Source organism: Meriones unguiculatus, chromosome 1 (assembly GCF_030254825.1).
Source record: "Meriones unguiculatus strain TT.TT164.6M chromosome 1, Bangor_MerUng_6.1, whole genome shotgun sequence".
Taxonomy (NCBI): domain Eukaryota; kingdom Metazoa; phylum Chordata; class Mammalia; order Rodentia; family Muridae; genus Meriones; species Meriones unguiculatus.
This window is the reverse complement of record NC_083349.1, coordinates 179,599,242-179,670,817: the sequence shown is the minus strand read 5'-3', so window position 1 is coordinate 179,670,817 and position 71,576 is coordinate 179,599,242.

The following is a 71,576-nucleotide window of genomic DNA, read 5'->3' as shown; positions in this document are numbered from 1 at the left end:
CCTCTCTGGGGGCAGCAGTGGCCATGGGAGTGTGGGGTGCTGGTGGAGGGTGGGGGTGGGGAGCAGTCTGAACTCCAGCTCACCTTCTGCTCTCCTGAGCCTCCTTATGAAAGGGTTCTATGGCCTCTTCCTTTTGGCTTCAGGTGGCTGGACTGGGATCACTGCCTCAGTTTCCCGAACATAGCTGAGTTGAAGGTGAAATATTTAACAGAATGGAGTTAGGGTTGATAAAAGGGGAAACAGGGACAGAAAACAACTTGAAACTCATCCACTTGCCAAGGGTGAGGACTGGGCTTCCTCTCCAGCTGAGCGTCCCCTGCCAGGCTCTGTCTCTAGCTCCCAGTCTTTCACAGGAGACAGAGGTCACTCTTCTCTGCCTCTCCTGATCCGAGCTACTGTTTTCCTGGGAGGTCTCTAAAAGTCAAGTTCCTCAGGCAATGTCACACCAGCTCCTCTTATAAGAAATGTACACAGGCGAGGCACAGGCTCCTTCCATGCCCCTCTTTTAGCTGCCCCCCCCCGAACTTTGGGGTGCTCACTTTTCCTTGGCTCCAGCAGCAGCGTAGAGTTTGAGGCCCAGGGTTTGAGAGATGGCTCAGTGGGTCAGGGCTGTAACACATGGCAATAATGGGAGGGTCACAGAAGAACAGTTGGGCTGAGTCCTAGCTTCCCAGCGACACTGGTGGGCGGCCAGTGGCACTGGTTACAGAGGTCTCGGGGGAGGCATGCAGTGGAGAAAAAAATGAGGTGTACCTGAATATAGTTGACATGAGGACCTGAGTCTCATTTTCTGATGCTACTATACTGGATATGCCTGTCTCTCCGCAACAAGGCTGAGAGTGAAGGAGAAAGACACCCAGTGTCCTGCTCTGACCTCTTCATGTACTCACAGAAGTTCACATGTGCATACTGGTGTTCATGCAACACACACACACACACACACACACACACACACACACACACACAAACACACACTCATACACGCACAGAAAAAAATTTTTTGAGAGCCTCTGTTAAGACACGATCCCTATTCTTGTATCTTAGTGCATATATATGTATATATAGATGATTTATTTTGTTTTTAATTATGTTATGTGTCTGTGTTTGGATATGGAGCATCTGTTACAGACAGTTGTGAGCCTCCCTGACATAAGTTCTGGGAACAGAATTCATAGGTCCTTTGAAAGCAATATGTTCTCTTAACCACTGAGTCATCTCTCAGGTCCATTGTTCTTATTTAATTTTTGTTGTTGTTTTGAGACAGGGTTTCTCTGTGTAGCCTTGGCTGTCCTGGAACTCACTTTGTAGAGAAGGCTGGCCTGGAACTACACCTGCCTCTGCCTCCCAAGTGCTGGGATTACAGGCGTGCGATGCTGTGCCTACTTCGAGTTGTCGAGTCTTTAGAGCTATGGTGTCTCTGATACCCAGACCTGCCGGTTGTACACCGGCCACTGGTTAAAGCCTGAGGAATTCCAGTCTCTAGGCCAGAAGGTATGACACCAGCTGCTTCCAAGGACTGAGGAGACGTGATGTTCCCTAAGCCTGCACACGAGCTATAACACATGTAGAGTGAAGGGTCCTAGTACCCTCCCTCTGCCTAAGAGCAGTGATGTTTGTCAAACTGAAGGCCCCGCTTCCTGTCGCTTGCACAAGAGCTCTAACACTGGAGAGTGCCATTTGCTGCTGCTGTCATCAAACACAGAAGGCTCCGAATGCTTCCAGAGACCTGCGCTTCAAAGGCTTCTCCTCGCCTACCTGTGACTTTTGTCCAGGTAGAGCCACAGACCCGAGCCTGCTGACTGGTAACATTTGTGTTGCCTTCTCCACAGATCATGGTAGAGAGGCTGGACTGCCAAAACTGGGCCTCCCCCAGCCTTCCTGGGCATATTCTCCAAGACTAGGAGAGTGACTAGAGAGAGGTGGCTTTCCCTGGGCTTCCCAGAGCCTGTGAGCACAGTGGCTGTCTCCTGGCTACTGTCTGTCCTCTGGAGCTAGAGACGGGGAGCCTGGGCTCTCCTATCCTCTATTCTTTGGGCCTCCTGGGAGTGAAGCCTCAGACCCAGGGGGCCTTGGAGGAATTCTGTCAGCCAACAGCCTGGCTCTCCCAGCTTCCCTCCTCCCCACCACAGTGCTCCAACCCGTTCTTTCCCTTAAATCCACAGACACCTTCTACATTCCAGAACCAAAGAGAGGAAGGAGATAATGGCACTCTTCAAAAGGACCTGGGGTGCTGAGTGCAGAGGTGAGAGCAAGGAAGAGATGATACCGGTGAATGGAACAGTCTGTTTATCAGTACCCAGAGTACTCGGTAGAACTCAGTCGTGCTTAGCACGTTCAATGGCACTTAGCAATCCTAAGGTACTGAGTACTTAGTACTCAGAGTGCTCAGCAGCACTCCAGGGTCGATCCTGTCCTCCCAGTGCCTTGACCTCGCCTGTGGACACTTAGCCATACTTGAGAGTCATAGAGTGGGGCTAGAGGTAGAAAGGCAGCCCCCTACCCCTATTGAAGGTGGGCCTCACAGAACCCAGCAGGAGCATTTGCCTTGTGTGGGAGGGACAGGGGTGGGCGGTGGGGCAAGTAGCTTGTACACCCAGCTACCCTCTGTCTGCCGCTGGGCAGCTGTGCCCTCACCTGCGTGTGTGGTCCTACTTAGAGTTCCCGTGCACGTCTGCAGGGCCCAGCACACACGCCCAGCTCTAGCCCTCTGTCTTAGCTCAGGCCCCAGAGCTCTTCGTATCACATACTTCCCCTAGGACCTCCTTGGCCCGGCACCCAAGACCCCTACTCAGAAACAAGGGTTGCCGACAGCCAACTTTCCCTCCCTGTACTCTCACTCTGTCCCCTCTCACTGGCTTCATTTCACCAGCATCTGCACACCCACAGACCTCTTCCAGACTTTCTTCTCTTGCTTTGCGCTCCACAGACAAACCTCTCAGAGGAGTGTGCCCTGGTGTCGGCCACACTTCTGCCTCCCTGCACTGTTCCGCCCACCCCTCCTCTTCTCCACAAGTCGTTCCGGCCTGTGAGTGTGACTGCCATGCTGCCCCCCCCCACCCCTCTCCAGTCCTTCCTCTGGCTTTCAGCCCTTTGGGCCTGCCTAGCAGCCCCCTCCTCACAACACGCTCCCTTCCCGTGTGCAGACTCTGCTGTCCTTGTGGCCTCCCTGGAGGCCCTGTGGTCTGCTGTGTGAAGAAGTGTGGTCCAGACCTTGGTCCTGCCCACCCTACCTCCTTGAGGTGTCCTCCTTGCCAGGGACTGTGGTTGTGTTGAGTGAGAGTCGCTTGAGGCCTTTAGGTCTGTAGATCTGCTACCTGTCCGACATGGGCTCTGGGACAGCTCACAGGGACCTCAACTCAGGTATTCAACCCAAGATTTCTGGGTTTCTCCCTCTCTCCCTCTACCGGGAATCACTCTGGCATCTCTTCCTCTCTCTCTGTCATGCCATCAGTCACCCTGTACTGCGTGTTTTCCCTCCTTAGGGCCTCCCCCCCCCACACGTCCCTCACCTTGTCTCATCCCCAGTCTTCTCGCCTGGGCACTCCCCAGAGCTCCTGTGGCAGGCAGCCCCGGCTTCTTCTTGGTGCTGACTCGACTGAGGGGCTTGTCCACTTATGCTCTCCTGTGAATACCCCACACCACTTTCCCTGCTCTCAGGGAGATTGCCAGAACCTCTGTCACCCCAAAGTCTCCCTTGATGCTCTGGACCACACTGTCCTCACCCTTTGAATGTACTTTCTTCCATCACACACACACACACACACACACACACACACACACACACACACACACAGAGTCAGAAGCCAGCAGTGAGCTCCCTGGCCCCTCCCCACAGTGGGTAATCTACAAAAGGCCACGGCAAGGCACAGTCTACCCACCAGAGGCGTGGGGCACACTCCTGCTGGACAGCAGGAGCAGATGGGGTAGAGAGTCTGTGGGCCAGGGAGGGCTGTGATGATTTGGCCTGGGCTGGTGGTCTGGAGAAATTGCTTTCATTGTGTTTACTTTCATGGTGGTGGTACTATCTAGCTGCTGTGGCCTTGGATGGTCACGGCTATTGTATGCTGGCTTTGTGTCACTAGGAGGCACGTGCAATGTTTTCCCCAAGCTCAACAAGGGCAATGACAGTGCCTGTTTGGGGTGATTTACACGCTGGATTGTGTTTTCCCCACAAATGCATGTGCCCTACCAACCCCAGGTATGCCAGTACTTGGCTGTACTTGGAGGTGTGGCTTTGAAAGGGAAATCAAGGTAAACTGAGGACAGATGGAAGGCTCTAATCCAATATGACTGATGTCTAACCTTCAAGTTCATCTTGGGATCCTGACATGAAACTAAAGTTTAAATAGAAGGCAGGAAAAATGGCTGTCTGAGTAGCTTTGGCCAAGGCGTAGTCCCGCCCATCCCTGACTTCATTGATTCAGCTCCAGTCTCTCCTGTAAGATGAATGAGAACTGGAAGATGTCTCTGAAAGACAGGATGCTCCTCTGGCTGGCTTTAGGATCCCAGCATTTTTTTTTTTTTTCTTCCAGCATGAACTTCTGGGTGGTGATTCTAATTTACTGGGGGACCACTGTTTCATTATTCAGATAGCCAAAGGGAGGGACGTTCAGTCCTGTCCCTCCCACTGCAGTGTCCACAGGCTCTCAGTAGAAAGCTGCTCCGAGGGAGCAGCTCGGAGTTGTCACAGGGGAGGTAAAGGATGAGGGCGGCCTGGCCCAGGCCTGAGGCACAGACGTCAGGCCAGGGTTGGAAAGCTAGAACTGTGGAGACAGAGGGGACAGGATGAGGTGCCTGGTTGAGGGCCATTGGGTCATGCCATGGCCACACACTGCACACTTTAGTGACAAGATCCAAATCATTTTGGGTTCTAGAACTTTAGGTGCCTGAGATCAGCAGGAGTCTGGGGATTGTAGTGGTCAGGGTTTCCTAGAGGAACAGAGCAAATCTCTCTCTATATATATAAATGGAATGTTATTAGCCTGTCTTACAGGCTGTGGTCCAGCCAGTCCAACAATGGCTGTCTACCAAAGAAAGGTCCATAATCTGATAGCTGTTCAGTCCACAAAGGCTGGTGTCTCAGCTGATCTTCAGTAGAATTCCGAAGAAGCAGGCTCTCATGCCAGTGAAAGAATGGACTTACCAGTGAGACCTTCCTCCTTCCTTGTCCTATATATAGGCTGCCACCAGGGGGGTGTGGCCAAGATTTAGGGTGGGTCTTCTGACCTCAAATGATCTGGATTTAGGGTGGGTCTTCCCACATCAAATGATTCAACCAAGAAAAATCCCTCACAGATGTGCCCAGCCACTCAGGCTTTAGTTAATTCCAGATGTAGTCAAGTTGACAGCCAGGAATAGCCACCACAGGCATATACCTCAGAGGTAGGGCGCTTGCTTAGATGTGCAAGGCCCTGGTCACATCCCTAGGACTGAGGGGTTGGGGGAAGCCAGGAGAAGGGGATGGATGGACTGGCTAAGGGCCAGGAGGAAGCTCAAGGGCATTTGGGAATTAAGGCTAGACTGTGGGTGTGGCTATGGCTCATGGGGGAAGAGCAGAGTCTGGGAAGGGAGTCTGTCCAAGTTTATTTTGTCTGCAAAATGGGTATGGCTGCACACGAGGTTTGACTTAGAGATGACAGTATGCCACAGTATTGCTGTGTCGTCGATGTAGTGTGACAAGGGCGTTTCCACAGGGTTCTTCCTCCTGCTTTATGTTAGTTCATTAACAGCCATTTCGAAGATGTGAGCACATTACTGACTGCATCCTGCATCCACTTGGTCCTGTGAATGCAGCCCTGAGCAGAACCATGTCTTTAGCTCTATAGACGGCTGTTGAGCATGGAGCCAGCTAAGAGCCCTCGATGTATACGGGGCATGCTTTGAATCCCATCAGGAAGAAACCAAGCCCTTCTCTAGGGGCTGAGTGCATGCCTCAGAACCTAGGCCTGTGTGTAGTCCTCTTTAGGCAAAGGCAGGGAACCGTGGATGGTCCGTCCAGCTTCTGCCCTTCCTGCTCAGATGATGATAATAATGAACAAGTCTGAGGGTGGGGAACGTAGGGCTAGTTTGAGGTCATCCTGATGCAAGGAAAGGAGATCCTCCGGCTTGGTCCCCAGCCTCCTACGGACTTCGGGGAGATGTCTGCTTGCGAAGACCAGGGAGTCTGGTACCCGGCTGTGAGCTTTCTTGGAGCAATTTTGCCCCCTTGTGGTCTTCTCTGCAAATGCAGCTAGTGAATGTGAGGGCTCAGCTCGGGAAAGTCTTCCCCACCATTCCCAGCGTGACAGGCCCATCTGGTTTCTACCCTCGGATGTCCCCGGACTGCCTTTGGTTGCCTTGGCACGTCCTTATTCCTTGCTTGTGTCATTTTTGTCCCTGACGTGTCTCTTTGTCCTGCTGACTTGGGCTGTTTGTCAAATGTCTCTTCCCAGCAGTCTCTGCCTGGCTGTCAAATTCTTCCCTGCTGGCTCTGGCCCTCCCTGCTCTCCTGTGTCTGTGTCCCTAAGTTTGGGGTCACGCATGTCCTCCTCCAGTTGGAGCTGGTTCTTGAGAATGCAGGCTTAACTGCTCTCTCCAGAATGAGTCAGGAGCTCCTGGAGAGATGAGGGCTCAGGTCCCACCTCTCAGTGACCTCAGAGAGGGTGCACAAGGGCAGAGGAGCTGGCTCGGCTGGGGACTGTGACAAGAGATTTTCCAAATCATGTTTATGGGGTGGGTGGAGACATTCCATGGGCATCGGGGGAGAGGAATGAGCAAGCTGGGATAGCGGCCTGCACGGCACTGTGCCTGTCCTCCCTCTGGGGAGGGCCCAGCATGTGCTACCCACTGGCAGGGGCTGGGCGCTGCTGTTTATGTGCTGGGCTTCCTACCTACTTAACTGTTAACTGCGGCTGCTGTGGCCTCAGGGCCTTTGCATAATCCCCTTCCTGACAGTTTCCATCTGATGCCTTCCCTTTGAGATCACCTCTTCTGTGAAGCCTTCCCTGATTAACAGTATCTGAGGTGAGCAGTGTTCCACACCTGCCTAATGTTGCCTGGTCATAGCTCTGTCGTCATGTTCAGAGACAGTGAGATATATGACATGGGCCAGACAGCATCTCCTCTCTGCTGTCACTTCTCCCTTTTTCCGTCTTTGTGCCAAGAGCCACCCACACACACCAAAAAAAAAAACCAAAAAAAAATTCTAAAAAGTTTTGTTTTCTAGCTCCCAGAGACAAGCCCTGGGGGGTGTGGGGAGAAGGCAGGGAGGGCTGGTTGTTCATCACTTGTCTGTCCCATCTGGTGACCCAAAACTAGAAGCAGGGGCCATGCTGGGACACCAATTGCCTGGATCCTCTTGGGGTGTGGGCAGTGAATGTGGGGGAGGGGCGGCCTCCAGGTTCTGGGTCTGCTGTCTCTTCCAGGGGCCATGAGATGCTCTAGAACTCCAATGGGGCCCTGCTGCTCCAGATGCACTCTAGGGAATGTTGAGGAAATGCACAAGTAGCCTTGGTGTGTAGAGGGAAGAGGGCTAGCCTCTCAGCTGCCTGAGTCATGTGCTTCCCTCCTTCCAAGATGAATCGTGAGGTCTGGCCTGTGACCTGAGCGATGGGCTGCTAGGGGACTCGAAGGGGACAAGAGGCTGCATCTGTGGGCATGCCGTGGCTTTCGGGATGGGCCCTGAGGAGCTGGTGGTGAACCTGTTGGTAGGAATCAGCCCAGGGACCCCACAGTCACAGAGCTTCGGCTGGCCAGAAAGCCAGGGAGTGGGGTCGGGAAGGGCTGGGGGCTCACTGAGTCCCCACTTAGGATCCTGATACCTCAGCAGGAGAGTGGCATGGCTGTGGGCTTGGGGAACGAGGACCAGCTCTGGGCCCTGCTGCTGGCCTCCGTGGGCCTTGGACTTCTCCATGGTGAAGAATGAAGATCACAATGCCTTGTGGTCTCTTCTGAGGGCCGGGTGAGTCTGTATGTGGATTTGCTTGACACATGGCAGTTTCTCCTTGCTCTCTATCTTCCTTACTAGCTCTTTTGTCCCTAGACCGACCTGAAACTTTCCCGGTTCAGCAAACGAGACCTGAAGGAGGATGGTCTGGATATCCAGATTTCTGGGGATGCTGCTGAGGATGCTCTCCATCTCTCCTGGCAGGCCGCACATCAAAGAGCCATACTGCAGCCACATGGATGCCATGTGCCTTCCTAGTGCCCTGATGGCCCAATGGAATTGGTCAGGGCTGAGGGCCCTGTCACTGGGGAAGGCTGGAGCTGAGGGGGGGCTTGACAAGTTCATTCCTTATGACTCACACACCCCCTGCTCCATGGCACTTGCTCAAAAGGACAGCTGCAACACGTGTACTCACGCATGCACACACAAACATGCTTGCGCACACAACACTTCTAAGCTGTTAGCCCACTTCCACCCCTTCGGTGGAATCAAACTGCTAACTCTTTAAACTGTCCTGCCTAGGGCTTTCCCATATACAGGGCTTACTAACCCAATGTTGTGTTCTTGACTCTTTTTAGTGACCAAATACCTGAAAAAAGAAGAGGCATGGGTCACTCCTCCGTGGCTGGGAAGGCACGCCGGCAGGGGACTCCCCAGCGTACCAGGGAGCAGGGAATGTTTACACTCCGCTCTCCCCCTCTCCCTCCAGGAGCCCAGGGGCTGGTGCCACCTATGTTCAGGGTGGGCTTTCCCTTCCTGTCCTCTCTGGGGAAGTCCTCCTGGGCTGGCACAAAGACCGGCCTCATTACCACCCGGGGGACTTTTCATCTAACGATGGGGACAGCCGAAACTGATCACCACACACGTCTATGTCGCTTCTGTATAAAAATGAATAAAAATCATATAATATGACACCGTTTTGCATTTTTTTTCCCAACTTTGGGCCTGTGGAAATTTTCCTAGTTAGTGTACATGAGCTAGCACGGCAGAGTACAGCTAGATCACCTTTTGTTGTTGTTGTTGTTTTAATTTTGTTTTGTTTTTTGAGGCAGGGCCTCATGGATATCAGGCTGGCTGCACACTCTGTGTGTCATTTAGAGATGACCCCCTGCCTCTACCTCCTGAGAACTGAGATCACACGCACGCCCTACTATAACTCTGTTTACTCGGTGCTGGGATCGACCTGGGGCCTTGGGGCACATTAGGTAAATACCCGTTAAACATCCCTGGCTCCCTATTTCAGTTTTCTATTTATGTGTGCAGAAAGAAAAAGAGAGAAAGTAAACTCGAGTTCACAAGTGTGCTTATGTGTGTGGCGAAAGCAACCTCAAGGGTCATCCTCGGAACACCACCCACTTCCTCTGAGACAGGACCCCCTGCTAAGCCTGGAGCTCATCTCCTCTGCGAGACTGACTGGTTAAGGAGACCCAGGGACCCGTCATTCTCTGCTGCCTCAGTGCTGGGGTCACAGGCATGCGCAGCCATGCTTGGCTTTTTACGTAACTAAGTTCCTTATCCTTAGGCAGTGGGTACTTAACTGACTGAGCCAGCTCTTCTAGATCCTGTGTGTGTATGTGTGTGTAAGCATGTGCATATGTGTGTATGTCTGTATGTGTATGTGTGTGCATGTATGTGTGTATGTGTGCATGTGTATATGTGTGTGTATATGGCGTGTTTATGTGTGTGTGTGTGCATGTGTGTTTGTGTGCATGTGTGTGTGTGTGCATGTGGAAGCTGATTGAGCCTTGTTGTCTGGCATCAACCCTCAGGAACTCTCTCATCTTGTCTCCCCAGCACTGGGATTACGAGTGTGCAGGTGACTGTGTCTAGCTAACTTATGTGCTGTTGTGTGTGGTCTGGAGAGTGATCTACAGTAACTACGCTTTTAGCTGTGAATGAATGAGTCTATGAAACAAGCTGAAGTAAAAGGCTGAATAGCAAACAATAGATAGAGATATATAGAGATAGTTAGCTAGATAAACGATAGCTAGCTAGCTAGCTAGATGATAGATAGACAGACAGACAGATAGATGATAGATAGACAGATAGATAGAAAGATGATGGATAGACAGACAGGCAGATAGATGATAGATAGGTAAATGATAGACAGACAGATAGATGGACAGATATCAGCAAATTGGTGCTCAAAATGTCCAGCAGCAATGATGGTCAACTGGAGCTTCCAGCAGAGCTCTGGACAAAGCGGAGGGTCTCCTCTGGTGAGACTTCGAAGTGAAAGGAGAAATGCCAACAGAGAGAGATGGCATCACCAGACAGAGTGCTGGCAATGCCCAGCAGGAATGAACTGGGGGAGTGGAGGCAGTCAGCTTCCGGAGTGAGCTTCCTCCCGCAGCTTCTCTTTCCTGCCAGGCCCAGGCACTCATACATCATGGCGTGAACAGCTCTAACATCTGCTGGGAATGGCTGGCCCAGCAGAGGTCCTCCAGGCCACAGAGCTTTTTCTCGTGGGTTCCTCTGCTGTCCTGCTCCCTTTCAGTCCAGTTAGAGGAGCCAGTACCATCCAGGTCATCGTTAGACAAAGGTTCACGGAGGAAACTTTATTAAACATGCCTGTGCCTTGAATGTGTGTGGAGTTAGCCCTGGTTCCAGAGCCCACTTCGCAGTGAGCTCAGTTAGCACAGGACAATTAATTCACCAACACGGCACACATTATACCAGGGTCTTGGAGGTACGTGCCAAACTTAGGTCCTCATGCTTGCACGCAGGCACTTTACTGACCAAGCCATCTCTCCAGACCAGTTTATTTTCTTTTAAAAATGCTTTTTTTTTTTTTAAATGTGTGTGTGTGTGTCTGTATGCCTGTCACATGGGTGTATGCCTGAGGAGGCCAGAAAGCATCAGATGGTGCCAGGGACTGAACTCAGGTCCTTTGGAAGAGAAGCAAGTGCTCTTAGCCACTCAACTTTCTCTTTGGCCCACAGTTTTAGTGCTTTAGTCTCTTGATACAAACGTTCTTGTGTGTGTGCTCATATGTTCAGGGAGCAGGCGGTGTGTGCATATGGAGCACAGCATCTGGGGCTAGGGTCTCCACTTGGTCAAGGGTTTGGGGGCCACTTGGTGTGAGGCCCTTGGTCCTCCTTCACGTGGCCACAATGCTACCTCCCAAGCCCTGTCTGTTCACCCTCTCTTGCTGCTGGACTCTTTCATCTTTGCTCTTTTCTGGAGGCCTTGTCCTCTCCCTAAGCTGAGAACTCTACTTCCTGTCTTACTGGGAATATAAAAGGCACTAGGAAGGGATGGCCACATTTTCTCAAACGCTCTCTCCCCCTGTCTTCAACACTGCCCATGTCCTCTGCTGTGGGGGTCTCTGTGACCTTCACAGACCTGAAGAGACATAATCTTCAGGAGACAAACAGGCCATTAACTTGATTCAGGGAGACTCAGTAGCCAGGACTGGTCCAAACTTTAGGAGTCTGACCTGAGTATTTACTTTAAGCACAGCACAATCTGGTGAAAGTTACTCATTTCTGCAGGCACAACAAAGCAGACATAAATCTCCCCGAGGAGCAAACTGAGCTAAATGCAGATCAGGTGACTACAGGGAGCACAGTCCATAACAATGGTGTGGTGGTTTGAATAAAACGGCCCCCCTCCCCCGTAGGCCCTTAGGGAGCAGCACTATTAGGAGATGTTGGAGTAAGTGTGTCTTTGTTAGAGGAAGTGTGCCACTAAGGGATGGGCTTTGAGGTCTCAGAAACTCAGGCCGGCTGACTTCCCGCTCCCCGTGGAGCCAGCTGTAAAACTCTCAGCTCCTCTTCCAGCACTGTGTCTGTCTGGCTGCCGCTGTGCTTCCTGCCATGATGATAACGGACTACATCTCTGACACTGTCAGCCAGCCCATTTCAATGTTTTCCTTTATGAGAGTTGCCATGGTCATGGTGTCTCTTCACAGCAATACGACCCTGAAACAGATGATCTATAGATTGACCTAGACAAGACCGCAGTAAGGATCTGGGGGAGGATCCAGTGCTGGAAAAGTTTCTCGCCGCACACATAGAGCCGAGGTCACCAGGCTGGCAAGCATGTCTGCTCCAGCCGTCTGGGAAGATAACGGGTATTGCATTCCTTCCCTTGAAGGACCAAGCCTGTGTGCTCAACATTCCAAGTTCCCTAGAGCTTACCTGTGAGCACAAAGACCTTTGTGCCTCCTGCATTCTGCCTCCTTCCTGTGCTCAGGCTAACCCTCCATTCCGTACAACCAAATCCTTAAAAATAATGTATTACCAGGCTGGAGAGATGGCTCAGAGGTTAAGAGCACTGGCTGTTCTTCCAAAGGTCCTGAGTTCAATTCCCAGCAGCCATGTGGTGGCTCACAGCCATCTAGGATGAGATCTGGTGCCCTCTTCTGGCCTTCAGGCACACACACAGGCAGAATTCTGTATAAATAATAAATAAATAAATCTTGCCAGAGGCTGTAGTGCACACCTGTGATCCCAGCACTCAGGGAGGCAGAGGCAGGTGGATCTCTGTGAGTTTGGGGCCAGCCTGGTCTGTAAAGTGAGTCTGGGACAGCCAAGGCTACACAGAGAAAAATCAATATGTGTGTGTGTGTGTGTGTGTATCTACCATCAGTGGAGAAGTCTTAACACTTATAGAGTCCTTCTTCACAACAATCCTTCTCAATGGAATCACACAATCTGTGGTCCACTGTGATTGGCTTCTTTCTCCTGGGCTGTTGTCCACACCTGTAACTTGGAGCGGTAGTACTTTGCTCCTTTTTTGTGGTTGAATAATATTCCACTGTATGGATATACCACATTCTGCTTATCTGCTCATTGGTGATGGGTGTTTGGGTTGTTTCCATTGCTGAGCCCAGTCCTGTGTGTAATATGCCAATCACAGAAACACATTTTTGAAAAAGAGAAAAACAGTCAAACACGAGGAAACAGAAGGCCTACATCTCAATCACCCATCTCCAAGGACAGGTTTTGGGGTGTGGGCCGAGGTGAGCAGATGATTTGTAAATCATCAGGGGTGTTATCTCTAGTTAAGTAAAGTCAGAAAATAAAGAGTGGGTGTCATCTAGAAGGAGCAGAGAGCTGGTGATTGATTCCTTGTGTCAGCATTTGGGACAATGTGTGTTTTCATCTTTTGAGCCTATATCCGGGAGTGATTACTGAGCTGTGGGTTAAACCCCATATTTACGTTCTGAGGAATTATCACGTTCTTCCCCAAAGCGGCTGCTTTCACACTCTCACCAACAGTCCAAGAGGGGACTGAGGGCTCCCCGTGTTTGTGGGCACTTGTTTATTTCTCGAATTCTCAGTTGGGGACACTAGATGACCCTGTCCCTGTGGCTCCCTCCAGTCAGCTCTGAGCAATGACCAGTGACTCCCTTCTCTTTCCTGACTTGGGGCCCAGGTACAGCCCCCTGTCCTGGCTTCCTCTCACCACTGTCTGGCCTTTCCTTCCATGTTCCTCCAATTTCATGACCTCTAGATGTCAGAGGGCCCTGGAGTCCAGACCACGGTCCCTCGGGGTTGGGATTCTTTTTAGTCCCAGGACTTAAATGTCACCCAAGTTTTGCCACTCTCAGAATGCAGCCCCAGGCAGGTGCTCTCCCCTGATTCCAGGCTCTGCTACTCATAGACTCCTGACATCCAACTTTAGCCCTACAAATCTCAAATGGGTTCCGCACCTAGCTCCTTGAGCCAGTCATTCTGTGTTTCAGTGTAGTGTAGCACATTTACCCTGTAGCTATGACCTCCAAGCCATTTCTGAGTCCTTCTCTTATCCCAGAAAGCCCCTTACCTCTCCCCACTGCCTGGGCTTCTGACCGGAGTTGCATTCATTTACTGGTAAGTCTCCCTGCAAGCTAGAAGACCGATGATGTCACCTAGTGGTAAACCCTTATATAGCTTGCCCAAGTCCCTGGGTCCTATCTCCACCAGTCAGTGCTGGGGAGGGGGGAGCTAGATAATTCTGTTCTTTCCCCCTTCTGAGCCCATCAACAAAGCCCCAGGCCTTTGAAGTCACCTTTCAGGCTCTGCCCTACTCAGCCCCTCCCAGATCTGCCAGGTGAGACTCATTCCTACTTCAGGCTGAGATGACCCAGCTCGGAAATGAGCACGGCTCTTTCCTGGCTCTGTGAGGCTGTGTCTGTCCTCTTGAATAAGAGCACAGTACCCCAGCACTCACTGTCTGCTTTAGACTCCTCCTTGGTGCTCCTTTGATGTGTATGTTACATGTCAGCTCCAGTCATTACCACTTTCTCCCACTCAATTGTAACCTCCGCAAAAGCTGGGCTTGTGATATTTTTGTTCGTTCCTGTGTACCCAGCCTTCAAGTGCTGCCTGCCATGCACGTTGAATGAATGAATCCGTGCCAGCAGCTGGATGTTTTCTTTTTGATGCTAGCAATCTGGTTGTAGTGCTATGCCCTAAATTGCCAGAAGGTGGCACTATAACTACAATGATACCGGACTTCTTTCTGTTTCCCAGCTGCTTTCTGCAGTTCACCCCAGGACCCCTAGTTCAGAGGTAAAACGCTTGGATAGGCATGGAGATATATGTGCCTCTTGGGCCAAGCTTCTTCCTGTTTCTCTCCTAGCTGGACTCTAGAGAACCTACCATTATTGCTGGTTTGGGGAGGACCACCTTGCCTTCCACCAGGCTCCAGGCCCGGGTGATAGTGGGATGTTAGGCAGGTTCTCGTAGCTAAGCCCAAGGGATCTTTATGAGACCTGCAGCAGCCCAGTCAGCCTCCCCAGCCTTCAGTCATGACTCTGTCCTGCCTCCCGGCATGGGGGCAGGTATAGGGAGAGGGGACTGCCTGGAGCCCTCAGGCTAGGTCCAGCTGTGCTCATTCCCAGCTCTTGGAGACCTTCCCCATCCACCCCCGATGTCCCTGTCCCCTCAGGAGGTGAGGAATGCTAAGGACCCTTTTGCATCTTGTCATCAGCGGGCAGAGGTACCAGCTAGAACTCTAAGCCTAGGTTAGGGCTTGTTCCCAGCATTGTTGATTGGCAGCGGTGTGACCTTAGCTAAGTGTGCACCTGGGTCTCGCCCTCTGGGGAGACGTGCTTGTCCAGGAGGTTGTGAGGAAGGTGAGACACGCAGAGCAGCTCCCTGCTGGAAGGGCTAGTCCTTGTGTGGAGACAGGAGGTGTGAGGGTTAGCTTCTCTTCACAGTCACCCAACACCAATGCAGTGCTTCCCACCAACTCACGGCTGTGCACGGCTTTGGGGAAACTGGTGGGACCAAAATGATCTTGCTCCTGCATTCAAGAAGTCAGGAAGGAACGGAAGAGGCGGTCTCAAACCCACAGCGAGCAAAGCTAAATAACTAACATGAGACAAAGGACAGAAGGTGTCCGGAGACTGTGCATGATGAATGCCTGCTGATCAGGAGAGATGGGCTGTGCCAGGAGCTGGCCAGAGCAGCAAAGGTGTGAGAACCAGGGGAGCCATGGTGGGCATGGGAAAGCAAGGGAGAGGTCGTGGCTATGGCTGTGGAGGGAACCATCCTGGGATGGTGCCAGCTGCATAAGCCCCATGCCTAGCAGTACCCATGGTCGGTCTTGAGTTGGATTCCAGGAGCTGTTTTTGACCGTGAGCAATGTTACCGGCTGGGGGAGAAAAGAGAACACCTGCAGGTTTCCTGTCACTTGCACGGGGCTATGGCTGGCATGAGCTGGAATCACTGGAATCTGACCTGATCCTCTCCAGGAGAACACTTTGTGTGTGGACAGAGGGGTAAACTGAGCACTGGGGGTGGTTGGTAGGAGAAGCTAGGACCATAAGCTTGGTCAGTGGCCCCACGGGCCCATTAGGACAGCACAGAGCCTGGGGCTGATGCTCTCCAGAAGAATCCTATGGATGGAAAGCACGAAGAGGAATGCTGCCACCCTGGCCTAATGCCACCCTTGGGAAACATAAAACTGCCAAGAGCTCGTGAAAGCCGCCACAGCCAGCGGATGACAGATGAACACTAGGTTGTGAGCTCTGTGTCCTGGTGAGATTGCCATCACCACATCCAGGAATCCTTTGGCTCGCACCACTCTGCCAGCATTTCCATACAGTCCTAAGGCAGATCTAGTCAAGGTGCCGAGGCTGTCTTGGGATGGGGGGTCACGTGGCTCCCACTGTCCCCTTTCAGACCTAAAGCCTGAACTACATCAAAAATGTGCCCAGAGTGGCCAGCCTTCTGTGCTAGTCCTATCTCTACCACCTGCACAATTTCCCCTTGTCCCCATCATCCTGGTTCTCAAAGACATCCTGAGGGAGGGCTTGAGGTAGCAGGGACGGATATTGGAGGTGGAATGCTCAGAATGGCGACACCATTTTCCAAAGCAGCTGCCTCTGTGGCACCCCCTCTGCCAGGGAAGCTGCTAGCAGGCATGTCACAGAGCCTGATTCTGGTTCTAGAGACCTGACCACTCCTGCCCTTCTCCCTATCTGCCCGAGATCAGTGGTGCTACCCTGCGTAGCTGTCTGCCTAGAACAGAGGACCTTGGCTGGTCCCTTGGGGTCCTGGGGCTGGGACAGCCTATCTGCTCCACCGTGCCCTTCCCCCACAACACAGAGCAAGGCTCACTCAGATTAATTAATCTGCTGCCCGGCCTGCTCCTCCAGCTTATCTTTTATTCATGGACAAGCAGCGTTCTCCGCTTTACCAGGACGAGCATCAATATTTCATCTCGCTTAGCTTGCCAGCTCCTGGCTTCACTCCACCCCCACTCTGCTTCCCACTGGCTTTAGGACCTGGAGGGCTGGGTATGCTGGCCAGCTCAGAGTCATCAGATGCCAGGCTGCCTTCCTGGGCCCCTGACCTGTCCTCCACACCACCTCTGGCAGAGCAGGGCCCCACCTGGACACCTTTCTGGGTAAGTAAAATAGAGAGATATGGGAGGCAGGGTTACAGGGCACAGGGGATGGAAGGCAATGTCTTGAGGGGTGCTGGAGTTTTTTCTGGGGCAGGTGTGGCTGGTACAAGCATGTCTCTGCCAGGATGCTAAGGTTCAAGATGAGGTTTTATTATTATTATTATTATTTTTCTCTAAGTGCCCAGCACCAGTGATGGCACTATGTAAGTGACCCTCATTCCCCTGACCCCTGTGCCTAAGTGGGAAGGATGAAGTGGGAACACGGACTGGTCCAGGAGCACCTGAACCTTCTTATCGCATTAGCTTCTAGACCCTCAACCTTCCCAGGAGGTGCTCAGAGCTCCAGGGCTGAGCTTCGTGTCTGCTGGAGCTAACAGCTGCCCACAGGGACCTTCTGGAAGGGAGCAAACCAAGTGTGATGTATCTGAGCGACTGTGTGAGTATTAGGGTATGGATGTGTGTGAGAGAGGGGAGAGGGTTTTCCTGGGGCTGGGGAGTCCCTAGTTTTCAGCTAGCCGATGCTCCACAAAGTTACCAAGGTTGTAAAGAGCAGTACTCTAGGCAAGACAGGGTGGCCAGTCCCAGGTGCTGCTGGTGTGAAGCAAGTACAAATACGAGCAGCATGGGTGTGTGAGTGTGTACAGCTTTGTGTGAGCGGGAAATAGAGCCAGGCTTCAAGAGTGTGTGTGCCTGTTACAGCCTTTCAGGGTGCTGGGGACATCAAGAGGCCTGCTGTCACTGTGGGCCTTTCTTGGAGGCTCTGTAGGGACCTGGCCCACTTGGCTCAGACAGAAGCACCCAAGCGGCCCGCTGACAATGCTCAGCAGCCTTTTCTGGGGTTGTGGTCCCATTGTGTGCTGGGCCTGTGGCCATTTGTGTGTGTGTGTGTGTGTGTGTGTATTTGTGTGTCTGTGTGGGTAGTCTCTGGCCCTGGCTTTAATGGGGCGCTTGGTGGGGACTGCCCCCAGATATGAGTGTTGCAGGCTTCAGGAGGCATCCACTTGCCTCCTCTCTCATAACCTTACACTCAACCTATCAAGAAAGCCGCCAAACATGAAATACACCCAGAACCCAACCACATCCCCTGTCCGTCCGTCCATGTGACATAATTTCTGTCTTCCTCTGGGACCCTGTAGTTTGGGCCCAGTGCCATGCAGCAGCTTGGAGAAACAGACTAGGCCTTGAAGCCGTGTTGGCTAACCTGCCTCCTGGGTATCGCTCCAGCTGCCTTCCTACCTCAGCTGCACCAGCCGCCCGGGCCAGACAGCCATATCTGGGGCTGTGGAGCCCCTTTCTCCTCCAGATGTTGCCTGCTGCGCTCTCCGGCCTCTGTTGAAATGTCACCTCCTGTTTGAGGCCCGGCCCTGCTCTCCGTGCGGTTTCTGTGATTTCCCTGCACAATGTGTGTGGACTGCATACACAGTGCCTGAGCAGTCGCCTGTGTTTACTGCACACAGCTTGTCTCCTGCCAGCACAATGAACACTCTGGAGACCGCAATCATGTTCACCAATTTATCTGGGGGACGGATTTTTTTTCCCAAAGGGGTGGAACAGGCTTTACAGAGTGAGCTAGTGAGTGAATTAATGAGTGAGTGAATTAATGAATTGCCTACCACCTTCCTTGAGGGCTCCTTTGGGATAACCCACGGGCAGTTGCTTTTTTCATAAGGTCAAATTCAACACATAATATGTGTTGAAGAGCTCTGTGTGTTCGTTGTTTGCTTGTTTGGTCATTCATTCATTCATTCATTTATTCATTCATTCATTCATCAAATACATTCTGTAAGTTCCTCCTATGTCCTAGGTGTGGAAATCATCACAGCAGGTAGACACAGCTTGCTCCTTAGCTCTGAGTCTGTCACCTGAGTGGGTCCTGAGGCCTTTGTCCCATTCTGCTTTCTGCTTCGGCGGCCATCCTTGTGCTGAGGGTTCATGTAGTGAGACTTTCTGAATTTGAAAACCTCTTATTTTTCCTCATTACCCCACTTTCTTCTTCACTGTCTTGATGGTGAGAGACATTGATTCAGCGAAGTCGCGGTGACTGGCAGGATGGCGGCTCAGTCAGTCTCTCTTTCCAGACTCCCTCTTGGCCATGAGCGCCGTTCCTCATCTTTGTCTCTGGGTCTCTGTCACCTGCTCCCTTCTTCTTTCCCTGGCTGAAGTGCTTTCCCAGACAAGGTCCTATCACTGTACATTTCACATTCTTATTTATTTGTTTATTTAATTCAGTGTGTGTGTGTGTGTGTGTGTGTGTGTGTGTGTGTGTGTAGTGGGGATGGTTCTGAAGGGAGAAGCCAGATTCAGTTGAGGGTCTTGATGATGGAGAAGAAGCTGAAGTCAGATGTCTTGCATGAGAGAAGGACAGCCCCTTGCTGGCATTTTCATGCTCCTTGGCTAAGAGTTAGTGTGCCCTGTCAGTGGCTTGGTGGGGACATCCTTGGATCACTGCACTACCAAGGCTAGGGGGACCTTTGTCACCTGAAGTTTGGTGTTAGCAAGAGGGATGATTAATGAGAATAGGGAGGTAGCAGTAATTGGCAGTGTGGTGGTGGGGACAGCCATGAATCACGGACATCCCCTATTCCTCTTATGGGGACATACATCCTTCTTATCAGCACCACAGGCTTAAACACCAGAGTGAACCTTGGAGAAGAAAGTGGTAAGGATGGAAGAAGGCTTTGTCTCGAGAGTCAGGCGGCTTCTTGCTGCCCTCGGTTCAGGACACACAGGACACCCTGGTGCTTTCGTTCCTGGAGCTGGTTAATTGTCACCATCAACCTTAACAGATCTAGAGTTACTAAGAAGACACACTTTCGGGTGTGCCGGTGAGGGTGTTCCCGGGGAGCTGTGGCCGAGGGGGACAGAGAACGTGGATGGTGAACGGGGAAGGGGGAGAGGACGCTGAGCACCAGTATTCCCTGCACTGTGGATGCAGTGTGTGTGTGTGACCTGCTGCCTCATGCTCCTGCATCATGACTCCCCTGCCCTGACAGACTGGGAGTCAAAACGAGCCCTTCCTTTCTTGGGTTGCTTTGGTCACAACATTGAGAAAAGCAGCTAATACAGTACCTTGTCCCTCTGTTCCCGGATACACACCCTGGCTTAGGAAGAAAGGTTGCAGGGAGCCGTGGCAGCTGCTCTGTGCCAAGGCGGAGGCATCATGGCTAATTGGTTCATGCCCTTGAACAAGCTAAGCAACTTTCCTGTCTGGTTTCCCCACCATGCCCAGGGGTTGCTGTGAGGATTAAATGAATTAATACGATAAGGAATTAATTCTGCAGAACATTTGCTTAGAGCACCACTCAACAAGGGCCAACAACTATTACCACCCGAAGAATTCTAAAAGCCGCCCTCCCACCCCCAACAACTCCTCCTGGCCTGCATAGCCCGAGATTCCCCTCCAGCCAGGTGTGGCAGGAGACTCCTGTATCCCAGCACTCAATCAGCTGAGGCATGAGGCTGGAGGTCAGCCAGGGTTGCATAGTGAGAACCTATCTCAAAATCCAGAAAGACAAGCAAGAAACCCTTCCTCCACTCATTTTTGGGGCTATAGCTCCCCACAGACCTTCCACTTAAAATTCACAGAATAGCATCTGATAGAAATACAGGGACTTTAAGTCTGGCTAAAGATGTGATTCATCATCTGTGTGGTGTAAGGCCGTTCCACAGCCTCCCTTAGTTAAGGGTGACCTCGAATTTCTGTTTCTTCTGCCCCGTGATTTATGTTAGGGATTTAACTCAGGGCTTCATACACCCCAAACAAGCACTCTACCAACTGAGCCATACGCCCCAGCCCCCTTTTCTTTCTTTGTTTATATAGGATTTCAGTTTGTAGTCCAGGATGGCTCTAGATTCTTGGCAATCTTCTTGACTCAGTTTCCCAGGTATGAGCCACCAGTCCTGGTTTAGTCTCATTTCCTTAGATGAAATGACAGAAGATTTCTGCAGAGACTGAAGAAAACAACACGTCTGAAGGCCTCGGGTGCAAGCTGAAGCATGAGTGTGATCAGTCAGCGAACAGTCACCCAGGACCTCCAGCATCTCCAGGTCCCAGGTTTGGATTGGATCCTGACCCCACCCCTCAGGGCAATGAGGAGCCATCACCCCTCTTTCACTGAGAAGCCTGGAAAGAAGTGACTTTTCAGCTGGGCTGGGACTCAGCCAGGCTGGCTCTCTCTGCAGCAGGTGGTCTCAGAGGTCTGGCATTGATGACTACTGCATGACAGGGGTAGCTAGGCACTTAGCTCCCGACCTGAGAGCTGCGGATACCTGGTAGGACTGGGGGGAGGGAGATTACAGCCCCAAATGAAGTCTCCTGGGGTCCAGATTTGCTCTAGCCGACCGTGCTCTCTCCACCTGTAGGCTGTTCTCACCTGTCCACTCTGGGTAACTTCCAGGCCTGGCATCTGTGCCCAAGATCTCTGGGCAGCAGAAACTGCAGGAAAAAGCACTAGGTTGTCACCCCTGGCTCCTCTGGCACAGGTTTCTTGGACACCATTAGACCTCTGCAGACCTCAGAAGGGATAAAGGCTGGCCCAAATTAAGAATTAAGCTTTGGACATGTTCTCTCTCTCTCTCTCTCTCTCTCTCTCTCTCTCTCTCTCTCTCACTGAGATTGCAAGGAAGACGGGGGAAAAAGAGGAGTGAAAAATAGCCCCATCTGGACTGCACAGGGAGAAAGCAATTTCCTCTCCAATTCTCTATTTCTGATTCTCAGAAAGATGCAATTTGGAAATGTCCTGGTGGCTCTGGCCAGGGTGTGGACCAGCCCACCTACAAGGCTTGGGTCGGGGGGCTGAGGGGAGCAGGGTGTTGAGGGGAGGAGGGTGGGTCGAGTGGAGAAAACCTTCTGCCCAGGCCTCAAGAAAAAAGGTGTGTGTGTGAGATGAGGTAGAAAGGATGAGGAGGCACAGGGAAAGTTGTGGTCTAGGGTGGGCAGGGACCATGCTGCGATACGAGGAAGGTCCTGGCAGACGGGAGGGATGTGCTGGAGAGAGCTCCAGATGGAATGGCACAGGGGCTGGCACTCACAGGAGACCCTGTTCTGGAGTCTGTAACTTGGAGGATTCTGTGGGCAGAAGAACAAGTCCCCATGACAGGCCAGTACTTTGCAAGCCTTCTTCACTGGCAGGTGGTCTGGGTTCTGGACAGTCACATGCTATCTTGGGAGAGTTGTCAGACATTCAGGGTCCTGACAGGGAGTATTAGAGACACCTAGACAAGCTCCGAGCTTCCCCCCTCCCAGAGCCCCACTCTGTGCTGTCTGTACTGGGGTCACCCTGCAGTGCGGTTGTCTTCCTAGCTCCCAGAAAGTGACTATGAGGGTGCAGCCTGAAGAGTGCCACAGGCTTCCTCAGGAGAGGCAGGAGTGACAACGGAGACTCCCAGGGGCCTCTTGGGAGCTTCCCCTTTCCTTAGACATGATGCTGACCCCGTACCCTGAACCCATCCCCCATCCTCCAATTGGTCCAGAACCAGCTATCGCCTCCAACCAATTAAACCATCACTCTGATAACCATAACCATCCACACTGCCACCCAGGCTATTGTCCTACATCCTGCCATATTGCTAAGCCGTAGTTTTCTAAGCTACAAAGCAAACTGCTCATCAAACAGGAAACCCACCCATCAGTCAACCTGCTCATCAGTCCATTCCTCCTCTGTGTTTTCACCCTACCTAGCTTACCAACCAATCCACCCATCCAGCTACTTCCCCACTGTCCATTTGGGAGTAAGACACTACATGGTGGTGGCAACAGAGAAGGTTGAATGTGAAGGACTACAGGGCTGGGGATATGGCTTAGCTGGTAGAGGGCCCGCCTAGTATGATGGAGCCTGGGTCTCAATCCCCAGCCCCTCCTGACCTGGGAATGATGGTGCTCACATGTAATCCTGGCACTCAAGGTCTGGAGGCCGGATGATCAGAAGTTCAAGGTCATCCTTGGCTCTCTATATATTGAATTTGAGGCTAACTTGAGATACCCAAGACCCCCATCTTAAAATTAAAACAAAACCCAAACCAGCACCCACCCCCCACAAAGAACTAGTAATTATATTAATTATAGAAGATTTTCTACCATATTAAGGGTTTGTGTGCCTTCTCTCAAAAGTATAGAAAAGGGCTGGGATGGGACCCAGTGGTAGCACACTTTCCTAGTGTTAGGGCTGAGGCAGAGCACTGAAGCTAGGACTAAATCAGGAGGGCCTCCTGCCATCCCAGCACCCCGGACAGAGATCGGAGAAGGAGCAGGCAGCCCTCTGGATGGCTGGAGTTAACTGAAGTCCCACGTTGATTCTGGAGGAATGGGGAGCTGTATGCTGTGCATGCCTGGCTGCAGGACACCGGGAGAAAAACACCCGTTCCTTCAACAGCGTCCTTCCAGCCCCACACCAAGCACAGCTGAACAAAGAGCCAGGAAGTAAAAGAAAAAAAAATGTTCACAGGCCTTGCTTTATCATCACTGACCGGGTGATGATGGGCACAGCAGCCTCCTCCCAATATGCCAGGTAGGCTACCACCCAGTCCATGCCCCTTCCTGTGGACCGTTCCAACTGACCTGCTTTCCCAGGCATGCATCTGTTTCAGGCCCTGTGCTCTGGGCAGTAAGGGACCCAGCATTGAAAACTTGGGCTTCACATTGATGAGGGGATCCTGGGAGTCTATCCTTAGACATGGGCTGGGATGTTGCTTAAAGGTGGAGCATTGGCCCAGAATGCACAGGCCCCAGGCTCTGTACCAGTACAGCAAAAAACAACTAAGCAAGTACCTCCAGCATACACAGCCTAAGCTGATAACTAGCTGTAGTCAGCAAGGACCCACCACAGGGTGCAGACAGCAAGCTTTGATGTTGGTAGTGAGGGGACCGCTACACCCTGACTGTGAAACAGCTGAATGGAGGGAGCAGGCTTCCCTGAGACCTCAGGTGTCAATGGGGACTAGGGAACAGGAAGACACCAAGGAGACACTATCAGTGGAGGGAGTCTGGCCGCTTGGGGCCCACAGGGCCTGAATGCCCATCTTGTTACACTGTGCTACTGGGGGAGGGGGGACTAATCTTACTGTCAGCTTCTTCCCCAGGTGGTAAACCTGACTTCTATCTAATAGATGCTTCCTTCACCATCAAGGAAGGAAACAATTTTATTTTCTTTTTTAAAGGCTACTTCACATCAGGCAGGCACCAGAAAGGGCTTCCTGTCCAGATGAGGAGGCTCATGAATCCAATTCTCTGTGCACCAGCAGGAAGAGTTCACACCCATCTGTGCTGGATGACAGGTTGACCTTGGAAGAGTCAGGGGCATAACTAAACAATGACCCTTCCTAACCTTGTTAAAGGGTCCCCTGCGGTCCAGGTCCACCTGCTTCTAGGTTCCCATTGATGGCTCAAGCACCATTAAGTATCTTAGAATAAAAATCTGACTTCTGAATCAATTGATGGAGAAAGGTTCCTCAAACATTTCCCAGAGAATGTAATTAAATTCCGATAGGAGAAGATGGAGCGGCTGGTGAAGGGCGGTGGGGGCCTCTCTGGCGCCGGGCTGCTGAGCAATGAAATCACGGGTGTGTGCAGCCCAGAGCTGGCAGCCACACAAAGGAAATGGGAACAGCCAAATCTCTCCCTCCTTGTTGAGTTCCATTTACATGTTTATAATAGAGGTTCTTAAGGCCCTAATGAGAAGGCTGCTCATTGCAGGGAAGAAGATGATTAAGGCTCCGCCAGACGAGATCAGGGACAGGAACAAAGGCCTGTTAATTACCACAGAGGGACCAGGGAGAGCCAGGCTCAGGCTCACTCAAAGCCTTCCCAGACTGGTGCCACTCTGCTCTCCCAGCGCCATCTGTGTCTCCTGCCCAGGTGACTTCTGAGTAGTGGCTGGGATGGTTCTGGGGGCTACGTTCTCTGGCTCTGGGACCACATTCAAAGACTCTCCCAAAGGACTAATTCCAGGCTGGACCACGGTGCATGCTGGCGTGTTATCTGGAGATGCCCCTTTGGGAGTGAGGAACCAGGGACACCACACTGCTTGCTTGGCCACTGCGTGGGCCACTTGATACCAACTCACTTGAACTTTGGGCCCTAGAAAGGGACATCACCCCAGGTGGATGGAAAATCTTCTCTGCCCTGCCTGGAGGAAGCCCCAGAGACTTAAATCCAGTTCAGAACTGGTCTCCTGATGCCAAAGTGGGGCCTTGTTAACAACTGGATTTCATGGTATATGGATAATGAAAGATGTACTGTTAAATTTCAAGAACCTATACCATATGAACTAAACATCTGCTACTTTCATGCACTGAGCACCTGTACCAATGTGAAATAAATCACCATGTTCTGAGCACCTATGCCAACATTCACTAAGCATCAGCTAGGTGCTCAGTGCAGAGCAGTGTAGGTGTTCATTACAGTAGTCTGGCTCTCAGTATGCTATGACAGATGTGCGTGACAGTAACCTCCCCAATTTTGGGGGTGGGGAATGAATTGGTGGTCTGAGGCTGAAGATGTTGGAAATCTCTCTATGCCTCCTGCAGACACTGGGCAAATCAAGTGTGTGCAAAGGCCAGTGTCCTTAAGCTTGGTTCTGCTCCAAGTTCCTCTTCTTGTGAAAGGAGTGTTGGGTAATATCAAGGATGAAGAGGAATTCTTAGTCTGGCTGGGAGGAGGCAGGGAAGAGAAGTGGGTTCTTTACCCAACCCCAAGGTTTTGGGGCTCAGGTTCAGTCTGGGGTTAGGGTGGAGTGTGAGTTCACATCAATGCTAAGATTAGTGCTTGATATGATGAGCATGGTTAAGGAAGGCATAGGGCTTCGGCTTCGGTCCTGGGTAAAGCAAGCTCTGAGATCAGGGTGGCTAAGGACTCAGCCACTGTCAGCACGGCCTGAGCTAGAGCTCTCCTTAGCTTTCCTCATGTCAGGCAGTCCTGGAGTTTGCACCAAGGCTCGCTGCTGTGTGCTGGGTCAGGAGCTTGGCAGGAAAAAAGCCTGGCAGACAATGAGCAACATGGCAGGAGTGGCCAGCCACGCAGTGCCAGGCAGGATCTGAAGCCAGCACCACGGACAGCTCCTGGGGTGGGTGAGTGCTTGCTGTTTCAATAAAGAAGCTGCTGACATTTCCCACTTACTTCCCCTCCAGCCAGACTCCAGCCATGACATCACAGCCACAGATCCCCAAGAAGACAAAGGTAACAATGTGTCTTCCAGGGCCTTTTCTCTCAGCTTGGGTACCACCTAGAAGAAGGCTCTAGGTTGGAGGATTGTTTTCCTAATAAGGCACATCTATTTTCACTCTTAATCCCCAGGTTCACTTGGCTTAGCATGACACCCTACTGCTCTGATCTCTCTTCCCATAGGAAATTAGGAGTCTTACAGCTCATTGCGTGGGCCCTGGGTACGAATCTTGGTTGGCTGGGCATTTGTGGCAGGCACTCAGGGTAGACAGAGCCACCTTATGCTGTTCCTGTACCATTGTCAATATGGACATCAGTCTCTCAAGAGAAGTCCTGGAGAAAGCAACGTTTCCCAAAGGAAAAGACAGAGCTGACTTGTGGGGTCCTTTCATGGAGCAGAATTCTGCCCACTGCTCCCTGTCTCACCATGAGTGCTGGTGTGACTAGGCAGAGGAGGGGAAGGCAGGCCACGTGATCTGGATGCAAATGTTGGGGTGTCCTGGTCCATCAGCAGCAGAAGGCTCAGCATGCCAGGCTCCTTGCTGATCTCCATGACCCTTACTGAGTGGGGCTAAGGAAGTTAAAGGTCCAGACAGGTTAGATTACAAGGTCACTTGCCTCAGGACACAAAAACAAAACATCTAGAAATCAGCCCTCTGGATGCAAGTCCTAGAATCTGGGAAGTTGGTCACCTGCAGAAGGTGAGTTCAGGGCTGCTGGGTTGGGGACTGGGTGGTGATGGGGGGAAGCTGAGGTGGAGGCAGGAGGTACAGAAGAGAGGCTGGCTGAGGCTGAGATGCTTGGATGGAACTGACGTGTCTCTATGGGCTAGGCTGAGCTGAACCTCTGCCCATGAAGAGGGGCAGAGAACTTTCAGAGGGGAATTTTAGCGTTTCCCTCCATCGGCTGAACTCATGTTTGGAGACTGTTCTCCTGTGAGACAGAAAAGGGGGTAGGGAAGACAGCAGCCCAAGAACACACATGACATCGCTAGAAGAGGCACAGTGAAGCCCACGCATCTCTGTCAAGTGGCCCTCTACTGGCTCTTTCTATGCCCCATCTGTCTTTCCCCATAGCCAGACTATGACCCTTGATCACAGTTCCGATCTCCTCCTTCCTCTGCTTGCAACCAGAGGGCTCTTCCTGGGATCTTTATGATCTACCCCTCCCTGCACATTTTATTTTTCATGTCAAACCCTACTGACCCTCTTTATTGCCTCTTTGTGTCTTGGAAGCTGGTCAACAGATGACTTATGGTGGGATGCCACTGAAGCTCAAGGGAGTGAGTGCTAACACTCACTCCCTTATGTGTGGGCATCAGGCGTCATGCCAAGGTGTTCCCATGTATCCTTAGGGCTGCTGCTCCCTACCCTCAGTTCCTCGGCTCCTGTTGCTTCTTGGTTCTGGAACAGGAGTGAAAGGAGCTCAGCCCAACTTCCTGCCTGTAAGTAGGAATATCAGTCCTGCTATGCTCATCTTCCAGACAGTATGTGGTGGCCACATGATCTCATATGAACCATATGAGGTTCGCTGGTGTCGGGACCCCGTTTCCTGCTTATATTTTTTTACTCCTATTATTTCTGTGTTGTCAGCTTTCATACAGGCTTCCTTGCCTATTTGCTTTTTACAGCTTCTCTTCCCTGGAGCTTCCAGCGTTCTCAGGCTGAGCTTGCCACCTGGGGCAGATGCCCACCCCCGGCTCATGTTAATCATGCAGCCAGTGGGCCTCATGAAGCAGAGGTGGCATCTCTCAGCACATCTCTGGGCACCCCACAGGAGTACCATCACATTGATACCATTTGATAGGACCATCTTCATTCCAATGGTTGTTTAAACCTAAGCATGTCCTAGAATCGCCTGAGGGACTTATTAAAACCCCGTGTTAACCCAGACGAACCCCCATATTTACTGGTTTCTGACTCAGTAAATATGGTCTGGGGCCTGAGAGCCTGCCTTTATAGTAAGTTCTCAAGTGGTACTGATGCTGCTTGCTGGGGAACCATGCTTCAAGAACCACTGCAGCTCTCAGCAGAAACCTTGCTTGCTCTCCTGGTTTAAGGGCATTGGCTAGAACACCCTCATCCTGGAGGGTTGAGGGTAGAGAGTAGCACAGACACCCAGGAACTGAACCCCTCCTATCACAGAGGACCCAAGAACTGAATGTCTGTACCTGTTCCTGCCACCTCCTAATTGAATCTGTGTGGGGAAGTTAGGGGGAGGAGCTGGGGGGGGTGGGAACTGGGAAGGCTGCTGCCTATTTCATGCTATTCCCAGCTTACCTGGGATGGCAGGTCTGTGCCACTGCGAGACAGCTTCACCCTGGTGATTAGGGAGATGGACCCAGCTGGGCTGGGGTGCAGAGTGAGGGGCTCCTGGGAAGTATGGGGAGTAGGTAGGGTGTGGTGGAGCTAGGGAGGAGAGGACGGGGAAAGTGAAGCGATGGAGGTTCTGCAGTGTGAACCCTTCTCCTCATCTTCTCCTCAGCGTGGAGGGGTGATGGCGAGATGCCGGGAGGCTTCAGCACCGCCTGCACGGGCCTGCTTTGGTTCAAAGAGGTATGTCAACACCTGCAGAAACTTCCCGAAGTTGCCCTCACCTGGATCCTAGTGGTATCAGGGGCCTCTGAGTGGCAGGAGATGGGAGCTCATTACTATTCGTTCTTAAATCTCTTCCCTTTGCCCCTTCCTGCTTCAGCTCCACACCCACCTGCCTCTAGGACAGGCCCAGGCAATTTCTAAAGAGCTTATAATTGAGAGTTTGGGAGGGATGTGAGCTGTGAGCCTTCTACGCACGCCTCTTGCTTCTCTCTTAGTTTTAGGCATGTGGGCCCTGCCCTTATACACAAATTTAGCATCAGAAATCCAGGTGATGAGTGCATGTGAGTGCGTGTGTGTGTGTGTGTGTGTGTGTGTGTGTGTGTGTGAGAGAGAGAGAGAGAGAGAGACAGACAGACAGACAGACAGACACAGAGAGAGAGAGACAGACAGACACACACAGAGAGACAGATGGAAAGAGTCAGAGAGACAAGCAGAGACAGAGAGAGATTAACTTGAGGACCCATTCTGGACTCTGGTGTGCATAGGCTGTGTTTGGCAGCCATGGAAGACTCTTGGCCTGCGGAGGTGGCTGTAAGCTTTGCCCTTCCCATCAGGGGCCAGTGCTGACCTGTGAGGCCTCACAGAACCAGCTATGATTTTCTTACGAACATCCAAGTTCTCAGTCAGCGAGGGGTCTATGCGCAAAAGAGATTCCAGGGTGGGAATCTAGCAGATGCTGGTTCAGGCCTGCCCAAGATCAGAGCAAGCCCTTCAAGGGACTTTGTATCCACGGAGTGTGCAGAGAGCACTGGGGGGCAGAGAGGAAGAGTGGCAGGACTGCCTGGCTTGAGGTGGAATAGATCCTGGGTCTGAGCCTGCTTCCTTGGGCAGGTCACACGGGCTTCCGGCTTCCAGAGCATCCGCTTGCTCATCTTGAAGGCGGCGGTAATGATAGAAGCTTTGTGGGGCACCAGGCTCACCTTCTGCACCAAGAACAGCACATTCAGGATCGCAGGAGGGAGCTGTCAGCTGGACAGGGACCTCACTCTACCGGAGGGCCTCTGCTCTCCGGTCCAGAGAGGACCAGGCGTCCCCTCCCTCGGAGTGGTGGGAGTGAACATTCCATCCTGATTAGCTCTACCGGGCTCCCTTGTGACCTTTTCATTAGGAAATTATGTTTAATAGAAATTGTTCTGACACCTCTCAGCGGTGTTCCCCTGCAATTCATTACCGAAGGGAGGGGCGCGGGGCTCAGCTCCTGGGGGAGGGGGTATGCCTTTCCCACCTTTTCAGCCTGATCCAATGTTGCCGTTGCTCTGTGGGTGGAAGGACAGAGGTGTTCTGGCTTGGTATTCTCATGTGGAGAGAGGCCAGCTGTTGGAGCACATCCGGATGAGCCAGACCCGTTTTGCAGCACCCTCCCATGGGTCTGCACTGGGACTTGTAGGCTGGAGAGCTATTGCTCATGACGATGCTAGCATGTGGACGGCACACCCAAGTCTTGTTTTGTCCCCATGCTTTCCCTGGAATGTAAAAAGCAAAAGGTCCCCCAGTTGTACAGCATGAAAGTTGCTGAGGTGGGGGGGAAGCTCTGTGGCCTCTCCTCAGCTGCAGATTCTGTGCTGCTCCTCACTGGGAGAATCCCCTCCTGGCTGCTTCAGCTGAACTTCCTCCCTCCTTCATCCTGTTCCAGGAGGTGATGTGTGTGCCATGTGTGGCCCGAACCAGGGTACCTATTTTACCCTCTCCCTTGGCTGGGCCTGTCTCAAATTCTTTCTTATCCATCTATTCATCCAGGAGTCTTGGTATTTGGTTCTGAGAAAATCTTAAGCAAACACTTTAAAAATGTTATTTTATTACAGTTATTTACTTATTGTATGTGTGTGTGTAAGTGTGTGTGTGTGAGTGTGTGTGTGGGTGAGTGGGTGGGTTTGTACATGCCACAGCACACATGTGGAGGTCAGAGGACAATTTGGAGGAGTTGTTTCTCTCCCTCCACTTTATGGGTCCTAGTATCAAACTCAGAAGGTCAGGCTTAGAGGCACCATTACCCTCCAAGCTATCTTGCTCTTCCAGCTTTGAGCAGTCCTCCAGAATCTTTCTGTCTCTTTCCTAACTCCCATGTATAGCACGAATCCTTGGAGGGAGGGAATGCTAATGGAAATTTCTCTTTCTAGAAATTTCTTCTGAATTTGATAACAAACTGGCAACTTGTCCTGATGGGTCCCAGGCCACTGTTCCTTATGCCATTGGTGCCTTAGATATTTTTGAAGGTTTATTTTTATTTGTGCAATGTGCCTGTGTCTGTGAGTGGATGGCACATGCATACAACTATCCTCAGAGGCAAGAAGAGTGTGTCAGGCCCCATGGAGCTGGAGTTACAGGAGTTAGGAGTCATTGTACATTGGGGTTCTGGGAACAGAAACCTGGTCCTCTGGAGAAGCAGCAAGCATCCTTAACCTCTGTGAAAAGTCTTGTGACTCATTCCATTGCTTTCTGAATAAAAGGAAAAAAAAAAAAAAGGTAACCAGGTAATCCAGACAGTGAGTGTTTGCCTCCCAGGGCCTTGGGATCCAGGCCCAGCCCTGATAAACTTTGTGTCCTTCTTACTCAATAACTGGGGAGACCTCCCCCTCCCTTAGCACCTCACCGTTCAGTACCTGAGACTAGAGGCCTAATCTCCCTCTGCCATATCACTCAGTGGTGTAATTGTGCAGAAAAAATGTATTAAAATGCAAAACACTTCATTGTACTTCTTTATGTTAAGTCCCTTCTTCGCTCTATCTCCCTTTTAATTTTACAAGGTTTTCCCTCCTCCCCCCCCCTTTACGGAGAGATGAAGCAGGCATGCAGGGAATCATTTCAACTCCCCTATAAATCTCCAAAATGAATACTTAAAGTTGAGGCAAAAAAATACATTCTTACACCTTTAATTTCCCTGCTATGAAGTGTAATGAAAAAAGCCTGATTATTTTTAATTCTTCCCTTTAATAATTCAGCGGCGGAGTGATTTAAGGCTAGGGCTCATAATTACCTTTCCACTTTCTTGGCAAATGGAGTTTTAATAGAAATGAGAGCTCTGGCAACCGAAATGAATTTCAACAGGTTGCTGGGGGTTCCGACTGGACACCAAATGGTGGCCCTCAGGACTTTAAGTCTGGGCTTCTGAGGTCAAGTTGATGGAGAGAGGAGCACATTGCCTGTGCTGGCTTGGGTCAGCTGTCTCATTGCAGGGGAAGGTCACAGAATGGGTCATGGAGAACCTGTTCATCCTGGAAGACAGGGCCTGGTGAAAAGGCAGTCAGGAAAAACTTGGTGGCCAACGAGAGAAATTACCACCAACTGAGCAAATCCTGCTTGTCGAACATGGGGCCAGGCTCTTCAGGCAGCGATGTAGATGCCAAAGTCAAGGAAACTGATAGAGTTGGGGGTCAGTCCTGCCTCTCTCTAAAGCTACCACTGCCCTCCACTGACTAAGGGTCCACACGAAGCCAGAGTCCATTGCCCAGACTCAGCACTTGCTCCAAGGGGCTCACAGCCATGCTCAGACACACCGCTGGGCAGAGGGCTTCAGGTTGGGACAGGCAGCAGCCGTGAGACCTTTAGGCACTCCAAGGACTCAGACCTTAGTGTCCTTATCTATAAAATGGCAGTAATAGGGCTGGTGAGATGTCTCATGAGGTGAAGGCACTTGCTGGCAAGCCTGATGGCCTGAGTTTGATCTGTGTGTGGGCCGCACACGGAGAGTAGGCAAAAACACGTTAAAAAAATGGGAATAATTAAAAACTAACCTGTCAGGCTGGTCGGTGGTATTGTACACCTTTAATCCCAGCACTTGGGAGGCAGAGGCAGATGGATCTCTGACCAGACCAGCCTGGTCTACAGAGTGAGTTCCAGGACAGCCAGGGCTACAGAGAAACCTTGTCTAAAAACAAAACACACAAACAAAAAATCCCAACCAACCAATGAAACAACAACCAAACAAGGAAACCAAACCAAAACAAAGAAAAGCCTCTGACCTGTCTAGTTTAAGTGATGGTCATGAGATCCACACGTGAAAATACACGCAGGAAAGCCTTGCCAATCCTAAACTGCTCTACAAGGCTAAAGTAGAATTGCCGTTGTTTGACAAGAGACCTTAAAGTGGACCCATCTCTGTCCCATTGCTCCTCTATCCCTGCCATTTCTCCTGCTGCTTGTATGCCCATGCTTCTAAAACTCAGCTTAGCCCTTACCTCCTCTTCCAAAAAGCCTCCTGGATTGACCTTTCTCAAGACCTTGTTGATGACTTTTCAACTGCCTCTTTCTCTGTATCTCACATTGGGTTGTTCGAGTCTTTAAATTCATTAACAGTGCGTGTGTGTGTGTGTGTGTGTGTGTGTGTGTGTGTGTTTTATAAAAGACTTACAGGCTAGGACAAGACCTGTTTCTTCCCCTCTTTCTTTCTTCTTCCCTCTTTCAATTCCTTTTTTTTTTTTTTTTTTTTTTTGGAATGCAGTACTGGGAATTAAACGCAGGATCCTGCACAAGCCGGGAAGCTCTCTACCACTGAGCCACACTTCTTACATTGCTTTTAAAACTACCTTTCTTTCACGAGTGCAGAACTGCCTCTGTATTCATGCCGAAACACATCAATACAGCTGATTCACTGCATGAACAGAGACAGGGATGGTGAAATATCGCAGATAATTCCAAACCAAGAAATATAGCTATTAGGCAGGCTGCTCTGGCAGGAAGTGAGATGCTGGCACATACACACACACACACACACACACACACCAGGCCCATGCCTCAACTGAGCTTCCCTGCGTTGTAGTTATCTGGTTGCACACATTGATCAAGTGCTTTCCCATAAATTAAAGAATATGACTTTCTCAGGCACTCCAAACAGGGAGAAGCAGAAGCTAAAGGCATCCCTATCATTTTTTTTTCAGAGCAAGAGAGAGAGAGAGAGAGAGAGATGAGCTGACCTGTCCATCAGCCTCTGGGGAGAGGGGAGAGAGCAAGCCTTCAGGATCCTAAACTGCAGTTTCCCATCAGGGTTTCTCAGTAGCAGGGAAAGACTTCTGGAGTTGTGAGCCTGGGAGGCAGAGCCCTTCCCAGGACTAACTGAATTCTGATTCTGACCAGCACAGGTTGTGGTGAACTTGGCTTAAGATCCACTAGCCTCTGGAGCCAGTGGTGGCTCGGTCCTGGGAGGCCCCAGCAGGAGAGGAGGCATTAGAGTCCAAGGAGAGGGTTCCAAGGACCTCTGCCCAGCCTGTGGATACACCTCCCTGTTCCCAGCCATACTCTGAAATAAGGCAGGCGAGGCTGCAGTAGACGGGTCCTCAGAGGCACTTGAGTCCTGATTGGGAATAAGTGTCTGATAATGACTCCCATCAAATGTCAAGCGGACTTGCTGTGATTCCTAGGGCTGATTGCTTTCCCTGGGTGGGGGTGTCTGGTCCCGGATGCTTCTCCATTGTGGAGTTCCCACACCAGGTTTTGTCTGCAAAGAGACCTACCTCTTCTCCGCTGTGGGCAGCTCAGGCCCAGAGCAGCAGATAGCCTGGCTTTTCCTAGCCAGGGAATCAGCAAGCAGTGTGGACACAGAGGGGCCAAGAAGCTGAAAGGCTGGGGCTGAGGCTGGAGCTGACATGGTTGGTGCTGGGGCAGCTCCTTCAAGGCCCCCAAGGAGCACAGATTCACCCTTCTCCAGCACCACGAGCCTAAGTTTTTCTTTCTTTTCAAACATTTATTTATTCATTTGCACACACTTGTGAGGAAGCCATAGCACCATGTAGAGACCAGAAGACTGGAGTTAGTGCTTTCCTTCTAACATGTGTGTCTCGGGGATCAAGCTCAGGTCACCAGATTTGGTGGCAAGCACCTTTACCCACTAAGCCATCTTGCTATGACTCCTCTGCTCCCTTCTTCTTCTTCTTCTTCTTCTTCTTCTTCTTCTTCTTCTTCTTCTTCTTCTTCTTCTTCTTCATTGTTTTTTTGAGACAGGGTGTAGGCTTTCGATTTTTCAAACACCTACTTTATTTAAGGTTCTTAAACACCTCTACCTCTCTTCCCACACCCTGATCTTAGGTAGGAGATTAGTAGACAAAGGAGCTTAGATCTCTTTTAGCTACTGCTGATAAGGGTCAATGGGTTCTTTGGGGATTACCAAACTCAGTCAGGATGCCAGCAGTCAAACAGCAAAGAGCAGCAGCAGCAACAACAGTAACAGTGGGATGATTCAGTAGAAGCAGCAAAACTCTGCCAAAGCAGCACAAGTTTTTTTTTTGGAGGATTTCTCTCTGTGAAGACCAGTGAAGGATGCGAATCATTGCAAAGCACAGCAATGCAAAGCATTGTCTCATTGTCTGTGAGCTTTTCTTTATCCCTTCTCATCGTCCATACGAGGATGTTTTCCAACTCACAAAACCACGCCCCTCACACGAGGTAGCTCCCATCTGACAAACATGCGCCTTTTCACAGGGACTGTTTTCTTTGGGGGCTGTTTTCCATGGGGGACTGGATCATTCCCACATCCCACATTTGGAACTGAAACAAAAAATGTGTTCACGTGACACAACTGAGTTTCCAAAGAAACCAGAAACTTCCACCTCAACAGGCTTTCTCTAGGTTCCTGACTGTCCTGGAACTCGCTCTGTAGCCCAGGCTGGCTTCAGATTCAGAGATCCACCTGCCTTTGCCTCCCAAGTGCTGGGATTAAAGGCGTGCACCACCACTGCCTGGCATTTCAGGCCTTTTCTTAGTGCTGCTTTTCCTAGGACTTGGAAACAGATCATCCCAAACCACAGTTTTTGATTACTTGAAGATTCTGGCAAGCTGAGGGATTCTCTGGTTTTTGGCTGAAGTCCATTACTGAACTGAGGTTGGCTATGTTTTGAGCAGCACCTGTATTGCTGTAGGTTTTTTGGGATCAGCTGTTTTCAGGCTAGTGCAACGAGGTGTCATATGAGACAACTGGGCCTTGTCGGCTTGTCCCTCCGCTGGCATGCCAGGCTGATGGGGTTCATCAGTCTGAAGGGGTTCTAGGAACGAATAAAGAGCTACAAAGACTCTAGAGGCTTGGCCTTGGAACTGATCTGCTGTCCTGTCCACTGAATTCTTTTGTGTACCTGTTTGAGTTTTTCTGTGGCTCCAAGTTCTTGTTCATATGATTATTACCATTATAATCACCATTAGGTTTGGGGAGGCGAGAAGAGCAGTGGGTCAAGAAAAAGAGGTGCTGAGCCAAACTGTATTCCACGTGAGAGAAGGCGGCCATCACAGCAGAGAGAGCATCTCAGTGAAAGGCTTTGGTCCCTCCAGACAGCAAGGTGTCTGCTCTTAAAGGTTTCTGTGGGAGAGGGAGGACCTCCTTCAAGGTTGAAGAACCAGGCTGAGTTAATTTTGTCAAGTGACCTAGGTACTTGACAGAGGTTGGCAGAGGGGCACACATGATTTAGGCTGTGTGACAGGAGTCACACTTTTTTAGATAAGGGAGTGGGGCCTGGTTGATATATGGTTTAAAGGACTTGGGAAGAGAAGGATGTCTGCATGTGTCTCTCTTTTTGCTTGTGGTGAGGCTGACCAAATCTTCCCAGCAGCTGTGCGGAGAAGGAAAACACGGGGGCCGGGGCCACTCTCTGCCATCATCATTGACACGGCTAACATTACCAAGGGCTTTCAACGTGTCAGCTCCCTTTTTGGAACCCCACACAACAACAGCTAGATTAATCTACAGAAGAACTTCATGAAACTGATTTTACTTAGGACAGCTCTCCTACAGGGTTGGCTCCAGATGGCCTAAGGTCACTTGACATATGATGCTCACTGCTTGGGCCATATGGACAGCTGCATCTGCCCTGTGCCCGACTAAGCCCCCGTGGAAGTATGAGGCAGTACGCTGCACTGCAGCGGCATGGGAAGGACACTGGATATTCCTGGGAAGGTGCAGTTGGCTGTGTGAGGCTCTGAGGCAAATAGGGTACTGGCGAAAGATGCACGAGCGGAGAGCCTCTGGGCTGGGCTTCCCTTCCCAGGGAGTGATGCATCGTCTAGCTACCCAACAGCCATTAACTCCCTCACAGGGCTTCTTTCTGCTGGGTTGTTTATCATGTCCAAGGCCGTGAAATTGATTCCAGAAAGCTTGTCCGTTTCCTCCTGCTCTTCCTGCAGAGGGGGTAGAGTGGGGCTTATGTGCTATGTGCACAAGGGCAGGCCAGGATGAGGGACACGCCTGGGTTACCCACTTGATCATGTGGGCACATCTCTCCAGAGGCCCAGAGAACACCATCCCCATGTCTGAGGATGCACACCTTGCCTAGCACTTCCTGGGGGCGGGTGTGGGTGAGCAGACAGAACTGGGACCACTATTAGTTACTTTTCTCATTGTTATGATAAAATACTTGAAAGATGTGTCTTAAAGGCAAGCGGATTTATTTTGGTTCACGATTAGAAGGGACACCATTCATCACTGTGGGGAAGATGCAGCAGAGGGAATGGGTTGCAGCTACGGTTAGAGCAGCTTACGCACATCTAAATGAATCAGCAAGTAGAGAGAGGGCCAGAAGCAGGGATAGCTATAAGTCTCAAGATCTGTCCCCCATTCCTCAGGGACCCACTTCCTCCAGCTCGGTCCCACCAGGCCCCACCAGGTTGCATAGGTTCTAAAAACAATGCTACCAGCTGAGGACCTGTATTAAAAAATGTGAGCATTTCCAAACCATGGTGGACCAGCTGCGTGGAAGGAGGTGCTATAGGGCTTTCTGACAGGCAGGGGTAGGGGACCACCCAGGGGCCAACTGGCATGCTTGTGGAATTTTAAGGGACATTTTAAATGGGGGCCACAGTGCCTTGAGCCAAGAATGAGAAGCCAGTGGCTGATGGTGGGAAAAGTAGGGAAAGTGTCAACCATCTCTCTCCCTATTGCTCTGCCCAGAGCCCAGCGTAGGCTGACCTTTTTGTTGTGTTTTCTGTTCTTTCTTCCTCCCTTCTCTCTTTCCTTCCCTCCTTCCTTCCCTTTTTCCTTCCCTCCTTCCTATCCTCCTTCCCTCCTTTCTTCCTAACCTCCTTCCCATCCTCTCTCCCTCCTTCCTTCCTTCCTACTTTCCTTCCTTCCTTCCTTCCCTCCCTCCCTCCCTCCCTCCCTCCCTCCCTCCCTCCCTCCCTCCCTCCCTCCCTCCCTCCCTTCCTTCCTTCCTTCCTTCCTTCCTTCCTTCCTTCCTTCCTTCCTCTCTTTGTTTTTTTTTTTCAGATAAGGTCTCCTGTGGCCCAGGCTGGCCTCAAACTTGGTAAGTAGCTAAAGATGATCTTGAACTCCCGCTCTTCTGCTTCCATCTCCAAGTACTAGGATCGAAGGGATACACCACCATGCCTGGCCCGAGCCTGGACTTTTTTGATGTCATATAATGAAGACAGTGGCAACAAAAGCAGCAACACATATTGAACGAGCTACCGTTATTTTGGGGTTCTATAAAAGACCTGAGCTGTAAGGATAGGAAAGATGTGGCCTCGGTCTCCGGGATCTCAGAGTGGTGTGCTTGTGGGTGTGATGCGGGACAGGATGCCAGAGACTTTAATAGAAGTCCATGCCCTTTTGAAGACTGCCAAAACGGAGGCATGAGGGAAGTTTCCAGGCTCTAAAGTGAGGGCGGACCTGTAAAGCAAGGGCAGCATAGACTGGGTCATCAGGATGACGAGCTCCTTAGGGATGGAGCAGCCTTCTGTGTCAGTGCTGTGGTCTGTAAGCACGCCTCACCCAGTCTACATGGTGAAATTCTGAGCTCCAAGGTCAGTCTGTTGAGTGTCTCAGGGGCAACCTGCCCTCAAGAATGGAATTAATACCCTTATAAGAGAGGCCTACAGGCCTTTGCTCTCAGTGGATGATACGAAGATACAGCTAGAAGGTGCCATGACCCCTTCATCAAATCTGCCGAGCTCTTGATTTTGTACTTCCTAACCTCCAGAGTTGTGAGACATAGATTTCAGCGGCCCACAAGCCTGCCAATCTATGATATTTTGTTACGACAGCCTGAATGGACTCAGGGTTTGGAGCTATGGCAACAGGAGCCAATTTCGACTGGCAAAGCAGACAAGGACTTTGGTGTCTCGTACAGCGATGGGGAAGGCTGGAGAGGCCAGAGAACCCGCCTGCTGGCACCGTGCCCACTATGCACCAAGCCAGACCATAGGGAGCCCACAAAGGCCGCTGCCGTTCCTCCGGGCACCAGCAGAGCCTCTGTCCTGCTGTCAGCCCCCAGCCGACAAACTTCTAGGCTGAGAACTTAATCTTGACATAACATCTACCTCACCAGCCAGAAACTTCCATTACTACCTCTGCCAAGCATGATGGATTCTGGGCATTGTCTCCTCACTCACATTCCTTCCTTCTAGAGCCAGGCCTCTGATGAGTCAATTTGAGCAGTGGAGTCTAACGCACATGTCTGAACTCCAGCTGAAAAGGGGGCTGGATAGTCAAGCTTCCGCTTTCTATCTTGGAAAGGAGTGAGTCATGAGGTAGAGCCTACCCCTACCCCTGGGAAGGATGTTTGAGGCTCACCCAGCAAGCGTGGTGGGGTCCATTGCAAGGATGCTGAGTCTGTAGAGAGACAAGTCCCCTACCCCTTTCTACCAACCAAGTCCCAGCTATGCCTGGCTCAAAGTCGGCAGCCATTCCGTACCGTAGAATTATGAGTAAGGCTGGTGATGACCGCACTGCTTGGCTATGCAGCCTTTCTATTTCTGGATCTCTCTGGAAGGCTTTACGACCTCCGAACAGCTCTTTGTGTTATATGTGGGCCAGTCTTGCCACACAGCCTGTGATCTGAGCCATCAGGCTGATTCTCTGCTCTTTGGAGGTCGGGCGACAGCCTGGCTCTTAGAATTAGGTGAAAAGGAACTGAGCCAGTTCAAGAGGGGAAGGCTGAAACCAACATGGTTAATGATTAAAAGGCGCATTGATTTCAGCAATGCCCACGCATTGCTGAGTCGACTGTGATGACAGCAAGACTGCTCAGCTGGCGCCTCACCCCATTTGCTCTCCTCCAGCTTTGTTCTGATGTCTCCTAAGGATGCAGGGAGTGTGCACACAGCTGGCCACATCCCCAGGACCTGAACCGTCCAATGGGGCTAAGTCAACCCCTCTCCTCACCAGCATTTGGTTAAGAACGAGCTAGCGTGAAGTGAGCAGTTTTATGGAGCGCTGGAGGCAGACCTTTCTGCTCTTCTGAAAAAGTCTCAGAGTTGCCGTTTTCCAGGTTTGTGTTGTGAATGGATCCACGACCCTAACTTACCCTACCTGTCTCTTGGTCTAGTCACAGGATGTCAAATGCACATAAGAGAGCCATGGAGGAAACACACACAGACACTCACACAGACACAAATACACTAACACGCACAGATACTCAAACACACTTTCACACACATACACACACACACACACACACACACTCACACACAAAGGGGCTTTTTTTTCGAGCAGTTCTGTCCAGTAGGGGACCCCATCTGGATAAAGATTCTCAAGGAGTTATTTAATATCTCAGAGCACAGACACCTTCAGGGAAGTGTGAAGCTGGCTACCAACACCTGGGGCTCAGCTGGAAGGAGAGCCAGAGTAGAACAGGAGGATGGCAGGGCTGGCTTCCCTGAGCCGTTGTCTTCTAGGAGACAAAGATGGGGTGAGGGGTTTTCTGTACCCTTGCTCTGCCAGGCCCAAGTCCTCCTGAGGCTGGGTGTCTGTGATTCCAAAGAAGACAGTGGTTGTTGAGGACACTGTGGTGTCTCGAAACACCATTCCCCACTTCCACGTTATTTAAAGAGAAGGGAGGACCCTGTGTTCCAGAGGGCTCCAAACTGCTCCCTGTTTCCCTGGGAGGGGAGTCGGGTGGAACATAAATAAGACAATTTATTCAGAGAAACCATCTCCCCTATTTACATTTAAATTGAATAATTTAAAACACCTTTACCCATTTCCATAAATTATCCCCTTTGGACAGGCAGCCCAACTGTGTGGAGGGGTTGCCATCCTGGGAGAGGCCTAATTACATTCCAGCTACTAGGCGGGCACGGGAGGGGCAGCATGGAGGGAGCAGGGGGAGCTGCCTGCTCAGGCATGTGTTTGTCTTGGAGATGGCTGGATGGAGGTGGCCAGGGGACATGAAAGTGAGGCCCCTCTAAGAGTTTATAAATAGAAAGGTCAGTGATTTGGCTCATCGGGTAAAGGCCCAGTGGCCAAGACTGGCAACCTGAATTCAACCCATGTGGTGGAAGAGGAGACCAGACTCCTGCAAGATGTCCTCGACCTCCACGTCTGTCCTTTCTCCCATATAAAATAAATGACAATAATAATAATAATAATAGTAATAGTAATAATAATAATAATAATAAAACTAAGCAGAATGTAAGATCTTCAAATGTTTCTCTTCTCAGGAACAATGACTCTGGGGTTAAACTCTTGCCAAGAATACCATCCAAAGTTTGACCTTGGGTTGCCCGTGATCTCTAGACAACTCTCACAGACACATCCTCCGGTGTTATGTAAAGAAGGAAGACCTGAATTTCTTCAGGGCGTTTCCAAAGAACCTGTCCCTTGCCAGGCTCTGGGCTGAATGCTGGCGATCTGGGTGTCTCTAGGTGTATCCTGGCCTTCAGGGTTTCCGGGGATGGGTGCTTAAAGCAGAGGTGGGACAGACAGGGGGACCAGAGCAGTTTGGATGCATGCCTCCAGGAACACTCAGACCACAGAGATGATGGCTTTCCAAATGGCCGCTAACACCCGGGAGGTTCTGACAAGTTTGTCCTGGGAAGGGCTGGCATGAACAAAGGCATTGAGGCAGGGAACCCCTTAACCTAAGAAAAGGGGGGTAGGGTGGCATTAAAGGAGGACTCGTGACAGACTGGAGAGGTACAGGGGCCTATAGGGGCCAGGTGGCTGGATTTATCTTAGGAGAAACTGAAGGGGAAGGGAACAGGGTTGAAGCCTGAGCTTGGTGGCATTGTCATGGTGCTATTTTCAGAACAGCGTGAGGGAGAGCTTGTGTGGGCTGAGTGTGGGCATTTGATCCTCTGTCACTGACTCCTTCTGGGTCCCTTAGGGAGGAAGCCTTCCTGGTGACTAGGTACCCCTGGTTCCCCACCCATTAGAGTCTCATGGGGCCAGAGGGTCTTTTCAGGCCTTGTGGACGCAGAAGGCACCCTGTCTTTTGGCATATGCCAGTTTAAGTCACAAACCTGGGGGGTTCCCTCTGCTTTTAGAATCTCATGGATGACACACACTGCCCCTTCTGGCTGACTAGATATGAGAACCACTCACTGGTTCCACCTATTCTTCAGGATGTCCTCCTCTCGGCTTTCCTGGAGTTGGCCTTCTCGGCAGCCCCTGTCCTATCGGGGTAAGAGTGACAGCCCCATGGAATACTGCCATCTCTCTCTCTCTCTCTTTCTCTCTCTGGCTAAGGCATTGGAGTGGCTGGTGAGCTGTGTGGTGACCTGGCTTGAGGAAGGAAACAAGGTGGGACAGTCTGAGAGGGGCGGTGACAGGCTCTTCCACGCTGCAGCAGTCCTATGTGCTGTTTAACTGGTAGGAGTCTGAGGCTCCAAGCCTGGGAAGCCAGGGTTTGGGCTGGTCCCTCTGCCCCTGCTGCTGATGGCAGCTGAGCTGTGTGACCATCAAGGATGCTAATGGCGGCCACTGCTGAGCAGTGTTCTGCTGGGAGCTATGTGAGTGTCAGCAGATGGGCTGGAAACCTTTCTGAGGAAAATGGAGTCACAGGGCCATTTTGGTGCCTAAGACTTCAGCCTCCTTGCATGTTAGTGGACTCTTATCTATGCACTCCTTTGCCATGTTCATGGTCCTCCTCGGGAATGAGGAGTAGAGTGATAGAAGAAACGTGACTACAGACCAAGAAACACCTGGCCCCCTTCTCCTGCTGTTTCAGAGTCAAGGAAGACAAGCGCTCGATTGAGAAGCCTCCTGTGGTGGCCTCTGAACTCTTCTGCACTGTCCCTGGCATCTACTGTGCCCTCCAGTGAAGTCAGTGACTTTGCTTTCTCCTCCTGGAGGCAGGTTCAGATCTCCTGTCCACTGTTTTCTAGCTGTGTGACTTTGGGAAAGCTGCTTGCTGTCTCTGAGCCTTAGTCTCTCTGGGATGGTAATGGTGACCTCGGAAGCTTGTTGTGAGTTGTAAAGCGAGTGTGTGTGTGCCTGAGACATTGAGCTTTGCACACAGTGGGTGGTCACCAAATGCTAGCTTCCTTTCTGGCTGGTCTGTGACTTCTTAATGAGAGCCTCCCTGCTACTTGCACTTTTCTCCAAGGACCTGGACTTCTCAATGCTTGTGGTCCCTTGGATGCAGACGTGTGCATCCTGTTGAAGATAATGAGGGTGAGTGCGGTGGTGAGCTGGGTGGGGAGACTGCGTGGTTGCCTGGCTCTCCCAGTTTCTTGCTGTGAGACTGACGTAAGATCTCTGTGTCTCACATCGTTTATGTCTTGTTCCCCGCTGTTAGAAAAAATACACAGTTGGAGGTTCACCACTTTTATCCAATACCTACAATATTTATCTTTGAGACAGAACCTCATGAAGACAGGCTAGCCTTGAACTCATAATGTATCCAAGGGTGGCCTTGAACTCCTGATCTTGTCTATATTCTGAGTGCTGGGTTAGGATCACAGGCGTGCTCCACCATGTCTATTTTATGCCACGCTGGGGATTAAACCCAGAGCTTCACATGTGCAGGATAGGCACTCTTTCAACTGAGCCACTTTTCCAGTCTGCACCCATAATTCTGTGAGTATGTGTGTGTCCCCCACTCCAGTCAGTCACTGACTCCCCTCTCCCCCAGGCCTGCCCATGGTCCATGCAAAGACAACAACCATCCTGGAGGGATCTGATGGGAATGTCCCCTACAGCCACTGCACAGTTCATTCAGCATGATTCTGGTTAATATGCGTGAGCTATGGATGTGCCTGGGTGTCAGGGAGCTTTTGGAGGACAATTGTGATCCTTTTGTTCATGTTTCCTATTGAGGTGGTCAGTAAGATAGACGATAAGATGGGGTTTCGTCTAGCAGGCTGATTGGCATCTGTGATGTGCAGGGAACTCCTATGCTGTGCTCTGGGCTTATCTTGGCACTTCAGGGAGGTTCCTTTGGACTCCAGTCCAGAATGACCTAGGGTGCCATTCATTTTCCTCCAGCCCCAGTCTGGTCCATTAGCCAGGTTTTATAGGCCTGGGAGAGGGAGGCTAACAGAGCCCAAAGGAGAAGTCAAACATGGTGAGACCCAGGAGATCCTGGACTATGGCACAGCCACACCAGCTCTTTGGGTTTTGATAGGTTTGTAACTTCTCAGAAAGCAGGGGACTTCATTAGAAGGCAGAGTCATCAACAAGCCCCAAGGTTTTGATTTTTCTAGCACTTGAGGTCAACTGGTAGGTCTGATCTGAATCTCCCTTCCTGCATTTGAGGCCATCAACATGGTGATGGGGGGGCACCCCATTGGTTGAGGTGAATCACCCCTTCCTCAGCCTGGAAAGCTGCATAGTGTTAGTCTCTTGAGGGGAGAGTGCTCTGACCCAATTGCATGCTAATTAAATGTCTAATGGAAGTGTCTGTCTGATAGAACCGCTGCCATCACCTTGGGGATAGGTCTTCTTTGCGTTTTTTATCTGCGGCTTGTCTGCAATTCCCAGAGCTAAGCCTCTCTGGTAATCTCTCCCTAAGACTATGTGAAATGAAGGGTCCAGAGAGTTGAGGAAGCACTGGGAGTTCGAATCTCTGAGCCTGTCCTCCTTTCCTCACTTCTCAGGGTCCACATTACATCTCAAATGGAGATCAAGAAAGTGGGTCCGGCCTGTAGTTTGAGGCTGCTTTCTGTTTCCTGCTTTCCAAGAGCGGGAGGAAAAAAAAAAAAAAAAAGAATGTGTGCTTTTTCTCTGCGTTAATAAAACCCAAAATGAGTCTTCATTAAGGGCTCCATTAGGAAGCCACTGTTATTCTTGGCACTCATTAGCACCGCTGTTCACCACTAAATTGCCACACTGGCATTTTCCCAGAGCTTTGTGGAGGCCTCTCCAGATGCTGGGGGGCAGTGCTTAAGACAGATCCCGTGTGCTGCATCCCAGGAATGAAGGACGTGGTTACCTATGACTTCGCCTCACCCATTCATCCCGCCCTCTCCCTCATCTCTGCGTTCCTGCTTGCTCCTTTTGCAGATGTCAAGGGCTCCTTGCTTCACGCTGTTTAAGGATCTAGGGGTCCCTGCATGGAAGTTTCTCCTCTTGTCTAACTTCTCCATTCCCTGCAACAAGAATCACTGGACCGTTCACAATGGGACTGGAAAGTATCTTTCTAAGAATATTTTGCTTATTTTTTTTTTCTGAATTCAGCTCTTAAGTTATTTATTTACTTACTTTGCATATAGGTGTATATGTGAGTGGTGTGAGTGGTGTGTATGTGTGTGTGTTCATGTGCGTGGGTACACTTGTTTCGGTGCATGTGTGGGGGGTGTATGTGTAGCTCCCAGAGGTTCATGTTGGGTATCTTCCTCAGTTGTTCCTCACCTTGTATATTGAGGTGAGGGCTCTCACTGAACCTGGAGCCATTTTATTAGTCTGGCTAGCCAGCTTGCTCCAGGGATTCCCTGTCTCTGCCTCCTGTTCATAGGCAGGCCACCAAGCCCACTTGGCTTTTCATGGGCTCTGGGGATCTGAACTCTGGTCTTCACACTGGCATGACAAGCCCTTTACCTGATGAGTCATCTCTACGTCCCTCCTAAGTTGGTTTGGATGACTGATGAAAGCCTGCCTCCTTCCTGTATCCCTGTGGTGAGATGCAAACTACATGAGGGGCCCCTCGAGGGCCGGCTCATTCCTCAGGTCCTAGGCCTTATCCAGCACCTGTGCTAGCTGGATTCTCCTCCCCAAAGAATCAAATAACAGATGAGAAATACAGGCTACATGGATTTGCACCAGAGGAAAAAGAAAGCCAGGCCTGGAGGTGCCAGCCTATGATCCTAAATACTTCTGAGACGGAGGCAGGAAGAAGAAGAAGTTAAAGGCAGCATAGGCAGCGTAGAGAGACTGTTTCACACTAAAAAGTAAAAGAGAGCTAAGGAGATATCTCAGTGGTAAGGTAATTGCTTAGCAAACAGGATGTTCTAGGTTCAATCCTCAGCACTGAGAAAATAACAACAACAACAAAAAACAAACAAAAACCAAAAACCCATTATGACAAAGATCTCAAAAAACACTTAACAAACAAACAAACAAACAAACAAACAAACAAACAAACAGCCCTCTGCACCAGGCAGTCTCATACAGCATTTTTAGCCAGAATGCCAGTCCCTACAGGTAAGAACTTACGGTCCTGAGGTTTTACAAGTGAAAACAAAATGCCCTCCAAAAAATTACAAGTCTTGGTCATGTTATGATAAAAAGCAAATGTTAGGGTTAAAACAGCAAGGCTGGGAACTGAGGAAGGTAAAGGAGAGGCCTTGCAGCTGGGTTGAAGATGGCCAAGACAGGAGGAAGGGCAGGGCTCTAGAAAAACAACAAAGGCGTTTTGGAAGGCCCTGGCTTGACCCTATAACCCTCCCTGAGGGACACATATTGAGGATATGTCTCAACATTATGAGTATTTACACCTTTATACACATCTTCTTGTATCCAATACACCTAATTGCTACAGACTGAATTGTGGGTAAGGATGACTTCGAAGAAAACCTCCACTTATTCCAGGAAGGAGATCTCCTCAGATTTGCCCCTAAGTTGGGGAGAAGAGAAATGGGGAGCTAGAGAGGTCTGGGTCCCAGAGGAAGCCCTTTGCTCTTGTGGCCCTGCTCAGTCAGCTTTCCACCCCAGAAGGTGTGTGTGTGTGGTGTGGTATGGTGTGGGGGTAGGAGTGAAGGCTCTTGCTGCCACGTCTAACAACCTGAGTTCTAGACCCCCATGATGGAAGGAATGAACTGACCCTAGCAAGTTGTCCTCTGACCTCCACACATGCTTCGTGGCATAAGTCCATACGCCCCCTCAAAATAAAGAAATGTAATTAAAAAAATAAAATAACCCTTGGTCACTTGCTGGCTCTACCTATACTCCAACGTGAATTCTTCTCTTTGGGGGGAGCCTAAGAACTGAGATCATTGCTGAGATGGTAAGGGATGTGGGAGGGTCAACATCTTTAACCCACAACAGCCACACAGGTGGTGTAAGAATAAGACTCAAATTCAGTCTCCTGGCTTCACATAGAGTGCACTTTCCCAAGCCGTCTTTGTCCCCTTGCCCTTTCAAATACTGTTCTGCTAACACTAGAAGGCGCGCTGGGACCCACCGCTATTGGTTAGATGTGAGAGGGAACAAATAGGCCGGCTTTTCTCACCCGTTAGAACCTTTACATCCAAGCCATTATGTTTCTCTCAGCGCAGTCCACTGGAAAGTTTGGTACCTATTCCAGCCACACTGCATCGTCAAGGCATGATGGGAACTTCCCTTTGCAAGTCTCTGATGCGTGTGGATGTTTTCTGGGTGTGCCAGGTCTTCAGAAAATTCTCCCAAAGCGTCTGAATTCAAGCCCAGATGAGACACCAGAATAGGAGATTCTCTTTGGAGTAAAATAGTCCATTTTAGGCTTGGTGGTGAAGGCAGGAAGATTTCCAGTTCAAGGCCAACGTTAGCTACATTGTTAGAATTTGAGATGAGCCTGGGCTATATAGAAAGACCCTGGTCTCAACCTCCTTTAAAGTCCTCCAAAGGACTTTAAAATATTTCCCAGTGAAGTACGGTATAGACACGGTCTTGGCCTACTGATCTCAGCTCTGGATGGTATAGAGTCATCCCTCAAGGGCTTGAGTGCTTGGCATAGGAAATGAAGCCTAACCGGCAGTTGCACGGGAAGGAGGCACCAGTGTTCAGAATCAAAGGACTTACAACCTTTGCTCGTGTTTTAAGCTGCTTCGGGGCCTAGGGTGTTGGAGTTTCTATGGCAGAGACTGGCCACTGAACTCTGGGGTATGTAGGGCACCAGTGGTCCATAGAGTACCAACTTCTTGCCAGGGCACTGTGAAGCCTGGCTTTAGCTGGAAGGCACACTGAGTGGAAACTCTGTTCATTGTGAACAGGGTAGGAGTGTAGCTTTTGGCTCTTTGATGTTATCAGCAGTGTTATTAATTTCTTTTTAGAAATAAATCAAATCTTCTGCCTCCCCCAGTACTTTTACGGGTCCCAGGGAGAGAAGTGGGGCACAGTGCTTCCGGTTCTCCTGTCCATAGACCTGGTGACTATGCAGCCACTTGTCTGTTGCCTCTGGTAAGTTTCTTCTGCCTCCCGTCTTCCCAGCTGTTGTCTCCCCTTGGCAGGTACCCGCTACTTTGGCTGTATTTGACATTGATCCTCAGGTTTCAGGAATACTCAGTTTTTGCAGGGACCAACCCAGCCCTCACTCACTTGTTGCCGCCTCTGGATGTTCACTCCAGCTGGCTGAGGTTGACTGCGGAGGTGGAAAGTGTGTGGTAGGCCAAGGTGGAGAGATTGCCGTGCAAATTTCGCCTCATCTTTCTAGGGTGTTAGGGGATGTCTTGTGTGCTCAGTGAGAACTGTGGGAAATGGCATCCGCCTCTGACTTTGGCCTTGTCGCCTGGAGAGTGGTGTGTGTGTGTGTGTGTGTGTGTGTGTGTGTGTGAGATAACATCTCGTGTGAGGCTGTGCTGAAAATGAGATGATTCAGAGAAAGAGTTTGCCTCATGACTGGTGCATAATAGGCATTCAAAAATGAAAGCCAGGGCTAGAGAGAAGGCTTACCAGGGTAAAGTGCTTGATGGTAAGCCCTAACAACACAGTTCTGGATTCCTGGAACTCACATAAAAAGCCAGATGCAGTGGTGCGCATCTGTAACCCCAGCACTCTGGTGGAGGGATGGGAGACAGAGCCAGGATAATAACCTCAAGGGACGGCAGGCCTGGTATATGCACTGCTGTGACGGAAACAGGAAAGACCTGTCCTCGAAAGCAAAATGGAAGGAGAGTCCTGATTTCTGCCAAGCTGTCCTCTGGCACACCAAAGAAAGGAAGGAAAATAGAAAAGAAGGGAAGAAAGTTAAAGAATAAAATGAAAGCTAAGGCTGGACAGGTAGCTCAGTGGTAAAGCATTCAACAGCCTAAAGAAAATTATGGATTGATCCCTGGAATTATAAAGAAACAGTCATTGTTGTCATTATCAACTTATTGATGACTCTGGCTCCTAGGCGGGTTTGGCTTACTAGGAAAGGAGCAGGCTTTCATTTTTTGGGTGGACCGGAAGCAGGAGCTGGGGGGAGCTGTCCATGGTGCCAAATCCATCCTGCCACAGGGAAGACTGTTTGATCCCATAACCATGGGTCAGGTATGCTTCAAGGCACCAGCTTCATTCACGGGGCAAGAGAAATGCTCTGACCTGGACTCTCCCAGCTTCGCTGGGTGCATAGCTGAGTGTGTATGACACACTCCATCAGCGAGCAGTAGACTCTCTGGGACAGCCATGTGGGCCGGAATGTTCCCCCCCCCCGTACTATTTGGGGTGGGGTGGGTTGAGTGGGAGGGCCTGGAGGAGGCAGCTTGTAGCTGTCTGCACTAGTTTGGCCAGGCGGTGAGGAAGGCTCTCGGTAGGGCCAGGTGCCCCACTCTTTTCCTCATCCCCCCCCCATCAGTGCAGAGTAAATCTGAGCTCAGAGCAGCGCTGGTCCCCTGCCGGGCACTCCAAACTAATTTTCTGGTACATTATACACTTGGCCTTTTGAACAATCAATGGCCTTAAATGCTGTTTGGTTCCTGCAGCCAAATTCATGAGAAATAAGACATAATCCATCTGGCTGATATGACCGAAGCAAGGCGGGAAGGAGAGAGAAAGACAGAGCCTGGAGCTGCCAAGGGGATCTTTGCTCGGCTCTGGGGGCGGGGAACTGGAGGGAGCTGCCAGCTCTGGAGAGAATGGGCCTTTAAGAGATATTGATGGCTGCCTAATCACAGTCCCGTTTGTCTCAATGCTGCCTGCCCACTCTAGCTGTCACTCTCTGAGAGCTGAGCTCTGTTGGGGGAAGCTGGGGCAGGGCTCAGGACTCTGATTTGGTACAGATGTCTCTCAAGCCTGGGCTGCTGCATCTGGCTTAGGTCTCAGCCTGAAGCTGGATTTTGGTTGCAGTCCCCTGGAGTAACGTGATGCCAGAAATGCGGGGCAGAGTTGGGGTGTAGGGTCTGGTCCTGAACTAGGCTTGGAACTGTGTGGAGCGAGCCAGCCTTGCTCATCAGCTACAGTGTAACCCTCAGGGGTGTCATCTGGGGGCCTAGGCAGGCAGGGTTTAGGGTGGAGGGAGACGCCTTTAGAAGGAGCAGCTTGACTCAGTTTCCCTCTGAGAGGCGAGATAGAAAGCAGAACCTGCCTCCCTCCTCATAAAGTCAAGACTCCCGGAAGGGCAAACAGTGGAGCTTCTCTGACTGCGCCTGCTGCTTCAGACAGCCAGATAGGCTCCAGGGCCTCCTAACACCCAAAGCTTCTCTCACAGCCTCTGGCTCATAAGGCACCGGGTGAAGAGGTGAGGGAGTCAGGTGCCTGACCCAAGGCAAGCTTTCCCTACCTATCTCTCAAAGTGGTCTCCGTCTGCGGACAGGTGGAGAGGCAGAACACTGTAGCGAGATGGAGGCATTTGGCTGTTTCCCTGTCGGAGGGAGAGAGGTGGCTGCCGCTGGTGGTATGGAGTAGCTGGTCACTGAGATGAGGGGCAAGAAAGCTCACCTCACCAGGGGGCTATTTGGATGGGTTTTTCTGAGAGAGCAGGTGACAGGGATGGGGTGGTGTCTTCCTCATCATCTACCCTCAGGGAAGGGGCCCATCTGACTGCCTCTATGTATTTCTAACCTCATGCCCAGGTTGCCTCTTGTGCCACAACTGAGACTCAAGTGCCACCTTGGTTGGCCATCCCCTGGGGACACTATAGGGTAGGAAGTCGCATGGAGCAATCAAGGACCCAACAGGTATCAGGACAGATGGGTGAGAAGCAAGAAAAAGGGAGCCCAGGTTTGGGGCATCTGTTATGCAGAGGAAGCCTCAAGACGGTGAGCTGTGGGGAAAGAGAGAAACAGGAGGACGAGTCTATCTGGGCTGTCAGGTCCCCATCTCCTCCAGTTCTCCTGGGCCAGGGGTCTATTCTGTGAGGCCTGGCCCTGCTGAGCCTGGTCCAGAGTCGCTTAGCTCTCAGTGGCTGCCACAGCAGTGAACCGACTTGGGCACAATGGCATCTCTGAGAAGAGGGTGGGGTCTTCACATCATCCAGGAGGGTGACAATGCTCACAGCCTGTTCCCTGACAAAATGTGTGCTTATTCCTGCCATGGAGGCAGCTAGGGAGCTGAGCTGGAATACTAGGGTGGAGCAGAAAGTACTGCTAGGAAATCCATCATGGACCTATCAGGTGGGCTGACACCAAGGGACAAGAGACATGAATCCCCTGCCCTTCTCCAGGCCCTGGGGATGGAAGATGGGGGAAGGGCTCGGCCAGAAGACCTCTGAAAGCGGGTGTGAGGGGAAGATAGGGTGTCACACATATGTGCTAATCCTTGCTTACTGCTTGCCACAAGGGCAGCCATTCCTAATGCTCAAGTGGTGTTTGTACCTTTCAAAGGAATTCTCATGGACTGAGGAGATGGCTCAGTTGGTAAAGCAGTTTCAGATGAAGCATGAGGACTCAAGATCAGAACCCCACAGCTCACATAAGAACCTGGGCTTAGTGGTCACATCTGTAATCTTAGCACTTGGGGAGGTAGAGGCAGGCAGAGAGCCTGGGCTTTCTCCTTGTAGATATGAGACTCCTGGCTCCTCTTCTCTTGATATCACCTCAGGTCAGTTCCTGAAAGGTCTCCAGGTCCTGATCCCTTAAGCCCTTTTGGCCTCACCTCCTGGAACACACCAATACCCGCTTGTCCTGATTGTCCCCACTGAGACCACACTGGTCCCTCTGAGGACATTGCTTTTTCTGCCATCCACACTGTGACAACTGCCTTCTCTCCTTGGCTCCCCTTCCTCAGTCTGGGGGGGGGGGTAGCTTTTCTGTCCAATATGCTTCAGCCTACACTCTTGACCTAAGACCTCTCACCTTGATTATGGGGATAAGATCTTTTCCTTCTCCACCCCTACCCATTGTGGCTGAAGCTCTTCCTTCTCTGAAGTTTCAATATTTTTAAATTTATGTATTCCACGTATCTATTTTGTGTGTGAGTGTGGATGCAATGTATGACACCCCCGTGTCATACATGTGGAGGTCAGAGGACAACTTGTGGGAGTCAGTTCTCGCCTTTCAACATATGGACCTTGAGGTCAGAACTCAAGTCATCAAGGTGGGCAGCAACTACCTTTACAAGATGGGCTATCTCTATAGTCCTTATTATTGTTATTGTTATCATCATCATTTGAAATATGGTCTCACTGTGTTATTGTCCAAGCTTGCCTGAAACTCAAGAATGTCCCACCTCTGAGACCCCAAGGGCAGCCTGCAGGGGAAAATTTTCTAGACCTAGGTTAGAAAGATGCATGCGGTTCTCACTCTTCATGGAGGTGGGGAGAAGGGGTGGTTCTACTTAACTGAGACCTTTGTCCTTGGATAGAAGGTATACCAGAAAACCTCATCAGACAATCAGAGGATGATTCAATGAGGGAGTGACCCAACTGGTGGCTAATCTGCTCAGTGACTGATCTCACCAAAAGCCAATCCAATCTAAATGCTAGTTGATTTGATCAGCGGCTGACGTCCTCTGTGGTGATCCATCATTGACTAATCTAATCTGCTACTTACCCAATCAGGGGCCAGCCTAATCAAGAGTAGGACCAGTATGTGTCCTCCTAATAGAGCCTCGATCCAATCTGCTCAAGGGTTGATCCAGACAATGTGATCTAAAGGGACATGTGAGCCAGGATAGAGAGCCAGCTGTTCCAAAGGGAGGCTCTAACCCGGGTGGTCTTTCTTGCTCTCTCTCCCTCCAACCTTCCTCTCCTTCTCCCTTTCCCTTTCTCCCTTTCCCTCCCTCCCTTTCTGGCAAGTGCTATGCTGAGCTACATTCCCAGCTCTTTTGTTTTTATTTTTATTTTTATTTTGCAGTGGGGTCTGTGTTACCCTGGCTGGCTGGCCTGGAACTCATTGTACAACCCAGACTGGTTTCAAACTTCTGACCCTCCTGCTTCAGCCTTCTGAGTGCTGAGATTACAGGCGTGCACCACTGTGTCCAGCAGGAAGGTAACAGTTTGCTGTCTAATTTTTTGGCTTTTTGAAACATCCCTGAAGCCTCACTTGCTGGGTAGCTTGCTACTATCTTCAAGGAGAAACCAAGGCTCAGAGGAGAGACAGGAAGGGCTCCTCCCCCACCCCTCTTTTGAGACAGGTAGCTCTGGCTGTCCTGGACTCACTTTGTAGACCAGGTTGCCCTTGAACTCTCAGAGATCCACCTGTCTCTGCCTCCCTGAGTGCTGGGATTTACAGGTGTGCACCACCATCATCATGCTTTCTCCTCCTCCTCTTCCTCCTTTTTGCTGGCCTGGAATTCCTGGGTTCAAGCCATCCTCATGTCCTTTCCTCCCTGGAGTTGGGATTATAGGTGCAGTGCCCAGCTAATTCTCCATAGCAAGTTGTGAGTACACTTCATCTTTTGTTCAGACACCTCCCCTTTGCTCTGAGTCTTGGGGTTGGAGGGTGACCTCCATCCTCTCCTCCCTCTTGTCTCCCTCTGCCTGGCCTTGCTGGAAATTTTTAAAGGGACAGCTCTGTCAGCAGGATTGAAGGTAGAGGGGACCCAGGAGCCACACACACCTGTAAAACCAATTTAAAAATCAGTCTAGCCAACCAGCCCCCAAAGGAACCAAAGAGAACTACAGAGTAACTCAAAAGCAGACACTAATGGAGGAGAAAAGAAATGTAGTTACATATTCATCAGCTTTTAAATATTCATGAGGACTGTAAAGCAGATTAATTTTCATGCCTCATTTCTCCCATGGTTCTCGCTGTCCATATTTTACTGCAGCAGCAGAAGAAAAAACAGCTATGGATCACCTGGTCACTGCTCTGACCAACCCAGCACAGGCAGGGGACTGGAGGGGCGATGACATCGGGAGTGAACCATTAGTCTCCTGAGCAACCAGGGTCCCTTCTGCAGCTTGGGACAGTGCGAGGAAAGCAGGAAGCCTGCAAGGCAGGGGAGGGAATGGAGATGTCTGAGGGCAGATGGGACTTTGCGCTGGGCCTTCCCCAGGGGAAAAGAGAAAGGACCCTCCCAGAGCCAGTCCGAGTTTCATCTGAACTCCCCAAAGCTAATTAATTGACCATGACAAGAGAGCAAGGGAAGGAGAAGAGACCAAAGGACAAAGAGAAGGAAGGAGAAACAGCATGGTGAGAGGAGCAACGGAAGGAGTGATTGGTCCAGTTGGAAAGCCATTAGCACGAAGCCACAGAAGACAAAAACAATATGGACTGAGGCCAGGGCTTTCTGATAGCTAGGGCTTTTGGACCTTCTCTTTCTGTCGACCAAATGTGAGGAGAAAGAGTGGCTGGGGCCCAAAGTGAACTTGGGAAACAGCCCAGTGTCATGGCCTGAGGGGGCAAGGTAGAGTCAGAGGAGATAGATGGAGTGCTAGCAGCAGAGTGTCAAGGTGAGGTACCCCACAGTGGCAAATCTAGGTCACCAGCAAGAGCCAGGAGAGTTGAGAATAGGCAAGCCACAGGCCCCCGGGGACAGTTGCTCATGCAACTTCTTGGAGCTCCTGGAAAGATGTCCCTGGGAGATGATACATCTGTTTAAATAAGGACTGGCTAGCACATAGCTGCCTGTTGGGGTTTAGACTAACTCCTTGAATGGAGGGAGGCTGCAAGCCTCAACATCTTCTCAAGACCCAACATCTTCTCCATATCCTTCTGCGTCTGTGGAGGTCAGTGGAGGCTCCACAGTGGAGACGGCTGCTCACCATCCTCTCTGGGGACACTTGGGCATCACTAGTGGAGACAGTAGCCTTTACAGAGGTTCTTCCCTCTACGCTCTTACTGATCTCTCTATCAACTGCCAGCTGGGTAGCCCCTTTGGGATCTATAATAGATGTCTCAGGCCTCAGAGGGCACAGTCGACCCGTCTCCACCCCCGAAGCTCTTTGGATGTCACATCAAGGGTGACTTTGTCATTCCAGGCCACTCAGTTCAGTGGTGTCCATGGCTCTGGCCTCACTATTTTTTTTTTCACCTCCTCTCAGAATCCCACCCTTTCTCAGAGTCCTGCCCCCTTCTTATTCCCTCAGAAACTGTTGTACTCCTAATCTAGCCATCCAAGCCAGCACACTCTGACACTAAAGCCAAATGAAGGCCTTTACCACAGCAAATCGAGTCCCTGTCTGTGAGGAAGAGTCCACTGGCTCTCCGTTAACCACTTCTTGAGGCAGGGGAATTGCTACAAGACTGAGGCCAGCCTAGACTACTTAGCCAGACCTTGTCTGAAAAATAAAATAAAATAAAATAAAGTAAAGTAAAATAAAATAATAAAATAAATAACACACACACATACACACACACACACACAAACACCTCTCTGATAACTAATGTTAGTTACAGCTGGAAGTAACTAAAAGCCCATGCAGCTGGGCACACCCATGAGGGATTTTCTCTATTGGATCCTTTGAGGCGGGAAGGCTTACCCTGAATCTGGGCCACACCTTCTGGTAGCAGCCTGCTGAAAAATACATGGAAGAGGGAAGCTTTTGCTTTTTGGCCCGCTTGCCCTCACTCTTGCTTGCAAGTTCTTCCATCCTGTTCCTGAGACACCCCTTCACTGGGTTAGGACCTGCATCTTCAGGATTCCAGTGTAGACCAGCAGCTCTCCGACGCCTCCCTAGGACTCCAGCACCAGGCTGGGGCTGCTGAGACACCCACTCTCATGGTCTGAACAACTTACCAGATCCTTGGCCTTTCTGTCAGAACACAGCTACTGATGAACTACTCGGACCACCTGGAAGCCACTGTGATAAATCCCTTTTAAACACCACTCTATCAGTTCTGTTCCTCTAGAGAACCGTGATGAATGCGCTCTCTTCCCTGCTTCTTCTTTCTCCCTCACCTACTCTTGTTTTTCCTTTCCTCTTCTGACATAAAGCATACTTCTTTATCTTGCTTGTTGCTGTTTATCTGCATTGAGTGGGAGGCCACCCTGTGCCCATGGATTAATTTGCAGTTGAAAGTGCTCACCTGGGGAAAACAGTCAAAGACGGTGCAGCAAATTACTTCTTTTAGATGGCAGTAGGCAAGAGAGGGGGACTCAGTGATGTGGTCTGTAGAACTGTTTGGGTTTGTTGTCTGGAGGAAGTTGCTGGACATAGCACCAGAGGGAGTCTGGTGGTGGAGTTGGTGAGACAGTGGGTATTTGGGAGGCTAGGCTTGTTTGGGAGAATATTAGAAGAGACTCACATACAGAGTTCTGAAGATCTGTTGAAGCCTTTGAAACTAGTGAAGAGCTGGAGAAATGACTTATTGATTAAGAGCACTGGCTGCTCTTCCAGAGGACCCAGGTCTGATTTCCAGCCCCCACACGGCAGCTCACAACTGTCTGTAATTCCAGTCCCAGGGGACCTGACACCCTTTTCTCATGCACAGATTTACATGTAGGGCAAAAGACCTATCTATAGACGTAAATTAAAACAAGCACAATAGCACCTTGCTGAGTATAGATAGGGGCACACTTGAGGAGAATATAAAATAAACAGAAGAGCTTATAAGCAAGTCTTCAACCAGCTGAGGCAGTGCGCTCCCCTAATCCCAGCACTCAGGAGGCAGAGGCAGGAGGAGTTCTGCGGGTTCAAGGCCATCTTGGTCTACATAGTGAGTTCCAAGCCAGCCATAGTTGCATAATCTCCCCCTGAAAAAGCAAGTCTCATAAAAATAAGAATCAAAGCACGGTGGCACATTTCTGAAATCCAGCACTCTGGGAGTGGAGGAGTCATATGGAGTTGGAGGCCAGCCTGGGGTATCCAGCAAGCTCTTGTCTCAAAAACAACAATAACAACAATCAAAGCTATTCCAAATAATTAAAAGCCTTGCAAATAAAGACATCATGACTCCTCAAAGGAATATAACAAAATCCAGAGCTTGACAACGTAAAATTTACAACACATGCCATCTAATAAAAACTAATAGTTGTGTAAAGAAGCAGAGAAGTCTTACTCAATGCCACAAGAAAAATCAGCCAGCAGGGAAAGAACAAAAGAGAAAATGGACAGCGCTGGCAGGTGACCAATACTGAAGCAGCGACTGTAAATATATACTCCACATGCTCGACATGCAGAGGGAAACACGATCATGAGGAGATAAGTGGGACATTAAGAAAAACTCTGGTTATAAAAATGAAAACAGAATATATGAAATGAAAAATATGGTTAAACAAATAATTCCTGCTGTCCCTGCTGCTGCTGGCAAAGCCACACGGGGCACACCGCAGCATCTCTCATAGCCAGTGCTGACCACCACGGGCCCTGACTCTTCCTGAGGTGTCTACACTCTTTTTCTTCATTTTTCAGTATTCGGAGAGTACTTCTTCAGCTGGTAGGCATCTGTTGTCTGGAGACTTCTGTCTGCTGGTTTGTCCTGACCCCCATTGGGACCTCTAGCAGGAACCCTTGATCCCATCCGGCTCCATCATCAACTCTGATGCCTTAGTCTTCCTCCCACAATTACCTGTGTTTTCTTCAAGGGCAGCAATGCTGAACCATGTCTCCAGCTCTGACTTTCTCCTTTTTATTCAGTCTGGAGCCCCACGCCCGTGGCATGGGGTTGCCTATATTGGGGGTGGGTCTTCTGTCTTTAGTTAAGCCTTTCTAGGAACACCCTCCCAGGCAGACCAGATTCTAAATCCAGTCAGGTTCACAGCTGGAGAGTAACTGTCACAAAGCTCTTCCGATGGTGGGAGAGACCTTGCCTCTTCCTCATGGGGCCCCAGGTCTAGCCAGCTTTGCACAAGGCAAAAAGCTGTTCCACATGTGGAGAAATCCCACAGGGAGAAGAAAAACTTCGTTTGGAGGTCATCAAAGATTCTGTGGAAGAGGCAGGGTTCGTGCTGAGGTTTGAGGGTAGCTCAGGTCTGGGCTGTGGGAATGTCGGGGCCAGGCATTCTAAACACTTCCTCTTGAATTTTCCGACTTCATTTTCACTCATCACTTCTGTTTTCCCCACATAGCCCTCCTTTTCCTCAGAGGCCTTGCCTGTCAATGCCAATATTGCCATGAAGCAACCTGGCCCCATCTAGGTCCCTATGGATTATTTCCCACCTCATCTGTATCCCTCCTCCCTCCATTGGCCCTTTCACTATGATCATGGCCAAGATCTACTGACCTTTGGAGATGGCTCTGGGGTATGGTGGACATATGTAATCAGCGAGGCTGGGATAAAGGCCAAAAGTGGTGGCTTGGATAGATAAGGGAAAGTTAATGATTTTTTTGTTTGTTTGTTTGTCTTTTTCCCCCTCCACATAGCCTTGGCTGTCCTGTCCTGGACTGGCTTTGTAGACCAGGCTGGCCTCAAACTCATAGAGCTCTGACTGCCTCTGCCTCCCTGAGTGCTGGGATTACAGGCATGTGCTAAACTAATGATGTTGACAAAGCCTGAGGAGAGAGAAGTGGAAGAGTCCTCCAAGTGGGGACCTTGAACAAGATGGGGCTCTTAGAAACAGACTGGGGTAGCATGCTCTCCTTCTCACTTTTTACCTTCTTGGGCTTGTCCATCCTCTCCGGGAAGTCCTCTTGTGTCTGCCAGGTGTCTCTTTCCAATCTCCCCACACCAAAGAAGAAAAGAAGTGCCCTGCAAATAGCTGACACGGAGTCAAGGTGAGCTCTTGGTCCCTCAGATAGTCCCACTTGAATCCTCTAGCCCAAGCTGGGTGTGTCCAGCCTACAGCTCTGGTAATGCAGAGAACCCAGCAGGGGGATACCTCAGAATAAGGCACACAGTGGGTGGCCATGAGTCCTACCTAACTGGGCACCCCATGGAGCTGGACCTGACTTTCACCTCCACTGTCTTCACCTTCAATGTCATTTCCTTGTCTCATCAAATGAGACCCAGGCAGCCACCTCCCTCCTACAGTGAACACGCTGAGCTTGGGTGGAGAGCAGGGCTACACTGACAGACTTACTGAGAGGACAGAGGCTGCTGCCCGGAACCCCACCCCTTCCCCTCTGTAGGCTCTGCCAGATGCTTCCACACACCCCCCCTCAAGCTCCCTGACCCTTGTTCTGAATCTTGTCTGACAGCCCCCAGCGGGGCCCATTGTGTCTTTAATTGCAAGTCTCTTGCTCCGCAAAGCCATCAGCACCTAATGTCCCGTGTTATTGCTGGTTCTCTGTCTGCAGACACCTTGCTCCTTGGAGCTGCTCAGCCACCCAGGACATCTCCATCTGGCCGGGAATTGCCACAGTCAGGGGCAGGACAACACCTTCAGGGATGTGAGGGTAACAACTGGTTTAGCAACAAATTAATATCGGAGTGTGAAGGACCCTGGGACTCTAGCACAGGCATTTTCTACTACTTTGGACCTTCCCCAAACCCCCACCATACCGCTCATCTCTAGCTCAGAGCCCTTTGGTTAATCTGTTCTCTGGAGGAGAGAACCTTGACCCCATAAGCACCTGAGACTTCATTTTTAAGGTAGGGCCCAGTGACATGTTAGGGTTGGGACGGCGAACTTGGAGACAGACAGACTTGAACTAAGAGAAAAATAGTCTCAGGCATCTACCTTTTGATGACCAGGACACTTTCTCTGGGCACCCCCTGACAGTCTAGTGCAGTGGTTCTTTACCTGTGGGTCGAGACCCCTTTTGGGGTCACACGTCATATATCCTGGTTATCAGATACTTACATTATGATTCATAACAGTGGCAAAATTACAGTTGTGAAGCAGCAATGAGAAGAATTTTATGGTCGGGGGTTCACCACAACAGGAGGAACTGCACTGAAGGGGGCAGCACTGGGAAGGCCTGTCCTCCGTACACAAGAGCATCCAGCTTCCTCGGGAGGTCACAGTAAGCTTGGCCTGATGCCAATGGCTTTGGCTGCCGACTGGGGAGGCTGCAAGGACAGGCCACGTGACTTCAGAGTGAGATTTTATTCAGCGGAGCCCTGAGCTGGGCTAGGCGGAGGTAACTTAAAAGACAGGCTCTGGTGGGTAATTACATCTGCCACCTAGATCCTTCCAACCTTTCTGCCTCATTCTTGCCATCTTCACCTCTGGGCTACAGGGCTCAGGTCTTCTACCTTGAACTCAGGGAGGGACATAAAAGCACGTTGTCACTTCCTCTCTGCACAGCTGAGATTTGCGGCATTTCCACAGAGGGCTTCCATACATACCGAGGGAGAACAAAAGGAAGGCAATTACTGCAATTCAAACAGCATGCAAATTGTCACACTCCCCACCTGTGGGTCTCCCCACCTCACACAACCACCCTGGGGCAGGAGGCTGCCAAGACTAGGCTCCCAGACCTGCCAGCCTGTCACCTGGCGTGGCTCAGCCAAGGATGTGTCCAGGGCTTTGGGCCAGGTGGAAGCCCTGCCTTTTAGCTCTGACTCTCTGTTTGAAGGTGTGCCTCAGCCACAGCTGGCCACCTGCGCTACGGTGTCTGACGGTGAGGAACATAACAGGCCCCTTGGCCTTACCTCCTCACTAGCACCTGTTGCAGGTGACATAGCCATGTCCACCCGGGGGCCTTGTCCCTGCAGGCCCCAATGTGTCTTCACTGCTGTGATGGATGTTGGTGGAATGATCGTGTGACTTTCCTTGGCCTCTCAACTGGCCCGTTCATACACAGTGTCAAGGGTCATGGCAGCCATTTGTTCAACTTCTCCTCTGAGGCTGACTGGACTAGAAACTAGCCGAGGAATCACGGGTCACTAAAATCCAATCTTAGGTCACACACGCATGACCACGTGGACTTCTGTGGCCATCCAAAGGCTTCATGGAGGAGTGGAAGGAACACACAGTGATCTGGATGCCAGCCCGCCTTCCTCGACCCCCGTAGGTGCCAGGAGACATCCCTGGGCTGTTAAAAAAAATTGCCCCCTTTTTCTTAAGTGATAGTGTGAGTGAGCCTCTGTTTCCCCACTCCAGTCTCAACAGTGTGACCAGGACAAACAAGATTGGAGGACAGTTAAGGTGCCAAGAAGACCACACTGGGCACTTGGCAGGAATTTGCATGAGCAACTGAACTGTTTCTTGAAAGATGAGGAGAGAGCCGAGGTACAGCAGGCACATTTAATTCTCCTCAGGGGAGGCCTGAGGTGGAGCGCCCCACCGGGAGGCCTCAGGAGCTCAGGAGCACTGTTGGAGGGGCCCTTTGGAATGGTTGTCACCCCTATGCTTGTATCAGTTAATACATCGGGAACTCCTACTGATGCAGTGGGATCCTGCAGCCCAAGGGCTTAGCTATTCCACCTCAAGCCGTCAGCCCATGCCCCATCCGGCCTGCCCCATCCGGCCTGCCCCATCCGGCCCCATCCGGCCCCGGCCAAGTTGATAACTACTCCACACCAGGGGTCTAAAACCTGAGCCCAGGCCCCAGTTTGGCCTCTGATGAGCTGTATGGATGTACATAGTTAGCCTCAGCTACCCAGGTCTTACTCCCCTTGTCTAAACAATGTTCACCCATAATTCCTTTGGGTGCATCAGGCTTCCTCTCAACAGCGCCCTCTCCATTTGCCTTTCTTCCCACTCCATTCCCTCCCTTTTGCTCGGCAAGCATCCTTCTGATTCAACCTGGTTCCGAACACTGGGACCCTCTTGACATTGCTCAGGACCATGGGTTTGGTCCATTGCTCAGGGCACTGGTGTGAGTAGGGTCTTTGAACCTCACCCTTTTTGCCATGCTTACCCACTCTCCTGTTCAGAGGGAGACATCCCGAGACCTGGCATCCTGTCCCCTCTTTTTACTTTTAGACTTTTTCACATGCCTGGGGCAGGGCTGAGCCTAGAGTAAGCATTCCCTCATACACTACCTTTCCCCCAACACTATGTGACCATCCCTCTCCAGGCAGAAGGGACAGCCCAGAGCTGTCCTCTTATTAAGTCAGTAGTACGGGCAGGCCAGCCATCTGCATTCTCTCTGCCAGGAAGGTGGGTGCCACACCTGAGCCAGTCACCACACCCCAATCGCAGTGGCTCCTTTTCCCCTTCTCCCATTCCTGGCACAGGCCAGGAACCTGGCTCTCCCTCCCCTCGTTGCAGTTTGTAGCCAGGGGCCCCTCGCCTCTCTGTTCCCAGACTGGCTCTTCTCCCCCAGGCAGCTGGAACAGGGCGCCTTCGATTTCTCTATTCAGTCTGAGGCATAGCAATTTTCTGCTCTCCCGTAATTAGGGGAATTTTAAGCAAACTCCCCAGCGGATGATTACAGCAGGTTCAATCCCGGTTCCTTTGATCAGCGAAGAATGAGGACGTTGTCGGAATATTCCTCGACCTGCTGGCCAGATAACTGGAGCGCACGGCTGGCTCTCGAGCGCCCCCTGGAGGACTCCGACCTTTTGTCCCGTGTGGCATCGGAGTGTCCCTGAGGACTGGCCCAAATGAATCTAGCTTCTTATAGCTTCCCAGATGTGTTTTCTCTGGCTTTGGGCCAAGATCTGGGCTCAGAACCAAGGCTGGGGCGGGGAGTGGCTTAAGTTTTTTTTTTTTTTTAAAGGTTGTGCAGGCAGCACACTGCGCCCCTTACCGGACATCACTCCCACTGGAGCCTTTGTGAATGGGTCCACTCTTCCATGAGGCTCTCCTCAGCTTGACTGACTCCAATTTTCTGACACGTCAGAGGGGCTGGTGCCTCCTTGGAGTAAAAAGCCCCTCTTCCAGGTTGGATGTGTTCCCTTAGCTTGTTGAGCCTGGGAAGGACAGTGTGAAATAACAGGAAAAGTGGAGTTTTTACCTGTTTCCTGACCTTGTGACACTGTGTTAAATTGATGAACCTATCCGAACTTCAATATCAGTGCTGTAGGATTATTTCGAGACTTGCGTGAGAAATGGAGCAGAATGCCGACTGGCCTCTGGTAGTACTTGGTCGCTATCACTCTGGGTTTCCTTTCTCTGCTACTACCTAGTATTTGCTCTTTAAGCGTGGACACTCTCCAGGGCCAGCCCTATCCCCCTCTGTTTGTCACCAGACCTGTGTCCCCACACAAAGTTGTGCCCAAGAGTAGATGGGGTGCACTGAGACTACTAAAATCTCCAGCATTACTGAGTGTCGGCCCTGGTTTTCCCATAGGTTAATTAGGCCATTTTTTCAGGATAATTATGGCTGTATATCCCTACACTAATTAAGTGGCTTTAAACCATCTCCATGCTGCAGTTCTGTGAATCATAATTAAGCTTTTCTACAGAGCGCCTCTGTGAGCCGCATACCCTACTCCTAGCTGGTCCCGTCTGCTCCCAGGCTCTGGAATCGTGGGCTCAGAAAAGACGTGTTTTCCCGGGATCATGTCGGGGTGCTTTGCGATGAATATTGGATGAGGCTTTCTGTTGTTCCTTTTGTTTTCACAAGGAGAGGGAGAGAATTACGGCTGGATGCAGTGGGCTTATCCTCCTCTCCTCCCGTTCTGCTGGGTGGGTTTGAATGGATTCCCAGGGGATGCGGGAAGGGAGGGAGGGAGCAAGGCAGCATGTGCGTGCTCTGGCTTGTGGGTGCTTGTGTCAGTCTATTGTGAGTGAGCGTGAGTCTGCTCATGCTGTCGCTCACTGGGGACCATGTCTAACATCAGCAGGTGCTGTTCACCCTCACCCTCCAGTGAAGATGAGCGCAAAGACACCTGTTCAAGGGGCTGGATCTGCCTTTTCATTCTCAATGTAGTGGATTTTTTTTTCTTGTCCCCCTCTCCCTCCTTCCCTCAATCGTGGGCATGGAGCACAAAGCCTCTTTAATGGTAGACAAGTGCTCTACCACTGAGCCACACTCCCTTGCCCTGACAGCTTAGATTTTTTATGTTTATGTGTGTGCGCATGTGAATGGGGAGATGTGTGCACCCATGTGAGCATGAGGGCTGTCTGGCTGTTGTTCCTCAACCGTGTCTCTGTTTCTTGAGACAGGGTCCTTCACTGGCCTTGAGTCCACCACATTCATTGAAGCTGGCTGACCAGGAAGCCTCAGGGATCCCCTCTGTCTCCATCTCCCCAGTGCTGGGACTAAAAACATTTACCATCACGACTGGCTTTTAAAATGTGGGCTCTGGGGCTTTGAACTTGCGCCCTCATGCTCACAAGTCAAGCACGTTACCCCCGACTATCACACTGGCCCCACAGCTTTGCTCTTCATAGACGTTGTAAGTTAGTTCCTCACTGGGCAGTCAGCTAGTCCTTCTAGCAACATCAGGACCAGCTTGACTCAAGGGGGCAGTATTGGAGTCTTCAGGGCATCCAATTTAGGGACTTGGCTCTGCCACTTGCTTTTGATGTCACCTTGACATAGTTAGTTGACCTCCTGAGCCTCACCTTCCTCGTAACCAAGGCTGCTGATAAAAGCAATGGAGGCAGAAGGGATGGTACAAATGAGCTCGTGGGTGGAGGTGCCACATTCCATGCTGTCCCTTCAGTCAGGTCATTTATGGAAAGAGCCACACCCTTCCAGGGTCTTCTATGCATGTGATCACCCTTGGGCTAACTGTGTTACATATGTGTAAATGAGACTGTGATGATCCCTCAAGTGGGGTACTGCAACTTAGGACCCCCCCATCAGTACCACTGGGCTCAGGGGGCCTGTTATCCTTCATAAGGGAAACCACATCCTCTACCATAGGATCTTGGAGAGGCCACAATGGACGGGAGAGGGCAGGCATGGAGCTTTTGAACCTCTGGCCTTTTTAGCGCTTCTCTTTGACCTCCCGGACTTAACCTGTCCCCTGTCTCCTTCCTCCTTCCTCCTTCCTCCTTCCTTTTTCCTCTTTCCCCCTCCTCCTTCCTCTTTCCTCCTTCCTCCTTCTTCCTCCCTCCTTTTTCCTTCCTCCTTCCTCACTGTCCTGCTCCTCCACTTTTCCAGGCAGTAGCCTTCAGGCAGCAAAGGATAAGGAGGACTTATCGGTCTGTGCCCTCGCTGTGCGGAGCTGGCCTCAGGCGTTCTGAGTGCCACACTAATCAAATAAGGACAGGTGACAATACACCAGCATCTGTGGAAGCTGGGAAGATGCTCACTATCCTTGGCAACAGGACAGGAATTGGGGGAGTGGAAGGAGGCAGCATTTATTTAACCTGGCTGTCACACGCAGCCCCCGGCTCCTTTGACAAGTGAGCACGGTGTGAAGGTACAGATAAGGCCCGCTGGAGAATTGACAGCCGTGCAGGGGACCAGCATGCCTCTCTCATTGCTGGGCCTGTGGCTTACAGCTCTATTAAAAACAGAAGGAGTGGGGCTGGAGAGATGGCTCCGTGGGTAAGGAAAAGTGTTTGCTGTGCAAGCATGAGGACTTTGATTTGGATTGTCTGCATTCAGACAAAAGCCGAGTGTGGTGGGGTGTGTCTGTGGTACCCAGTGCTGGGAGGAAGGGTGAAGACAGGAGGAACTCCTCCACTCCCCATGCAGTCTAGCTGATACAGTGAACTCCAGGTCCAGTAAGAGACCTTGCCCCAAAAACTAAGTGGAGAAGGAATCAATTGGACACCTGACATTTTGGCCTCTACCCTCAACACAGACAGCAGAGGGATGGGAGAGGCAAAGGAACAACCCTTCCTATGACCTGCAAGCACACGGGAGTAAGCTGTGAGCCCTCTGGTTGCAGGAGAAAGAGATCTGGGCTAGCAGGAAATGGACAACCATGAGACACCTAACTTCATTTAGACAGAGAAGAGAAGCTTCATTCCTAGCAGAGATAGATGAGACCCAAGATGCCCTTCCTGCTACTTCCATTGAAGAAAATGAGAAAGGATAGAACAGAGGGCAGAAGCTCAGCAAAAAGTGGCAGGCGAGCCAGCGATGGTGGACCAGACAAGACATAGGGCCCACGCAGCATGGAAGGATTGCTACCAGAGTGGGAAGCTGGGTGACGGTGGGCAGTGTACTGGGGCAAGGACAGGGGGACAGGATCAGTAGAGCGTGAGGAAGGACAGTGCTTCTAGGGAATAGTGCGGAGTGTGGTGGTGGAGTTGAAGGAAACAGCTTCCCTTGAACCAGGACACACACACACACACACACACACACACACACACACACACGTACGCATATGCCCTGGGTTGGAGCCCCAGCCTGCAATGGAGTGGTATGTGGGGCAGGCCCTTTGGGAGGTAATTACGGGTTAGCTGAGGTCATGAGGTTGACAGGATTAGTATCCTTATAAGAAGAGACCCCAGAGGCCTAACTCCTCCTCTCCCTGTCCCTGCCCTAGTTCCTCATAAATGCCCATGGAAAGGCTGCGTGAGTGTACAGCAAAGAGGCAGCTGTTTGCCAGCCAGGAGGAGATCCCTGGCCTGAATTTGGCCAGGCTGAGACCCTCATCCAGTCTCCCACCCTCCAGCATCCCGCTAGGATGGTGATTCTGATTGTCAGGGTGACTGGGTTAAGAGGCCTCTAGGCGACGGAGAAACACACCTCTGGGTGTTTTTGACAGAGATGATTATATTGTGAGGGCTCTGACCTAATCAATAGATTAAGCCTTTAATGGATTCAGAGTACGGTGACATTATTGGGAAGCGGGGAAAGGCGGGAGCTGGAACCTAGCCAGCAGTGTATCACTGCGTGTGTCTTTGGGGTTGCAGCTTTCCTAGCCCCTTCCTGTCTTTTTTCTCTGTGTTTCCTGCATGCTGAATATGAGCAGCTGTCCTCCCCTGCAGCTATTTGCTGCCATGATGTTCTGCTCACACACAAAGTCAAACAACCATAGACTAAACCCTCTGAGACTAAGAAAAAAAAATAGTAAACTAACTTAGACAACCCAGCTCAGTGGGGGTGGGGATGGAGAAGGGAAAGGATTGGGGACACCCTCACCTGGTCAGAGCCCAGGACCACGGGATGAGGTGTTCTAGGGTCTGGCTTTGCTCCCATCTATTTGAGCACCCAAAGTGTCACAGCCAATACCTCTCCACCACAGCTGCGGTTCTCTCTCAGGCATGCGGTGTTAGCCTTCTTTGTCTGAAGGGCTTGGGAACGACGTTGGGGCAGTTGGGAGGACCAGGAGTTCTATTCCTAATGGGAGAAGTCAGGGACAAGTTGGTGGCGTTGGGCCTAGCTCTGTATGTGCATGGCCTGTTGGCCTGCCTTGGCCAGGGGGGTGCCTTGCCAGGTACCCTCTACACATAAGGTGAGAGGGCCACGGCACCAGGAGATCAGGGTGGGGAAGGGGCCTCGATTTGCCCCTGTGTGTTGAGCTTGTGGAGTGGGGAGAGCGGGTCTGAGTAACTGAGCAAGATCAAGGTTCCTATGGACAGAGAGAAGCTTGGGATTGTCTGGAAACCTAATGGAAGGCAATCTGTCAGGCTGCCTTCCTCACTGCTCAGAGCTGTGAGGAGAAGCTGGAGTGGGAAGGCAGAGAGCGAACACTCACACCCCAGCTCTTGCAATGGAAATGTTGATTATGGGTGCTCTGAGATGGCATCGTTCCCTTTTGGAGTCCCAGAAAGCTCTGTGCTTCTGGGCCAATGTTCGGATGTTCTCCAAGAGAACAGAGTGATGGCATAAGTGAGAGACAGGGACTACTTCTTCTCATTTTCTGTCTGCTGAGGACATAAGGGCTCTGGAATCTCAATCTGGAGGCTCAAATACAAACTTCACCAAGCCTGAAATCCAAGCCCTTGGAAGATGGGGGTAGAAAGAGCAGGAGTTTAAGGCCAACTCCAGCTAAACAGCAATTTTGAGGCCAGCCTGGGATATATCAGACTTTATAGAAAACAAAAGTCAACCAGCCCCAAATCCAAACATGAACTCCAGCGAGCTCTGGCCATGCCCTCCCAGCTCCCAAGCCTTGGGTGAAAAATGAGGACAAAAACCAATGTCAACACAGTATGGTTGTCGTAGAAGTTAAACACAAATCCTGAAGCAACATTAGCAGCTGCTGTCTCCATTGCTTTCTGTTCCCTCCTGTGTATGACAGCAGCTGAGTCCCGCCTGCCACAGCCACTTTCCAACTATGCCAAATGCTGCACATAAAGGAGTTAGAGAGCCCAGGACATGGATCAATGCCTAAAGCCACTAGCTCCCATGCCTGAGGGTCTGTGGACCTGAGTTCAATCCCTGGAACCCACATGGTAGAAGAAGAAAACCAATTTGTGTAAATTGTTTTCTGACCTCCACATAAGTTTCAACATGGCAAGACTGTAGAAAGTGCAGAATATATCCCTTCTTATCCTCCATGTTCTTGGAAGGCAGACGTAAGAGGATCAGAAGTGCAAGGTCATCCTTGGCTACATATAAAATTAGAGGCCAGCCTGGGATATGTGTACATGAGATTCTGCCTTAACAAAACAAGACGAAATGAACATTTCTCCTTCTGCTCTGTCGGAGCTGTCCTGGGTCCTGGAGGCAATGGCTGCCCAGCTCCACCTCCAGCCTACCCTGCTCACCCAGCTCCCTCCAGGCTGGTCAGGAACTTGCTGAGAAGCTCAAGACAGCCTCAAATACAAGATCCTCCTGCTTCAATCTACCAAGTGCTGAGAGTGCATGTGAGAGAGACCAATGTACAACTGAAATGAGTTCGGATAAACACAAGGGAGAAGATACTTGAAGAAACAGTGACTTTAAATTTTACACAAATATGGGCTGGGGAGAGGGCTCAGTGTGGGTAAAATCTTCACTATGCAACCTTTGTTGGGATCCCTAGCATTTCCTAGACTCCTTCTGCCCCCCCACCCCCGCTTTCCCCCACCGTCATCATCCCATACTAGATCGGCACATTTCTGCAGCAGCATCACTTGGCTTCAGTACTGGTGTGTTACATCCTGTGGGTGTTTACGAATGTGTAATGGTAAGGGTCCACCATTATAATGCCGCGCAGGATAATTTCACTGCCCTAACAACCCTGTATAATCTGCCTGTTCCTCCCTTCCTTCTGCCAGCCACTAATAGGTATTCCCACTGTCTCGACCATTTTGTCTCTTCCAGAATGTCACAGCAGGAGTCATTCCATGTGTAGCCTTTCATACGGGCTTCTTTCACTCAGCAGTATGCTTTGAAGGTCCCTCCATGTCTTTTCATGGGTTGATGCTTATTACTTTTGAGCACAAATAATATTCCATTGTCTGTATGTAACAGGTTTCTCTGTTCGTCTACTGAAGGACGACGATCTTGGTTTCCGCCGAGTGTTGGCAATTATGAATAGAGATGCCGTGTTAGTGGCTTTTTCTCACCGCTGTGACAAAAGACCTGATAAAAGAAACTTAAGGAAGGAAGACGTTATTTTGGCTCCCAGTTCACGGCAGGGAAGTCACACTGCCAGTTGGGAAGACAGGGGAATTTCTGGTGCTCAGCTTCCTTTCTTCTCTTTATCCACTCTGGGACCCTGGTGCCTGGGACAGTACTCTACACATTTAAGCTAGAGTTTCCCATCTCAGTCAGCCCAGTTGAGATAATCGCCACACAGGCGTTCCCAGAGGTGTGTCTCCTAGGTCAGCCTAACCCCCTTCAAGTTGACAGCCCGTATTAACCATCACAGAAGCTTCCACGTGGGGTTTTGGTGTGGAGTTAAGTTTATAACACATGGGTAGACACCTAGAAGTGGGATTGTTGAGTCCCATATCTAGTTTCACGAGAAAGTGTCAAACTGTGTTGAAGGTGGTTGGAGCATCTGAGGGGCTGCATCTCCCATCATTTATTTCTCTGATTTCTTTCACTAGAATAAAAGTCTTACGTTCGTTTGATAGAATTATATCTAAGTATGTTTTCATATGCTTATATGTATATTATATATTTATTATAAAAATGTTATACATTTATAAATATGTAAGAAATATAAATTTATCTATTTATATCTATAATTGTATATTTATAATCTAAGTATATCTGAAAGGTAGAATCTCATGTTGTTCATTCTGGCCTTGACCTTGCTATTAGCTCAAGATAACTTTGAACTCCTGAACCTCCTGCTTCTGTGTCCTAAGTGCTGTGAACACGGGTGTGTACCTAGTTTTTGTGGAGTGCTTGGGGTCCAGTCCAGGGCTTTGAGTATGCTAGGCAAGCACTCTTCTGGATGAGCTGTTTCCTCACCCCCTACTTGTTTCATTTTCAATGGGATCTACTATAAATGGCACTGTGTTTAAGTTCAGATTAACTTGTTCATCACTGGTATTTAGGTAAACCTTTCGAGGTTCAAGAACAAAGATGCAAAGTCTCTAAAGAGAAATAGCGGATCACTAAGAACAAGCACCATGGAGGAGGTGCTGAAGTGACCGTTAGGCGCTATCCAGAAACTCCTAGGGGAAAAAAACCTTCCAGGTTCAAATTTGGATTAACTATCAGGGCAAACAAAAATGTCCCTAATTGCAAAGACTACACAAACATTTCCCAGCAACTAATAAAGTAAATCTAGTGGCCAGCGAGACAGTCCAGCGGGTATGAAGTCTTTCTCCTGACACCCTGAGTTCAATCCCAGGAACCCACATGGTGGAAGGAGAGAATCACTGCAGGAAGCTGCCATCTGGCCTACCTCCATTCACAGGTGTGGCACACAAGTGCGAACACACACACACACACACACACATCTAAGAGAGAGAGATCTGATAAGAAAAGACAAGATTGGAAGTAGGAAGTTTATTAAACTCCACTGCTATTTGATATCTATCATATCTGCAAACAAAACACAGATGCATCTCCGTGATCATCACCAAGAGACGCAGGAACTGGGAAAACAGCTAAAGAGCAGACAAACTATATGTTTGAAAAACAAAACTACACTGTGAAATGGCTCTCGGATCAAGGAGAATAACTTATAAGAACTTGTTGATTGCTTAAAATGGAATGTTAAGGAGAGCTCTCTGCGTCAAAATTCATGTATAATGGTTAAAGCAGTTCAAGGAGGAGGGCATCTGTCGGAGAATAAGAATAACTGAGAACTATGTATTTAATGTATTTAAATGTAGATGGCAGGAAAAGCATCAGAGACAGGCCCAGGGCATGAGAACAATGGAAATAATAAAACAAAAGAGAGAGTGCCACGGAACCCATGAAAAGACACAAGAATGACTGATGAAGACAAGCCTGCCTTGAAAAGACTTGATTATTATTATTATTATTGTTATTGTGTGTGTTTGGTGTCTTGTATGTGGTGGATTGTGTAGTAGAATTGGCATAAGACAAACATATATGCTCTGTTTTTATCAGCTTGACTCATGTCATTCTCCATTCGTCAGGGTCCTGGATCTTGGCTGGGTCTTGGAGCTCGGCTTCCCAATGGAGAATGAGCATTCAGTTTCTCTCAAGGGCAGCTATAGCGTGTTAGGGTGAGGCCCCAGTGTGCTAAGCCAGGGTGTGGAAAAGGTTTTCCACAGAGTGTTATAGTTTAGCTCTTGGCAAGGAAGCTCAGGTGTTCCAAAGCCTACAGTGGGTGATACCAAAGGGTCACAGCTCTTGGTCAAGCTGTTGTGCTGAGCACGACAGAGGTACAGACCAAGGCCCATGCCTAGTTGGCTTGTAGCCAAGACAGGCCCAGTGAGGCTCAGGCCTGGTGAGCTGGAGGGCAGGCCCAGTGATAAGCGACATGGCAGAGGATAAATGATTAACCTCAGATGGTCTTGAAGGGAGAAAGTGTGAACCTTTATTCACGTGAAGTCAAGGGTAATATAAACCCTGGGCAGAGGGAGGGATTTCGAGGGTGAATGTATTTGATTCGCTGGGGTCAGGGGGTCAGAGATACTTAATGGTCCTATCACAAGAAGAAAAATACAGTACTTAATCATCCTATGGGGGAGGGAATCTCCAAGAACAATTGAAGGTCACTGGGACATTTCTAGGAGTTGCTAGATGCTTGCTAGAGCAGTTTCCTTATTAGGGGAAGGGTCTGGCCTGTTATCTGCTCCAAGGGCTATGTGACCCTCCTTATGAGAACTGGAATCACCCAGATCAGGGGAGACTCTTTTTTTTTTTTCTTTTTGTTTATTTGTTTATTTTTTTAAAATTTATTGCAATCTATTCACTTTGTAGCCCAGCTATAGCCCCCTTTC